Source organism: Ranitomeya imitator, chromosome 3 (genome assembly GCF_032444005.1).
Source record: "Ranitomeya imitator isolate aRanImi1 chromosome 3, aRanImi1.pri, whole genome shotgun sequence".
Taxonomy (NCBI): domain Eukaryota; kingdom Metazoa; phylum Chordata; class Amphibia; order Anura; family Dendrobatidae; genus Ranitomeya; species Ranitomeya imitator.
In genome coordinates this window covers 680,249,142-680,321,230 of record NC_091284.1, presented here as the reverse complement: position 1 = coordinate 680,321,230, position 72,089 = coordinate 680,249,142, and the positions used below count along the sequence as shown (strand labels likewise).

Sequence of the window (72,089 nt, the reverse complement as noted above, 5' to 3'; positions counted from 1 at the left end):
CGGAAAAATAAAAAAGTTATGGCTCTGGGAAGGAGGGGAGCGAAAAACGAACACGGAAAAACGAAAAATCCCCCGGTCATGAAGGGGTTAAGCTGCGAAAACAAAAACAACCCATCCGAGAAATTGCTCCAATATTAGGAGTGGCAAAATCTACAGTTTGGTAAATCCTGAGAAAGAAAGAAAGCACTGGTGAACTCATCAATGCAAAAAGACCTGGGCGCCCACGGAAGACAACAGTAGTGGATGATCCCAGAATAATCTCCATGGTGAAGAAAAACCCCTTCACAACAGCCAACCAAGTGAACAACACTCTCCAGGAGGTCGGCGTATCAATATCCAAATCTACCATAAAGAGAAGACTGCATGAAAGTAAATACAGAGGGTTCACTGCACGGTGCAAGCCACTCATAAGTATCAAGAATCAGAAGGCTAGACTGGACTTTGCTAAAAAAAAAATCTAAAAAAGCCAGCACAGTTCTGGAAGAACATTCTTTAGACAGATGAAACCAAAATCAACCTCTACCAGAATGATGAGAAGAGAAAAGTATGGCGAAGGCGTGGTACAGCTCATGATCCAAAGCATACCACATCATCTGTAAAACACGGCGGAGGCAGTGTGATGGCTTGGGCATGCATGGCTGCCAGTGGCACTGGGTCACTAGTGTTTATTGATGATGTGACACAGGACAGAAGCAACCGAATGAATTCTGAGGTATTCAGAGCCATACTGTGTGCTCAGATCCAGCCAAATACAGCCGAAACTGATTGGTCGTCGTTTCATACTACCGATGGACAATGACCCAAAACATAAAGCCAAAGCAACCCAGGAGTTTATTAAAGCAAAGAAGTGGAATATTATTGAATGGCCAAGTCAGTCACCTGATCTCAACCCAATTGAGCATGCATTTCACTTGATAAAGACTAAACTTCAGACAGAAAGGCCCACAAACAAACAGCAACTGAAAATCACCACAGTGAAGGCCTGGCAGAGCATCAAAAAGGAGGAAACACATCGTCTGGTGATGTCCATGAGTTCAAGACTTCAGGCAGTCATTGCCAACAAAGGGTTTTCAACCAAGTACTAAAAATGAACATTTTATTTAAAATTATTTAATCTGTCCAATTACTTTTGGTCCCTTTAAACACATGGTGGCACATGTTAAGGAGCTGAAACTCCTAAACCCTTCATCCAATTTTAATGTGGATACCCTCAAATGAAAGCTGAAAGTCTGAACTTCAACTGCATCTGAATTGTTTTGTTTAAAATTCATTGTGGTAATGTCTACAACCAAAATTAGAAAAATGTTGTCTCTGTCCAAATATATATGGACCTAACTGTATGCATGTTGAATTTAAAACCACAGTTTTGGCCCAAAGGATCTTAAAGAATTAGTGACCACACCTAAACAGTCACTCTAAAAGGAGCAGCAACCATATAGTCGCTAAGGTGGGCCAACCTGATAAGTCCGGGGTCACACTAGCATGTTTTACGGACGTATGAGAGGCACAGAAAATACGCATTGCACACGGACCAATGATTGTCTATGGCCCAGCTCCTATGTGGCGTATTTTACGCATCCGTATTTTACGGTCTTGTACGGCCGTAGACAATCGCAGCATGCTGCGTTTGTCAGCGTATTGCGCAAAGAATCCGCCAATGAAAATCAATGGGGGAGAGAAAGATACGGATTACACACGGACCAACAGTCTGAATTGCGAGAAATACGCAGCGGTGATCTATAGAAAAGCCGGTAATTCAGTGCGGTGTACAGTAAAATCACACTGACAGGTTAGAATAGAATAGATAGAATAAATGTCTACGCATAGTAGAGGGGTATAATTTCATACAGCGCTAGATAGCTTAAAAGCCGGTAACTCAATTGCCGGCTTTTCCTATCTCCTTCTCAAACCCGACATACAGTAAACCATTTCATATCCCTTATTTTTTTTACATGTTCCTCATTAGTAATTTTACAAGTTTATGTGTGTAAAATTTGGGGGCTCTAGTTGTTAAAATAAAGGGTTAAATCACGGAAAAAATTGGCGTGGGCTCCCGCACAATTTTCTTCGCCAGAGTAGTAAAGCCAGTGACTGAGGGCAGATATTAATAGCCTAGAGAGGGACCATGGTTATAGGACCCCCCCTGGCTAAAAACATTGCCCCCAGCCACCCCAGAAAAGGCACATCTGTAAGATGCGCCTATTCTGGCACTTGGCCACTCTCTTCCCACTCTCCTGTAGCGGTGAGATATGGGGTAATAAAGGGTTAATGTCACCTTACTATTGTAAGGTGACATTAAGCCAGGTTAATAATGGAGAGGCGTCAATAAGACACCTATCCATTATTAGTAAATGGTTAATAAAACACACACATTATGAAAAAAGTATTTTATTGAAATAAAGACACAGGGTGTTGTAATAGTTTTTTATACTCTCAATCCAATTGAAGACCCTTGTCACCTGAAACAAAGTTAAAATAAAAAAACAACAATATCCCATACCTCTCCGATGCTCAGTCTTGTCCCACGCTGTAAATCCATCTGAAGGGGTTAAATAATTTTACAAGCAGGAGCCTGCTAATGCAGCCACCCCTGCCTGTAAAAACTGGGGAATGAATGGGAAGAAGGGGAACATAGCTACCTAGACTTGTGGTGCTGCGCCCCCTGCTGGCATAAACTCAGATGAACTCGAGCGTGAGAAAATATTCAGAAAAATTCCCACTGATATATATAATCTCGCTGTACGGATGCCATACATATAAAATACGGAGGTTTACATGCGCAAAATACGCTGCCACACCCTGCCTACGGATGACATACGGATCACTATTTTGGAAACATTTCTGCGTATTACGCATGTAAAATACGGACCGTATTTCCCTACGCTGAGTCTGACCCTGGCCTAAGTCTGTAATTATAGTAGCGGCTGTTGCAGGAGTACCTGGGGCCTCATTTATGAGAATTGACTCACAGTGTTGTTGTTGCGACCAGAGTGCAGCTGACAAGTGAACAAAGCGAATCCCGGCTTGAAAGGAAACGGATGAGACAGACTGAATCAAAGACTGCTGAAATATCTGAACAACGGGAAGGTCATCTTCAGGAGTAACGGATGGGACAGACTGAATCAAGGGGAGCTGACACATCTGAACAAAAGGATAAACGTCATCAGAATAACGACATATGACATATACAACTTGCAAATGAGCTTTAATGGGGGTAAATGTAAGGTCATGCACTTGGGTAGAAGTAATAAGATGTATAATTATGTGCTTAATTGTAAAACTCTGGGCAAAACCGTCAATGAAAAAGATCTGGGAGTATGGGGGATGAAAAACTCACATTTAGTGGCCAGTGTCAGGCAGCTGCTACTAAGGCAAATAAAATAATGGGATGCAATAAAAGAGGCATAGATGCTCATGAGGAGAACATAATTTTACCTCTATACAAGTCACTAGTTCGACCACACTTAGAATACTGTGCACAGTTCTGGTCTCCGGTGTATAAGAAAGACATAGCTGAACTAGAGCGGGTGCAGAGAAGAGCGACCAAGGTTATTAGAGGACTGGGGGGTCTGCAATACCAAGATAGGTTATTACACTTGGGGCTATTTAGTTAGGAAAAACGAAGGCTAAGGGGTGATCTTATGTTAATGTATAAATATATGAGGGGACAGTACAAAGACCTTTCTGATGATCTTTTTAATCATAGACCTAAGACAGCGACAAGGGGGCATCCTCTACGTCTGGAGGAAAGAAGGTTTAAGCATAATAACAGACGCGGGTTCTTTACTGTAAGAGCAGTGAGACTATGGAACTCTCTGCCGTATGATGTTGTAATGAGTGATTCATTACTTACAGTAAATTTAAGAGGGGACTGGATTCCTTTCTTGAAAAGTATAATGTTACAGGGTATATATACTAGATTCCTTGATAGGGCGTTGATCCAGGGAACTACTGATTGTATGGAAAAACTAGTCTCCTGCATTGCTCCGGTGTGATTTTGACCATTCTTCAACACAAACACTTTTTTTCCAATCCTGAAGGTTGCGTGAGCTCCTTTTATGAATTCTGAGCTTTAGTTCCTTCCATAAATTTTCTATTGGATTCAGTTTAGATGATTGGCTGGGCTATTCTAGCAACCTTATTTCCTTTCTCTGAAACCAATTATTTTTTCTTGTCTATGTGTTTGGGATCATTGTCTTGCTGAAATGTCCACCCTCGGTTCATCTTCATCGTACTGGTGTAAATATATATATATATATACCATAAAAATTGGAACAGCACAATGCTCACCGGTGGGTGCCTGGCCTCCTGGGCAGAATGGTCCACTCATCTGCCCACATGTATACAAAAATCGGCAAGAGAAGGCAGCACTCAAAGTCCTTTTTAAAGGTGAAAAATGTGACTTTTATTGAACCCACATCTCTGTGCGACGTTTCGGCTCACACTGAGCCTTTTTCAAGCCTTGAAAAAGGCTCAGTGTGAGCCGAAACGTCGCACAGAGATGTGGGTTCAATAAAAGTCACATTTTTTTCACCTTTAAAAGGACTTGGAGTGCTGCCTTCTCTTGCCGATTTTTTTATGTGTATATATATATATATATATATATATATATATATATATATATATATATATATATATATATATATATATATATATATATATATATTCTACCGCATCGGGTATTCTAGAATATGCATGTCCACGTAGTATATTGCACAGCCCACGTAGTATATTGCCCAGCCACATAGTATATTGCCCAGCCACATAGTATATAGCAGAGCCACGTAGTATAGAGACTTTAAATAAATAAACATATACTCACCTATAGCCCGTTGAAGTCCTGCTATACTTACCATCCGCCGCCTTTCTCGCTCCTCACCACGCTCCCTGGATCGCTCCATTGCAAGCGGCAGCTTGTGTTCCCAGGGCTGGTGTGAGCAGGACCTATGATGACGTCGCGGTCACATGACCATGATGTCACGGCAGGTCCTTGTCGCACACCAGCCCTGGGACAGGACCGGAGGCTGCCACTTGCAATGGAGCGGTCCCGGGAGCGTGGCGAGGAGCGAGAAAGGCGGCGGAGGGTGAGTATAGCAGGTTTTTTTAATTTATTATTTTTAACATGACATATTTTTACTGTTGATGCGGCCTAGGCAGCATCAATAATAAATAGTTGGGGACACACAGGGTTAATAGCAGCGGTAACGGAGTGCGTTACACCGCGGGCCGTTACCGCTGCCATTAACCCTGTGTGAGCGGTGAGTGGAGGGGATTACGGAGCGGGCGCCGGGCAGTGAGTGCAAGGGAGTAGGGGAGGGACTAATCGGACTGTGGCCGTCGCTGATTGGTCGCGACAGCCATGACAGGCAGCTGCCGAGCCCAATCAGCGAACGAATAACTGTGACAGAAGGAGACAGACAGACAGACAGAAGTACCCCTTAGACAATTATGTATATAGATTTTTTTTATTTTTTTTTATTAAAAAAATGCTCAGTAAATTTGCTGAAAAACTGCTCCAGGCAACGATATTCACATTTCCAAACTTCACTGTTAGTATGGCGGTCTTGGGGTGATATGCTGTGCCTTTTGGCTTCCAACCATCGTTGTATTATGGCATCCTAGAACTTAAGTTTTTGTCTCTTCTGACCAGACTATATTCTCCTAGTATTTTGCAGGCTTGTCTAAATTTTGTTGAGCAAACTTGAAACGCGCTTGAACATGCTTTTTGTTCAGCAATGGAGTCTTGTGTGGTGAGCGTGCATACAGTCCATGGATGTTGAGTGCATAACTTTGAAATAATTTTACCTGCTGATTCTAGGTCTTTCTGTAGCTCTCCACAGATGGCCTTTGGCTCTTGAACAGCTCTTCTGCTAGTTCTTTTCTCTCCTCTGTCTAAAATCTTGTGGGGAGCACCTTGTCGTGATTGGTTTATAATGAAAAGATGCTTCTTTCCACTTCTGAATTATGACCCAACAGTGCTCACTGTAACATTAAGTAGTTTAGAAATTCTTCTGAAACCAATGCCATCATTATGTTTTGCAACAATAAGGTCACAAAGGTCTTGAGACAGGTCACAGGTTTTACCCATCATGAGATGTTTCTTGTGTAGCACCTTGGTAATAAAACTCCTTTGTATAGGCCATCAGTTGAACGAGGTGATATTATTTCACTCTTAATGGCGGGATTGCGTTTTAATTACTGATAATTTCAGCTGGTGTCATGACTTTCCATGGGTTTTTGCACTTATTTCTTTGTGTGTTCAATACTTTTTTCCCTGTGTCATTTCTCATTATTATACATAACTTAATCTATAGACATGTTTAGTTTGATTTCTTTGCCTGTCTGGGCTGGATGAGTTGTTGCCAACATCTGGCGAGAATGTCATGTCAACAGTACCTTTTAGAAATATATTGACTTACAAAATTGGTGACATTTTCAATACTTATTTCATCCATTGTATTGAATATGTCACCAGCTTTTTGTTACCCAATTAGAAGTCAGAATGATATAGGTTTAGAGTCCCTGATTCTAGCAATTTACCATATTTTTCGATCTATAAGACCCACCGGACCATAAGACGCACCTAGGCTTTAGAGGAGGAAATTAGAAAAAAAAAATTGAAACTAAAAATGTGGTCAAAGACTGGGAGCCCAGTTGAAGGGCACCAAATGGTATCGTCTTAAATGTATTGATGGACATATTCTGATTCCATAAACTATAGCTTTTATGGATGCACGTAGAGAGGTGGAGGGGATTAAGGGGAGGGATTACAGAATTGGTAGAGTTTGGATAAGTTTATTGTTTTGGCAATAATGTCATATTGAACAGAATGGAAAAGACAACTTGACATGGATCCTATGACATGCTATTGGTTTGATATGTACTGTTTAAAACTAATAAAAAGAGTTAAAAAAATGTGGCCAATTCTGTAGTAATATATACTATCCTGGTATGCATGGGCCCCCATCTCCGTCCTGGTATGATTGGACCCCATCAGAAAAACATTAAAAAATCAAAACCATAAACCATTATATTTACCTTCCTGCGCTCCTTCGCAGCGTCCTGTTCTTATGCTAGCAGTTGTTATGCTTGTAAGCAGTGTATGGCAAGTACGTCATGCGCTGCTTACAAGCCGAGGACAGCTGCCAGATTACACACTGCTCTACATGCCGGGATTGTGTGGAGAGCAGTGAGTATTCTGGCAGCTGTCCTCGGCTTGTAAGCAGCGCATGACGTACCTGCCATACACTGCTTGCAAGCATAACTCAGCTGCTGGCATAAGAACAGGACGCTGCAAAGGAGCGCAGGAAGGTAAGTATTATGCTTTTTTTTTTAATGTGTTTTTTATGTATTAGCCACAGCTGCCGGCTTCCTGCAGCTGCCGTGCGTTCAAGTGTGCCCGCTGCTAAAGGGAATGAATATTTAATGCATTCCACGCCTGTGGGAGTGGAGAGCAGTGAATTTTCATTGCCTTAAGTAGCAGGCACACGCGAACGCCCAGCTGTGGCTAACACGGTGTCCGCTATTAGAGAGAAATGAATATTCCCTGCCTTACACTCCCATGGATGTGGAATGCAGTGAATATTAATTTCTCTTTAGCAGCGGGCACAGGAGTTGGTCGCAGCAGCAGCTGACTCCTGCCTCCCGTGACTTGATGCTGCGCCACTGCCTCTCCCCCATCCTTCCACCATAGCCAGAGCAGGTACATCAGGTCTATAAGATGCACCCCCCAATTTACTCCACATATTTTGGAGGAAAAAGTACTTTTTAAAAATATGGTATCACCTATTGGACTGCTTTGTGCAGTTTTGATAAAACCCCTGTATTTTTTCTGCTTCAGATCTAGCAATTCTCTACTGAGTTCTGTATAAGGCTGCCACACTACGGATTGGCAATTTTCCCTGTACACGTTACCACTCTCGCCTCGCTCACTCCTATGCTGCTTTTCACACAATGTCCCCCTTATACTGGCCAGTCTCTACTGTTCCCCTCTTCACACTGCGTCCCTTCTGTATTCTGTTTCCCTATACTGCACAGTCTATATACTGTGTCCCGTTTTCACACGTTCCCTCCCCTGCATGTTGTCCACAATGCTGTACCCATACTACCTACCCAGACTCATACTGTCACCTCACGCACTGTTTTACCTATACTGTTGAAATTATATACTATGGTCTCTCTTCGCCCCTCTGCATATTGTTCCCTCCATATTGTGTCCGTTCTGTACTGTACCCCCCAATTCTCCCCCCTTACCCTGGCTAGTCTCTATACTATGCCCCTTCTCACACTTTCCCCCCTTCGCTGACACTTTGGCTCCATTGGAGTGTTTTCCTTTCCACCATCTTCTAGTCCTCTGTGACATAGAATTGGTGTCGGCAGCGCCTTCCTGTGACCTCATTACGTTGCTGTACATTCTGTTGACCCTGGAAATGTCAGTCATTCGAGCTTCAATTTTACTTGGGTCTTTCAGACATGAATACAGTGCAGACAGCCGACTTCTTATCTGTTGTGTGAGCCAGCTATCGGTTAAACAACCGGGTCGGAGAATGGCTGAATGCCACTCGCAAAGTGCCGCCCCTAGGAGACGCCTATGACAACTATGCACGTACAGCTGTGCTCGGTGGTCTCCGCTCTGTGTCTGAGCCAGGCCGTGGCTTCTCGTTACTACTAATATGCAGGTTTGTTGCCTCCATGTTATGATACTTCTACCTTTAGCATTTTCTATTCCGTTCAGATGACCTCTAGCGTACGTACATGTGTCAGTGACCCTCTCCGGTACAATCATTTGGCTGCATTGACAAAGATTAAATTATTGAAAGGTTTCTTTATAGTGCTGTTTATCAGATTGGCTGTAATTGATAGTGACACTTAAGGGTTTATAACGCTATTGCTCTACTGTGCTCTTGTTAATAATTTAACCCTCCAAGCCAATGACCTCCTCTTCATCATTTAACTTATCATTATTATCATGAATTAAGCAATTCTTCAGACACCGTACTGCTCTTTTACTTTTCTGTAAAAACTGAAAATATACACTTCAATTCTGACTGTCCCCTTTGTTGGGACTTTACCTGGTTGGTGTAGGAGAGGGAATGTGATCAGTTCACCTTTCTTCCTCAGCAAAGCCAAATTGTCTGCCAAATACAATGGCAAATACACAGAGGGTCAAAATTAAAAGCTTGGACAAAGTCCCATGCCAACCTTGATTTATATATTGTTTTTCTTTAAAACAGTGTCTGTAATTGAAGTTTTTCCTTAGAGTAAAATGTAACGTTGAACTTTTTCACATGGAAACAAACTTAAAGGAGTTGTCCCACGAACAAAGGATATTTTAATTAGTCAATCTTAGAATAAGTTATAGGAATAATATAATATGTTATATAAGAACAGTAAAAAGCATATGGCCGTGTGGCCTAATTTTAAATTCGTAATAACAATGGATAAAAAACCTTGAATAATACAGATAATAAAGTATGATGCAAACAAGTGTCCCTAAAAACAGCATGATATCCCCAAAGTGAATTCCTCCACACGCACGGTATGATGACCCTACTGTACTCCCTCCATAAATCCCCCCTGACAAATGGTGACCCCCATCACAGTACAATTCTCCAACTGTAATCCCCACACAGCCCTCCATCTAATATATAATTGCCTAGAATACTACTTCCTGCAATTTGTGCCAACTTCCTGTCCGGAGCTAATGTCCGGAGCTAATGTCCGGAGATAATGTCCGGAGATAAGTGACGTCAACAGTGTCCAGTGTCTGATTGGTTGCCGCCTGCTGCGAGCGACCAATCAGAAACGTGCCGTACTGTGACACACTCCGCCCGCCATTTTGGTGTGATTTTTGAATTTTTACCTCACAGCAAGTTTCTACAGCGTGGAGGCGGGCCCAGTGACGTTGCTCTTCAAGCTCCTGCCGAATTTCATCAAAAAAATGATAATACCATTTACCAAAACTATATATACTTAGTTGTGAAGTGGTTCAGTGACATTTTCACACCAATTTTGAACTTTTGTTTGGTGTTTTCTCCATATACTGCCTATTATTCACTGACTGTTATACTGAGAGACTGCCGTTTATTAACCTCTTCTTTGCCACATTGGGTATATTGCTCTATTATTTGCCACATAAGGACATTGTCCATTATTGCCCAGCAATTTCTCTGCAATATAAACTGCCTATTTATTAATATCTGCATTCCTGCAAAGAACTATTGCCTATTATTAACTGGCTATTTTCCTACTACCTGACATTGTTCTTAAGCAAAGAACCGTTGTTGTGGCATTTGCCACAACACGCAAAGTTGTCGTCTGATGTCTTTCATCCCTCCCCTCATAAGCATGTTCATGGATCCTGTGTAACTGTACCTTAAATAACAAGAATTGTCAAGAGCTGGTGAGTGCAGCCATTTTTTGTTCTTTCTTACTATTATTTATTAATTGTATTATTTTTACATTTGAATAAATAAAGTATATATGGATTCTAGACTCCCGATTCTTTAGAATCGGGCTGCCATCTAGTAGAGTATAATGGCCACAAAAAGTGCTTCATACGGTAGAATGGGACCCTCATAGTCATTCGTACAGTATATCAGGGCCCTGCATTGCTTTTCATAATGTATAATTGCCCCACATAGTGCTCCATACAGTATAATGGGCCCCACATAAAAAAAAAAAAAAAAGCCCTAATATATATTTGTGTGGGAAAAGGCTCAGCATAATTTTTTAATCCATTTTAAGGCCACGTGCACATGTTGCAGAAAGTGGTGCTGATTTTTCCTGACTGATTTTGGTAAATCCGCAGGTAAACTGCACTGCGGAATTACGGCGGATTTACTGCGGTTTTTTTTTTGTGTTTTTTTTTTGCAGATTCCACCTGCGGTTTTACACCTGCGGATTCCTATTATCAAGCAGGTGTAAACCACTGCGGAATCCGCCCAAAGTATTGACATGCTGCGGAATAAACAACGCAATGTTTCTGCGCGTTTTTTTCCACAGCACGTGCACTGCGGATTATGTTTTCCATAGGTTTACATGGTACTGTACACTCAGGGAAAACTGCTACGCATCCGCAGCGGCCAATCTGCTTCGGATACACAGCAAAATCCGCAATGTGTGCACATACTCTAATTCTTACTAATTCTGGACTTTGGTTGTTCTATTAGGAAAGCTATTCCTTCAAATGCCCCATCTCCATGCACATGCAACCTCCGTTCTGCCAAGTGGGCAGTTAGCCCTGCCAGACAGATGGTTTTTTTTTTTCTATGCCCTGCATCTTTCTTTTCTCTTAACATAGACTGGTTGAATGTCAGCAAACATTGAATACACGTTAGGTTGTTGGGCAGCATTGTCTAAATTAGTGAGTTCACTCCACGTTTGTACCATTCACTAACGGGAAGATATCATTGTCTATTATTTTACAGCTGTTTGGCACCCATGCACATTGGTCTGTTTCAGCCACCAGCTCTCTGATCTGTATGGGGGCCTATGGTGAAGGTGCAGGCTGGTCATGTGTGTATATATGTTAAATACTCAGTGAAATATATATATATATATATATATATATATATATATATATATATATATATATATATATATATATATATATATATATATATATATATATATATATATATATTATAGTTATCAATCTCTTAGAGGGGGGGGAAGTAAATGGCTGCAGTTGTCCGAGTCTCTTCCTACTCTTCATCTTCCTGCAAGTGCATTAAGGAAGACCTTTCACCAGTTTTTTTGAGCATATTAAAATGGCCACATCATGGAATAGTGTCGGCAGAGATGAGTAAAAAAAAAAAATTCTCATCTCTGTTGTGGAGATATTAACATTGTAAAGATTATATACTAAAATCCACTATAAGAAGGGGTCGAGAGCAGAGATTAGTCTCTGGGCATGTTTACTTTTTCACCTATATGATGTTACCGACCTATAAGTGGGACGTAACTTACCGGAAGAATAAAAAAGGCCTCCAGAGAAGATCAGAACCAGTTTTCTCTGTGTGATATGGCAAGACTGATGTACCTAACCAAGTCACACAAGTCTCACTGCCAGCACCTAGGAGATAAAAACTGGGGAGGGGAACAGAGCAGTGTAGCATTATAGACACCTCTGAATCTATTCCAGGCATTGGGAATACTGGGATGATGGCTGTCACAGATCCAAAGTGGTGTATGTGACTCCCTGCAGCTCTTATCTCACAGCACTGACACACTGCTCTGCTCTTATCCCCACATACCCCCTCCATTTGTAACATTAGTAGATGCTTTCTCTATTCTAAAGCGGCTACGGCGGGTCAGCAGGCATCCTAAAGACATCATGTCAATGTATACAAAATGTGCAAGTATCCTATTGTTTGGGTTTGTTTATTTTGTTTGTTTTTCGTGGTAAATTACTAATGCTTGCTGTGGTATATAGTAGTATTTATAAACCATATAAAAATAAATATTTTCTTCATAACTTTAGACAAAGCAAAGTTTTTAAGCAAGAAAATCCGCCTTATATTTTTGAGATTTGCAATCGCTATTTCTGCTTGTTGTCCTGTAAGTTCATAACTCGGTGGGTGTTCGAAGGATGGCATACTATCTCCTCTAGCTTATTGTTAACATACAAGCCTGGTCGCCTGTCTTTTCTCCTACTCTTATATGTGCGAACATGGTTGTCATTTCTGTGCAAAGACGACCCATCATGCACCGATTTTGTGACTTTTGATTTCTGTTTCAATAAGCTCCGCCAAAATGGATGGAACGGGGGAGGGAGGCGTGATGCCGTAGCTTGTCTAATTCATGATGAGCTGTGGTTTATCTTGCAAGACATATCTTGCTCCAGCCCTTGACTTGATTTAGATTTGTGGCGAGGTGCACACCACTTTTCAGATATACCCCTTAATGCATTAAGCGTCTCTGACTCCAGCACACCCCATCATCGAGAGTGGAGTGAACACCACTAGTCTTGATGAATCTGGGCTATAAGCTTTTACTCTGCTCAGCAAGAGGACGGCCATAATCCAGAAAGTAGGATCAGACCACTTTGTTTAGTTTTCTTACCCCCCCCCCCCAATAGGGTTTGCTTATATAAAAATGATATGCCTTAATGAAATCCTGTCTGTCTTTTACAGCTAAGAAGCTGCCAAAAAATGAGCCCCAGAACACAAGTGGGGCAGCTGGGCGAAGCCGGGGTGTGGATCTCCATGAGCAGACGCAGCAGAACAGGAGCCAGTGCTGCAGCAATTAATACCGGAGACTGGAGAACAAAGGGGATTCAAGATAAGATTATAACCTCTCTTCCTGCACCTGCCCTTCCAGAAATCCATCCTAACGCCCTTCCAGAACCTCACTCTTCTGCCAAGACTTTCCCTTCTTCCCCCACTTGCCCCCTCACTATGGATATCAGCACACACATGGAAGCAAAGCGAGCAGCTGGAAACTTCCCTTACTAACCTCTCCCACCCCCCACACCATTGCAGCCCTCAGCAACCTCCCTGCTAACTGCACTATTGTGGGTATTAATTTCTGTTTATTCCTTTTACTGCTTCCAACAAACACACACAGACTACTCCTGTGACACTGCAAAGGATCGCATCTTCTGGGGACCGCGCCTTCTCAACAGAGCCAACAAGAAAAGAAGCAAAAAACAACAAAAAACTGATTCTACTTTGTATTATAGCTGCATATAGTGACTTTAATGTTGGTTTTTCTTTGAATTCACGTAGATTGCCCTCCACCCACCTACTACTTATCTTCTACCTTCCATCTACTTCTTTCTGTTTTGCAGTCTGTCCAGCACCCTATATCTCTGCAGACTTTGAAGAAGCCTCACGTTACTTACAAATCTTGCTACAGTACTTTAATTTCTTGTTTGCTTCTCCTGTTAAATGCATTATTTGTGCGCCTGGACAAGTGTAGCTGGTAAATGATCATTCACATTACTCTAGCTTTAGTCTGAAATCATGAAGAACTATTTTATGGGTGATGCACGGGTGTAAACGCGGAAGGTTTTTCGATTACTGTGAAGCACTGCAAGGGGTGAGAACACCTTCCATTGATGGGGGATTGTGGGGTTGGTCCAGGCGGGAAACGCAGCGGCCTCTCGTAACGCAGTAGAAATCTGATTGGTGTCTGGAATTTAAAGCACATAAAAAGGTTTACAGAAACTTGATGAAAAAATGGCAGCGCTGTATGCCGCAGTCATTAGAACTCTTTTGGCCATCTGGTTTTCAGGGATTTTATACAGCACTTGGTTTTTCCATCCATTTGTGCAGCAGATCCAACTAGTGATGTAACGATGTAGAACTGCTGTATGACCGTAGGCAAAGCACCACCGATATGTAGACTATGGACAGAGTGACAGATGATGGATTTCCAGCTTGGAGGTATGTATTGTACCTAGCCTTCTGCAAGTCCTGATGCCACTTGGCAATGGTTAGCTAAACCAGTCTCCTACCAATCACTCCTTCACGGTGTGCAACCATAGAGAAGGTCGTCACTAAATGACCCTTTTCTCCTCGTCTAGTAGAGGCCCCATATAATAGTATTTTGGTTGGTAATCTGCAACTTCCATACAGACCTGTGTGTTTAGTATTGCCTTCTGTAAGAGTTGCCACCAGCTGTGCGGACTTTAGTTCTCAAGTGGTGGAAAAGTTGCTCTTCTTTGCATTTTTGCTTTTATTAGATTAAGGAATAACATTTTTGGTTATCATGTAGCAAACGGCTGATTATTATAGATCATCATCCTCCGCTAGAATAGTCATTATGTTCTCACATCACAACATACATTTGTACATTATTAACCACTCTTCACCCTACCAAGGAGTCTTCTCATTAAAGGCAGGTTAAACAATGAACCAAATCTGACTCATGAGGTTCTCCTAAGTCTTATCTAGACACCAGTTGGCACCAGGTTTGTGCCTTTCTGCGTGTGTTTAAGTGTTCTTACTCATTTTTGTTGGTGACTTAATGGATTGCCAGTTTTCTCTTGATATGTGCCTTCCTTCCATAGGTGGACAGGACTGTCGATAAGGGTGTACTACATTTTCTTACTCTTGATTCTGTTAACGTCCCATTTGGAGGAGGGCTAGACAGCTCATGAATGACACAGGTTTAGGAGTTATTATAAAGATATATTCACAAGCAGCAGATTTGTTGCATACATTTGAGACTGTCCAAATTAACCTGAATGGGGCTAGAAGAAAATCATTCAGTTGTGCTAAACTGATTTTCTATATTGCTGCCTGGGAATTTATCCTACAGGTCCTCCTTGGTGCATGTTTTATGATACTCATTAGGATTTATTATCATGGCATTGGAGGTGGGTTAAAAGACATTATACCACTGTTATTGTATTTTCTGCCACTTTTGCTGTACTTTGCTACTTAATTCTGCTATACTGATATTGCACATATACTGAAAATCTGCACCTTTTGTGCAGTGTAATAGGCATTAATGATGGTTTCCCAACACTACAATAATATATGAAGCTCTAGACTTCTTCTCAAGTACTCAGCACGTTCACATATCACACTTTGGGCAACTTAGTAAAGTTATGATAGTCACATATGTCCAATCTCCAAGGTTCATTTTTAGAGCATTTCTGCATGTACTTTGCATATATGCATATGATTGCACAAAATTTCCATGTCCCAGAAATTCATTGCATTGCCAGGCCTAGGGTTTTTGTGTCTTTTTTTTGTTTGTTTGTTTGTTTTTGTTCTGTGTTTTTTTTTGTTTTTTTTTTGTATGCGGTAATAAAAGCCTATACTAAGATACCCTCCAACTATCTACGGTATATTGATGTCAACCTAAATTTTTTTCAGACAGGGATCACATCCATTTTTTGGAACTTTTATGCAAATTACCAAACTGGACACTAATTGATCCATGTTTGTACATCTTATGGTTGCCGCTACAATTGACACACCTTTCTGCTGATGGAACAGTGAGTGTATGTAGCAGAGTTTATGTAGGACGTCCTTCTGCCTGTGGAAGATGTAAGTGGGCTATTGAAATTTTAATCCGTTTTATTAATCATTGCAGCTGATTGAAAAGTGATATTTATTTTTTACGGTGATGTTGCAAGCAATGTATGCAGTTGACTTCACGGAAACTCGCATATCCATCGTTTCTGCAAATCTCGTCTTTAGATGAACATCAGTTATTGGCTCGGACTCACTACAATTCACTTTAGAGAAAATAAAATCACTGCTGAGATGTATTTATGGGACAACGGATAGCCATGTCGTGCTTTTTTTTTTTTTTTTCTTTTTTCAATGACCGGATGAATTGCCACAAGCAACCAATGTTGTACTCAAAATACTAATGACACTGCCAACTTCTCCTCGATTCCCTATCTGCACATGGGTGAAACCTGGACCAAGTTGGTGTATCGCAGCTCCGAGAGATTAGAATTTCTCTGTTTTAATATGCTTTTTTTTTTTTTTTTTTGTTCTTATTTGCATTACAAAAAATCTAACTTCAATTGTAACCATAATGAACATCTCCCCCCAATCTACCAATGTATTTAATGTAAGTAAAAACAAAGACTGTGTGTGTATATTAAATGAACTTAGCTTCTTAATGATTGTCTGATTCATTATTTTACATTTGTCTTGGTAAATGCCTGTTCATACCTGACAGTATTTGTGTGGTGGAGAACCGCAGTACCAGTGCATGGCGGAAGAAGGGAACAATCCAACATCCCTGCCCCACTTAGGCCGGGGGTCACACTTGTGAGTGTGATGTGAGAAACTCGCACGAGTCTCTCACATCAATACCCGGCACTCAGGACCGGAGTGTGCGGCTGCATGTATTTCTATGCAGCTGAACGCTCCGGTCCCGAGTGCTGGTGGCAGCGCTGGGTATTGATGCGAGTGTCTCGCATCACACTCGCAAGTGTGACCCCGGCCTTAGGCTACTTTCACACTAGCGTCGTACACCGCACGTCGCAATGCGTCGTTTTGCAGAAAAAACGCATCCTGCAAAGTTGTTTGCAGGATGCGTTTTTTTCTCCATAGGCTTGTATTAGCGACGCATTGGCACATGTCGCAACAGTCGTGCGACGGTTGCGTCTTGTGGTGGACCGTCGGCACCAAAAAACTTTGCTTGTAACGTTTTTTGGTGCGTTGTGTCTGCCATTTCCGACCGCGCATGCACTGCCGGAACTCCGCCCCCTCCTCCCCGCAACTCCCAATGGGGCAGCGGATGCGTTGTAATAATGCATCCGCTGCCCCCGTTGTGCTGCGTTGACACAGGATGTGTCGGTACGTCGGCCCGACGCACTGCGACGGGCCGACGCTAGTGTGAAAGTAGCCTTACAGGGGAGATACTAGCACTTCACTGCATTGCAACACTATAAATTGCAACACTTAATTGTCGCACTGCTGCCTGACACTCAAACATGTTGAATATTTGGTTTATGCCTCAAGTTGCGCTCAATTTTGCTACCACGGGCCACAATGCAAGTGATGTTCATCTGATAACTGTCTGACATTTGTCAATTTGGGTCATTAATTTTAGGTGTCTTTTTTTTTTTTTTTTTTATAATATATAAAGTGAACCTGACCCTGGATTGACAGGTCTCTGCCTATACACGTTCAGAATGATGAATCATTTGTGAGTTAAGGCGTCGGGCGGATTTGGTGCCTTCGGTCACTGGTAATGAGTGTGTATCTGGACCCCGCCCAGTACCATTGATAAGAGACTTGTATGAGCTGCTAACTGAAATCTCTGCATACCTAGGGTGAGATGGTTTTATTTTTATCATCGAGCCATTTCACTTTCAATACAGCCAAGCAACAGCAAGTCTTAAATGTCAGCCAACTTATCTGATCAGATGACTTGTTTGAGACTACTTGCCGTGCACTTTTTAGCCCTCGTTTTGAGAAATTGTCACTCACCTTGCCAGAACATAGCATGTAGAAAACAAGGCAAACACTGAAGGCTGTTATAAGATTGTACAGTCATAATATCAAATATGATCATTTAATATAATCAGCCAATGCATGGAAAGGTGTGGGACACACTGTTGCTGATAAGCTAAACCACTAAAAAATAGTGCCATAGTCCAAATGCGTAGAAAAAGTTTATTAAATAAATAAATACAACAACGAACAAAGTCAGCAAGGTACTTCCTCAGGGGGCGTGCCATGTACTAAGGCAGGTGGAATTAAAATGGCCGCTAGTACATTTCCGGTCATGCGCGGTCCGCATCTTACTGCTTCCAGTCGGCAATTTCACGCTGGCATACATGGGCCCGTGTATGGCCGGTGTTGACATGTGTGGCCGTTTAGTGGTGATGCGGGAGCTTATTGGCTGGATCCAGCGGTTTGGCAGCTTTAAATTCCACCTGCCTTAGTACATGGCACGCGCCGAGGAAGGACTTTACCGAAACGCGCGTCGGGGTGGGCTGAAGCTGGTGTGATTCCCCATCTAATAGTGGTATGTTCACATACTTATCTGTATCTATACACGTCTGAGGTTTGCTACCTTTTATTATTTATAGCATGGTCTTGATACAATTATTAGACAGTGTTATAGGTCTATATGTGAGCCCACTATGCTTTATATATGATGTACCATTTATGGCTCTACTTACTGACTCTTATTTGGGGATCACTGCCTTACTCCTAGGTTCCATGAGGTTTGTTGTCTCGCGTTCCCTACCTTGCTGACTTTGTTCGTTGTATTTATTTAATAAACTTTTTCTACGCATTTGGACTATGGCACTATTTTTTTAGTGGTTCAGAACATAGCATGGAAGCTACTGTAAAGGGTTAATCTATTTCAACTCAGTCTTGCACTCCCCTTCTATTCAGGTTGCAAGTTGAGCCAATAGGTGGCCAACATAAAATAACATCAAACGGTTAAGTCGCAGAAAAAAGTGGTTTTATAATTAGATTTTACAAGGGCCAAACTTACTCATGTTAAAACCCATGCTTACTGGCAAAGGGGAATAGAAATACCAAATGTTCTTCATACCTTTCCAATACAGAGAGAGAGAAGATCCGCACCTAAGAACAGGAAACCTACAGAAAAACCTAGGTGATATCTCTCCACACAGTTTAGTGTGGTTTCCTGTTCCTGAAGGGAGACCTACAGCCCAGGGATACTTGGGAGAAGATTGCAGTAGATGTTGTTTTACCTGGGGAAAGTTTTCTCTGGTGTTCGTTGGAGCGAGTATCTTCCTAGGAAAGTGGTTGGTGATGCTGTCTCTTGGTTACCCCACTTCTCCCTTGGATCCCTGTCATCTCCTGAGAAGATTCATAGGATCGAAGGAGGGTGCCTCCAGAAAAAGAATGCAGAATTGGAAGTGGCATGGCATCTTGTCATTGTGTGCATCAAGATAGAGAATTACCTGTATAAGCCAACTTCCAGTTGTAGTCGTACTCACAAGACTGACATTGACTTCCAGCACACTAGAAGTGTCTGCGCTACTTTAAGCTATCTGAGGCTCTCCAGACCAGATGCAGAATGAAGAACCTTCCAACACCCTAAGGTGACCATATCCCAGCTCCCAGCACTGTAGTTTTTGAGGGGGTGAGTTGACAACCAGATTTGAATGTTCAGATTCTGTTTTTTGTCTATATATATATTTCTAAAGGATAGACCTAGAAAAGCTTGATCAAATAGCAAGAATAAGGAAACTGCTTTGTATATAAGGGAAGATTTCCTAATTCTTATAGTTATTTATTTATTTATATAGCACCATTGATTCCATGGTGCTGTACATGAGAAGGGGTTACATACAAATTACAGATATCACTTACAGTAAGCAAACTAACAATTATCGACAGATACAGAGGGGCGAGGACCCTGCCCTTGCGGGCTTACATTCTACAGGATGGTGGGGAAAGAGACAGTAGGTCGAGGGTTGCAGGAGCTCCGGTGTTGGTGAGGTGGTAGCTCCAGTAGTGGTGAGGAAGCAGCGGGGTCAGTGCAGGCTGTAGGCTTTCCTGGAGAGGTGTGTTTTCAGGTTCCGTCTGAAGGATCCGAATGTGGTTGATAGTCAGACGCGTTGGGGCAAAGAATTCCAGAGGATGGGGGATATTAGGGAGAAGTCTTCGAGGCGGTTGGGTGAGGAGCGAATAAGTGTGGATGAGAGGAGGTCTTGGGAGGACCGGAGATTATGTGAGGGAAGATATTGAGAGATTAGTTCAGAGATATATGGAGGAGACAGGTTATGGATGGCTTTGTAGGTCAGTATTATTTGACCTGGATACGCTGAGGGAATGGGAGCCAGTGAAGAGATTTGCAGAGGGGGGAAGCAGAGGAGTAGCGAGGAGAGAGATGAATTAGTTGGGCAGCAGAGTTAAGGATGGACTGGAGAGGTGCAAGGGTGTTAGCAGGGAGGCCACAGAAAAGGATGTTGCAGTAGTCGAGGCGGGAGATGATGAGGGCATGCACAAGCATTTTAGTAGATTGACAGTTGAGGAAAGGACGGATTCTGGAGATATTTTTGAGCTGGAGGCGACAGGAGGTGGAAAGAGCTTGGGTATGCGGTTTGAAGGACAGGGCAGAGTCATGAGTTACTCCGAAGCAGCGGACTTCTGGTACGGGGTAAAGCGTGATGTCGTTAATTGCGATAGGTTGGGTAAGGAAGATTTATGAGATGGAGGAAAGATGATGAGTTCAGATTTGTCCACATTGGGTTTGAGGAGCGAGAGGAGGAGGATATGGCTGATAGACACTCCGGGATTCTGGACAGCAGAGAGGATAGACTGTCTCATCCCTGTTTCAAGAGATTAAGACCTTAATCAGGGATGAAGTTACATTGAGAAAAATAAACCACCTACTTCAAGAAAATATAATTTATTTATCTGAGCCTATCTCTGAGGATAAGGCTGTTTGAGAGTGAGAAAATTTTTAATAGGTTCCTCTGATGAAAGTTTTGGTCAGCCTTTGCTTTCTGGTGGAAGATATAGAACACTACGTAAAGCTGTAAGATCATAATGACTGTTGAGTTACCTAAAGAACCTAGATTAGTTCAAGACTCTGTTTAGTGGGTTGAGGAACGTAAGCATTGTGTATTCACGTCACCGTTCATAACAGTTTTGTCGCTTGTCAGAAAGGAGTGGAAAATGCACGTTGGAAACTTTGTCCCTACTGAGAGTAGACCGAAATCTCCACTTGCAGAAAAGTTATGAGAGATTTACGTAAAATCCCCTAAAATCAAAGTGGCAGCTACAAAAGTGTCTATACAAAAAAAAAACACTGCCCATCCCTTTGAATTTGGAAGAAAGGCAGAAAGGTTCTTGAAGCGAGCCTGGATAGCGGCTTCTTTCTTTAAACCCAATATTGCAGACACCTGTAATACTAGATCACTTATCACATGGATTGATTACCTGAATTCCAAACTTAGAAGCAGATGGCCAAAGAAACATATTTTAGCAACCTTAAGGAGGACTTATCAGGTTAAAATGGCTAGTCTTTGCTCTTGTTTTATTCCTGTTGCTCACCTGAGCATGCTGGTTTTTTTTAATGTTTTCTCCAGAACACTGGTAGCGTGGAGATTAATCATAAACCACCTTGCGTCAAATTTCTTTTAAAATACAATTACATTACAATAGAATAAAAATACACAAAAACCCAATATATCCAACATTATATAACCTTGGGTTGAGAGAGCACATTTTCATGATGTCCCTGGTAGTCCATATAGTTAGTACTTGCCTTGCCGCAGAGGTTGGCAAACTAAATACAAAGCACACAAAATGGATCCCTCGCTCTCCCTTACTGATGCCCCAGTTTACCCTAGGGTGTTCTCAATACTGTCAACAAAACGCATAAGGTTAATTCTATCTAATACTTAATAGATCACAAAATATCTCTAAAATCATGATTATATATAGTGCCTGATGCATATTGATTGCCTGTAAGTGCATTACTAGATGTGACTAGGCAGATATATTGGGGCAATAAGCTGATGTGTTACTACGTGTGAGGGAAACCCATAATGCTCAGAATATCCTTTTGAAGAGGAGTACAATGTCTGCTTGATTTTATAAATCCTGTTCCCCGATGAGTGGGTAGATATTCTTATATATGACAGTCTGGAAGTTTACTACGTCTTTCCTCTGATCTGACACTAGACAGTTCTGCTGTTTGGCAGAATGCTGGGAACTTTCCAAGTTTTGGGTTATATGATCCCCCATGTCTTGGGCCTCTGAATTTGTAAATCCGCCTGGTTGAGGCCTCTGTGCTCTGACTGTCTAATTATAATCTTTCTGACTAGCCATGTCACTCCTACAATACTTGTCTGTTTACCACAAAAGAAAACTGCGAGATTACAATATGTCAAGCCCCTCTGCTTCTTTACAAAGAGACCAAACATTTTTCTCAGGGAGTCTGTGAGCTGATTCATGCTGCACAATCCCAATGGAAGTGTTGATCAGAGACCGGCTCCATTATTGCTTCATTATTGCATCCATGCATCTTGTACACTGAAACACTTAAAAAGAATATGAAAGATGATACATGCTGCCCAATCCACTGCACCATGTATCCATCGTTGGCTGTGTGTAAATGGAGAATAACATCATTTAATAGCCGCGGGGTCCCCGGCAGCTTCTCCCCACTTGCTGCCCTAAATTGACAGGTCTATGCCTATGTGCGCGTATAGAGAAAGACCTGTCAATCCAAATCAGCGGGCCGGGAGGATAATTTAATATTACAGAGGGATTTATGTAAGCTGGAGGCTTGGGCTGAGAAATGGCAATTAAAGTTTGACCCCTTAACGACCGCTGATACGCCTTTTAACGGCGGCAGTTAGGAGTACTTATGTCTCAATGCTGCTTTTTAACGCCGCTGAGAAATAAGTGTACAGCACCCCCCAGCGTCAGAAATTCTCCGGGGTCTCGGCTACTGGGGGTAGCTGAGACCCCTGAGAACATGATTCGGGTCGGTTTTTACCGACCCCAGTGTTGAGATCAGTGAACAACAGCAACCGCAAAAAAAAGTCTGATTTCCCATTTAATTTCTCCTCTGATGTGATCGCACATCGGAGGAGAGAGAAATGAGGTTCCCCGACTCCCCCAGTGTCCCTGGACCCTCCTGCATCCCCCTTGATGTACCCCAGCTAGCGGTGTCTTCTTCCAGGAAGAAAATGGCAGGTGCATGCGCAATACACCCGCCGAGATCTGCCAGCCGGCACCCGGCAACAATAGGAAATTTTTCCTATTGGTTCAATTTGATCACTGGTCTATCACAGTGATCAAAGTAAAAAAATAAAATAGTAAATCACCCCCCCCCCCCCCTTTATGACCACCTTAGGTAAAAATAATAAAATTAAAAAAGTATATATTTTTCCGTTAGTGTTGGGTTAGGGTTAGGGCTGTGGTTAGGGTTAAGTAAAGGCTTGGGATTAGGGTTAGGGGTGTCTTGGGGTTAGGATTGTGGTTAGGGTTATGGTTGGGGGTGTGTTGGGGTTAGGGTTGGAGTTACAATTGGGGGGTTTCCACTGTTTAGGTCCATCAGGGGGTCTCCAAACGCGACACCCACCTTTGATTCCAGCCAATTTTGCATTCAAAAAGTCGAACGGTTCTCACTCCCTCCATTCTGAGCCTTGCCATGCACCCAAACAGTAGCTTTCCCCCACATACGGGGTATCAGCGTATTGAGGAGAAATTGCACAACACATTATTTTTGTTCATTTTCTCCTTTTACCCTTGTGAAAATTAAAAAAAAAAAATTGTTTCCAAAGTAAATGTTTTCTGAAAAAAGTAAAATGTTCATTTTTCCTTCCACATTGCTTTAGTTCTCATGAAGCACCTGAATAAACTTCTTGAAAGTGGATTTGCGCACCTTTTGAGGGGTGCAGTTGCTAGAATGGTGTCACTTTTGGGTATTTTTTGTTACATTGACCCCTCGGTCACTTCAAATGTGAGGTGGTCCCTAAAAAATGGTTTTGTAAATTTTGTTGGAAAATTAGAAATTGCTGGTCAACTTTTAACCCTTATAACTTCCTAACAAAAAAAAAATTGTTTCCAAAATTGTGCTGATGTAAAGTTGACATGTGGGGAATGTTATTTATTAACTATTTTGTGTGACACCACTATTTGATTTAAGGGTACAAAAATTAAAAGTTTGAAAATTGCAACATTTTTGCCAAATTTCCCTTTTTTTCATAAACGCAAGTTATATCAAAATGTTACCACTGATATGAAGTACAATATGTCACGAAAAAACACTCAGCATTATTAGGATACGTTGAAGCGTTTAAGAGCTATAACCTCATAAAGTGACAGTGGTCAGAATTGTAAAAATTGGCTTGTCATTAAGTACCAAACTGTCTCTGTCACTAAGGGGTTAATGTAGATGTAAGGTTATGCATTTGGGAAGAGGAAATAAAATGTATATTTTGTACTAAATTGTAAAACAATGTGTAAAACTATCCCTGAAAAATACTTGGGCATATGGGTGGACGGCAAACTCGTCTGTAGTTACCAGTGCCAGGCAGCTGCTGGCAAGGCGTGTGTATATATATATATATATATATATATATATATATATATATATATATATATATATATATATATACTCCCTTGATAAAGCGGTCTAATAGGGACGCGAAACGCGCGTCGGGGGGCTTCTTTATACACCCGGCCCAGGATCCTCCAACCCCTGCCATTGGTAAGTGTCTGCCTACCTCCCATATCATGATTACTGCCTCACTGGGGGCTATGCTTATAGGGCATTGTTTGGCAGGCATACTTACCTGTGTTATAGCACTTTGCACTTTATGGACAGCCGGTTTTGTACTCAGGTACTAGGGTTCTTTGGTGGGTCCTGTCAACCCTGGTGTGTTCTTTGCACATATACTATTTTCTGTGTTAATGTATGTTTAATATATTATGTGAATTTTCAATAAATTTTGGACTTTTTATTACATATATACCTAGTATAGCTCTTTTTTCTCCTTTCATAGCATGTTGTACTGAGTGGGTATATTTTCTTTGTTCCTCGCTAAATGGGCTAACTATAGCCATTGCTTCTAACGGAAATATGTCAGAGAGGTTTTTGTGGTTACGGTGGGAACCAGGCATGTAGAGTCTGTTGTGAATTCTGCTCTTGGGCTCCCTCCGGTGGTTATGAGTGGTAGTGCTGCTGTCTTTGGATCGCAGCATTTATCAGGTGTATCCATTTTTTGCAATTTGGGCTGGGCTATTTAGTCCTGCTTTATCCTTTAGTCAGTGCCAGTTGTCCATTGTTTTTGGAGGATTCACATCCATTCCTGGTCTCTCCTGTTTGCTGTTCATTTCAACAAAGATAAGTTCTGGCTTTGTTTTTGCTGTCCACCTGCTGTGGACCTTATAGCTCTGTGCATTTTCATGTTTTGTCTTGTCCAGCTTTGTCTGTGAAGGATTTTTTGCAGCCAAGCTGTGTCTCTGGAGATGCAGATATACCCTCCATGTCTTTAGTCAGATGTGGAGATTTGTATTTTCTGTGGTGGATATTTTCTAGTGTTTTAATACTGACCGCATAGTTCTCTGTCCTATTCTTTCTTTTTAGCTAGTATGGCCTCCTATGCTAAATCCTGATTTCATGTCTGCGTATGTTATTTCCCTCTCCTCTCACAGTCAATATTTGTGGGGGGCTGTCTATCCTTTGGGGATTTTCTCTGAGACAAGATAGTTTTCCCGTTTCTGTCTTTAGGGGAAGTTAGTTCTTAGGCTGTGTCGAGGGGTCTAGAGAGTGTTAGGTACCCCCCACGGCTACTTCTAGTTGCGCTGCTAAGTTCAGGGTTTGTGGTCAGTACAGGTACCACCTTCTCCAGAGTACGTCTCATGCTGCTCCTAGGCCACCAGATCATAACAAGAGTCCATCCGTTTACCTTTTCTGCGTTGCCCAAAGACACGGTGGTTGGAACCAAAGATCTCAAATTTGGACTCATCAGACCAAAGCACAGATTTCTACTGGTCTAATGTCCATTCCTTGTGTTCTTTAGCCCAAACAAGTCTCTTCTGCTTGTTGCCTGTCCTTAGCAGTGGTTTCCTAGCAGCTATTTTACCATGAAGACCTGCTGCACTAAGTCTCCTCTTAACAGTTTTTGTAGAGATGTGTCTGCTGCTGCTAGAACTCTGTGTGGCATTGACCTGGTCTCTAATCTGAGCTGCTGGTAACCTGTGATTTCTGAGGTCAGTGACTTGGATAAAGTTATCCTCAGAAGAAGAGGTGACTCTTGGTCTTCCTTTCCTGGGGCGGTCCTCATGTGAGCCAGGTTCTTTGTAGCACTTGATGATTTTTGCCACTGCACTTGGGGACACTTTCAAAGTTTTCGGACTGACTGACCTTCATTTCTTAAAGTAATGATGGCCAATCGTTTTTCTGTACTTGGCTGCTTTTTTCTTGCCATAATACAAATCCTAACAGTCTATTCAGTAGGACTATCAGTTGTGTATCCACCAGACTTCTACACAACACAACTGATGGTCCCAACCCCATTTATAAGGCAAGAAATCCCACTTATTAAACCTGACAGGGCACACCTGTGAAGTGAAAACCATTCCCGGTGACTACCTCTTGAAGCTCATCAATAGAATGCCAAGAATGTGCAAAGCAGTCATCAAAGCAAAAGGTGGCTACTTTGAAGAACCTGGAATATAAGACATATTTTCAGTTGTTTCACCCTTTTTTGTTAAGTATATAATTCCACATGTGTTAATTCATAGTTTTGATGCCTTCAGTGTGAATGTACAATTTGTAAAATATATTTTATTAAATTAGGCTGCTATTAGACATGTTTATGCATACCTGTGTATGATCATTGAAAAAAAATTGAGACTATTCGAAAACTTGCAAATGATAAAATTCTGAAAACAATTGGATAAGGGAAACCAAAGCCATTATATGAAGTAATGAATGTTAAGACTATGTTCACGTGTTGCATTTTTGCTGCACTTTTTTTTCTGCAGGCAAAACTTGCTGCTTGAAGCCGCTACAAAAAAAGCAGGTTTTGTTGCTGCATATTTGCTGCATGTTGACAAAGTTTAATCCATTAAGGACCGCCGATACACCTTTTAACGGCGGCAGTTAAGGGTACTTATTCCTAAGGGTATAGCGCTCCCCAGAGTCTGATAATCTCTGGGGTCGGGATGGTTTTTAAGGTCCCCTGTCACATGTTCGCCGTTATTCACCGAATAACGGAGATCACAAAAAAGTCTGTTTTTCAATTAATTTCTCTCTCCTCTGATGTGAACTATCAGAGAAGAGAGAAATGGGGTCCCCCAAGTCCCCTCGGTACCTCTGCATTTCCCAGACCCTCCTGCTTCGTCCACCGGCCTTCCACGTCCTCTTTTTGGAAGAAAATGGCAGGCGCATGCGCAGTGCGCCGGCCGAGATCTGCCAGCTGGCACCCTGCAACAATAGTAAATTTTTCCTATTTGTTAATTTTGATCAGTGATCAAAATTTAAAAAAAAATAGTAAATCAAAGCCCCCTTAGTCACCCCCTTAGCATAAAATAGAATGGTAATTTTTTCCATTCTTTGCAATTAGGGTTAGGGCTGTGGTTAGTGCTGTGGTTAGGGTTGTGTTAGGGGTTGGGGTTGTGTTGGGGTTGTTTTAGGGTTGCAGTTTGAATTGGGAATGGTTTCACAAGTTTAAAAAAAAAAGACAATGTGGCTAGTGTTGAGCGCAAGTGCTCGCTACTCGAAGTTTGCATCGGGTGCTCGGATATGCACCGAGTATTGCAGATCCCCACATGATTTTTGGGTGGTCATCTAACAGCCACGAAACATGTGTGGCAGGGACTCAAGCACCCATGATATTCGGTGCATAACCGAGCACCTGATGCAAACTGGAGTAGCAAGCACTTCCACTCAACTCTAATGACGACATGTTCAATATGACGACCTAATGTTATCAAATTCTGTGACGTTCCTGTGGGTTCAAAATGCTCACTATACCCCTGGATAAAATCCTTCAGGGGTATGGTTTCCAAAATGGGGTCACTTGTGGGGGTTTCCACTGTTTAGGCACATCAAGGGGTCTCCAAATGCGACATGGGGCCCACCATCAATTCCAGCCAATTTTGTGTTTTCTGATCTAAGGGCACAAAAATTAAAAGTTTGAAAATTGCAAAATTTTCCAATTTGCCAAATTTCTGTTTATGAAAAAAAAACACCAGTCATATCGAAGAGCTTTTACCACTATTATGAAGTGCAATATGTCACAAAAAATCAGTGGGATCCGTCGAAGCGTTCCAGAGCTATAACCTCATAAAGTGATAGTGGTCAGAATTGTAAAAATTGGCTTGGTCATTAAGGTCAAAATTGGCTCTGTCTCTAAGGGGTTAATTGTTATGACCTGGTGGTTAGGACAATAATGGACCTGGTGGTTAAGAGCACACGGAAAGACCTGATAGTTATTAATAACACAGGACAAGCTCTGGGACGTGAGAACTCTGCTGACCGCAATCCCTAATCCTATCACACACACTAGAAATAGCCGTGGATTGCGCCTAACGCTCCCTATGCAACTCGGCACAGCCTAAGAACTAGCTAGCCCTAAAGATAGAAAAATAAAGCCTACCTTGCCTCAGAGAAATTCCCCAAAGGAAAAGGCAGCCCCCACATATAATGACTGTGAGTTAAGATGAAAATCACAAACACAGAGATGAAATAGATTTTAGCAAAGAGAGGCCCGACTTACTGAACAGACAGAGGATAGGAAAGGTAACTTTGCGGTCAGCACAAAAACTACAAAAAACCACGCAGAGGGCGCAAAAAAGACGCTCCGCACCGACTCACGGTGTGGAGGCGCCCCTCTGCGTCCCAGAGCTTCCAGCAAGCAAGACAAAAATCAAAATAGCAAGCTGGACAGAAAAATAGCAAACAAGAGAAAAACAAGCAGGAACTTAGCTTCTGCTGGAGAAGACAGGTCACCAGAACGATCCAGGAGCGAACTAGACCAATACTGGAACATTGGCAGGTGGCATGGAGCAATGATCAAAGTGGAGTTAAATAGAGCAGCCAGCTAACGAATTAACCTCGTCACCTGTGGAAGGAAACTCAGAAGCCGCAGCCCCATTCACAACCACCAGAGGAAGCCCATGGACAGAACCAGCCGAAGTACCATTCATGACCACAGGAGGGAGCTTGACAACAGAATTCACAACAGTTAATGCCCCATCCAAAAATCATGATGCAACTTCTTTAACCCCTTTGTACGTTAATAACTGGGCCTCATTATTTAAAATTTGACCACTGTCAGTTTATGAGGTTACTAGATGGTGGCCCGATTCTAACGCATCGGGTATTCTAGAATATGTATGTAGTTTATTTATGAAGATTTTAGAATAATGCAATGAATACAATGAATGGATGTCTTCATATGACCTCGAGGCTGGGAAAATATTCAGAAAAGTTCCCAGGCTCGAGGTCATATGAGGACATCCAGCAGAGGGCGCATCACCGCGAATGAAGGTAACTACAGGTCATTGACCTACTTTCCATTCATTCGCTGGGGTTTTACAGGCAGGAGCACAGCTGCATTATAGCAGAGCTCCTGCCTGTAAAATAATTTAACCCCTTCAGATGGATTTACATCGTGGGACATATCGACGGAAGGTATGAGATATTGTTGGTTTATTATTTTTAATTTATTACAGGTCGAGGGTCTTCAGGTGGATTGAGAGTGGAATAAAATATTACAACAACCTGTGTGTTTATTTTATTAAAATACTTTGCAATATTGTGTTTTTTTTAACCATTTCATGCTATTGGATTAATAATGGATAGGTGTCATAATTGATGCCTCTCCATTATTAATCTGGCTTAATGTCACCTTACAATAGCAAGGTGACATTAACCCTTCATTACCCCATATCCCACCGCTACACGGGAATGGGAAGAGAGTGGCCAAGTGCCAGAATAGGCGCATCTTCCAGATGTGCCTTTTCTGGGGTGGCTGGGGGCAGATGTTTTTAGCCCGGGGGGGCAATAACCATGGACCCTCTCCAGGCTATTAATATCTGCCCTCAGTCACTGGCTTTACTACACTGGCGGAGAAAATTGCGCGGGAGCCCACGCCAATTTTTTCCGCCATTTAACCCTTTAATTTAAGAGCTAGAACGGCCAAATTTTTCATATACACACTACTAACAGTAGTGTGGAATATGCAAAAAAAAAAAAGGTGATATTAGATGGTTTACTGTATGTAAACCATGTCTCATATCATGTCGGGTTTAGGAAGGAGATAGCAAAAGCCGGTAATGAATTACCGGCTTTTCTGCTATCTAGCGCTGTATGCTATATATATATATATATATATATATATATATATATATATATATATATATAGCACATGGATCCATTGTATGTCCGTATGTTGCTTTTGCAAGCCTGCGAGACAATCTCGCAGTACGGATGCCATACGGAGGATGACATGCGCAAAATACACTGACACATCTTGCCTACGGAGGAGATACGGACCACTATTTTGGGGACTTTTCTGCGTATTACGGCCGTAAATTACGGACCGTATTTTTATACGCTGAGTGTGACACCGGCCTAAGGCTGCCGTCACACTATCAGTATTTGGTCAGTATTTTACATCAGTATTTGTAACCAAAACCAGGAGTGGGTGATAAATGCAGAAGTGGTGCATATGTTTCTGTTATACTTTTCCTCTATTTGTTCCACTCCTGGTTTTGGCTACAAATACTGATGGAAAATACTGACCAAATACTGCTAGTGTGACGGCAGCCTAAGTGTGAAACATCCGCAGGTAGAAATGCATGTGCTTCCATTCACACTAGCAGTATTTGGTCAGTATTTTACCTCAGTAATTATAAGCCAAAACCAGGAGAGGAACAATCAGAGGAGAAGTCTAATAGAAACACGTCACCACTTCTGCATTTATCACCCACTCCTGGTTTTGGCTTACACTGAGGTGATACTGGCCCTCATGTGTGACTGCTCAGTCTCCCGCACACAGTTGCTCTCCAGAGCTGAACTTCACTTTGCTCCATGTGCACAAACTCATTGAAAGGGTCAAACGGGGTTTGGGGTCGGGCCGCCCCCTCTGACGTCACTCTGTGTCCCTATATAGGGGCTGAGCAGTGCGCGATCCATCAGTCAGAGGCTGCAGTGAGGAGCTGCTCCGCAGTCAGGTAACTGAGCGCCTGTGGGGGGCGTCCTCCTCCTCCTCCATCCTCTGGAGCCTGCGGGTCAGTGCGGGAGGAGGAGGCTGCCGCTCCGGGTGGAGGACACGTGTGCGGTGTCACAGGCGGGACGGGGAGGACCTGCTGCTGGTTTTGTGGTGACAGCTGCTGGTTTGGAAACCTAAAAGCTGCGACTCCAGTTCTGCAATCAGAGAGGCCAGGAGGGCGTCCAGCTGCCCCTGTGCACACTGCTCCGAGGGTCTCTGCGCTGGGCTGTAAGTTCTCCAGCTCTGCGGTTTGGGATCTCTGGCGGCTGTGATCCTTTGTGATCTTTCCTCCTTGGCAGTGAGGCTCGGTGCCCGGTGTGGGATCCGCTCTTCCCATAGGTCGCCGTGTACCCGCCCGCTTCCAGCACTGGAGATGCGAAGCTGCGACGTGTTCGGTGCGGAGCGTGTGTGTGTGAACAAGCGGCTGCCGGGAGCGCTGAGGGTTCGGCACAGTGTTTTTTTCCATTTTGGCAGGAGGGGGCGGCTTCTGCTTCAAATACTCTTTGAATACTATTTTTTTTCTTTTGGTATAAATGGGAGACCCTGTCTGTAGCTGAGGTGGGGGCGATGAGGGGTTTCTGCTTTTAAAAACGAATAATTTGAGGCATAAGAAATGTAAATCCATTCCACTAAATCTGCATATATTATATGGGGGGAGGGGAATGAAGTCTGTAGACCTAGAACATTAATGTCCTGGGATGTGATATAAAGTCCGGCAGATTCTGTGGCATAGAATGGGGGGCAGTGCCGGACAGAAGTATGGAGGGGGCTTTATATATGCTCCTATCTGGTCTCCTTCCACTAAATGGCTAATCAGGGGGAAGGTGCACTTTGTAGCAGTTGATGCTCAGGACACAGTTCTCTCCTTTTTTGACACTTCTTGTAATCTATTGTGTTGCAGTTCTATATTTCCCCTAAGTATATATTTAGATGTTGTAAAATAGCAGCAGATACATTATTCCTGGTCTCGTTTACATGCAGAAGGTAAAGGCTCCACAGATGTTACACTTCTCACAGCTGGTAGTTTGCTACATTTGTATCCAATCTCTAATCCTCTGACAGCTGCTGAACTATCTGAAGAATGGCTTACCTGACACTGGGTACTGCGGGTGACATTACCTGACACTGGGTACTGCGGGTGACGTTACCTGACACTGGGTACTGCGGGTGACATTACCTGACACTGGGTACTGCGGGTGACATTACCTGACACTGGGTACTGCGGGTGACGTTACCTGACACTGGGTACTGCGGGTGACGTTACCTGACACTGGGTACTGCGGGTGACATTACCTGACACTGGGTACTGCGGGTGACGTTACCTGACACTGGGTACTGCGGGTGACGTTACCTGACACTGGGTACTGCGGGTGACGTTACCTGACACTGGGTACTGCGGGTGACGTTACCTGACACTGGGTACTGCGGGTGACATTACCTGACACTGGGTACTGCGGGTGACATTACCTGACACTGGGTACTGCGGGTGACGTTACCTGACACTGGGTACTGCGGGTGACGTTACCTGACACTGGGTACTGCGGGTGACGTTACCTGACACTGGGTACTGCGGGTGACATTCTCCTTGTGTAGTGACGTGCTGGCGGTGCATGCCAAGGTATGGCGGCGTAAACTGGATGCCAACTCCCAGTAACAACTGGCTGAACACTGGGTTTGGCCACCTAACTTTGCCTTCAGCCCCCAGTAATGGAGCGGTGATGTGAGAGGGCACAAAGACCTAGGGTGAAAGAATACTGTAGGTTTGCAGGGAGTAATGTCCTAATCTGTAAGGAACAAACAGCAAAAAGAGGGAAAAGTCATCCTTATGAATCCCCTTTATTGGTGTATAATCGGCATAGCTGTGACCAGTTGTAACGGTTTGTACCCTGTGCGCTTTATATAAACCGTTACATGGCCAGGAATGCGCTGTAGAAATGCCGCCGTACATCGTATGCAGCAGGTGGCAGAGCCAATAGTCTGCAGATACAGCAGCTTATATAGCACTGGTGCCTTTATCCTGTGGTTTTTGGACCCAAGTGTTAGTTATTGTGGATTTCCATGTATTAGTTTTCCTGGTTGCAGTGTATACCATGGAATAGTGTCCCACTTCTTTCTTTTTCAGCATCTTTATATTTTAAATGTTTTTATTATACTATGTTTTGAAGATAATTGTACTTCATCTTTACCTGAGTAATAAAACCTATAAATGTATGCTTCCAAAAATATTCTAAAGCTCCTAAAAACCTCAATGTATACACATTTATCCTATCGCCATATAGTCCTAGGTCTGCTGCAGCATAGTAATGCTGCTGAATGCAACCCGGGTTATAGAGATTAAAGAGGAGACAAAGTAATAAACGATGCATGTGTAGCAAAGTATAATAAATTTTAATTATATATAAAAATTATACAAAAAATTACATGGACATATCAGTAACTGTGAGCAAAACCAAAGAGGGCAAACCAAGACAAAGAAAACGGTAACATCCACAATTGTGGGACTAGACAGGGGTGCCTGTGGACCAACGGCACCATAGCTGGAAAACATGAAAAGCCTCCGTGAGAGGAAACACGTGTATACCTATAATAAGGTATACAGATAAGAATGACCAGATATTTAAAGATCAGATATCTACACAGTGAGCCTCCTGACGAAGCCCTAGTGGCGAAACGTGCGTCGAGGTGCCCACCAGTGTGACAACAGGGGAGTTTTACCAGCTTTAGCCATGGCCACAGGTACTACACGAACATGTGCAGATGGTATGACCGGTTGTGATTTTTTTTTTTCCCACAAGCTGGAAACTGTATTCAGCTAAAAGCTTACAAAAAGTTCCATCATTTGTCATTGCGAATGGGACTTGCGCTATATGAATGTTATGATAATAATACAGTTTCTCCACCTGTGTAGATATTATGTTATCTTTAAATATCTGGTCATTCTTATCTGTATACCTTATTATAGGTATACACGTGTTTCCTCTTACAGAGGCTTTTCATGTTTTCCAGCTATGGTGCCGTTGGTCCACAGGCACCCCTGTCTAGTCCCACAATTGTGGATGTTGTTACTGTTTTCTTTGTCTTGGTTTGCCCTCTTTGGTTTTGCTCACAGTTACTGATATGTCCATGTAATTTTTTGTATAATCTTTATATATAATTAAAATTAATTATGCTTTGCTACACATGCATAGTTTATTACTTTGTCTCCTCCATAATCTATATAACCCGGGTTGCATCTAGCAGCATTACTATGCTGCCGCATACCTAGGACTATATGGCGATAGGATAAACTTACCTGAGTAATAGTTTGCCAGTGGTAATCTGGTGGTTAATAGACAGTTTCCTCGTAAAATACTGATGATGTTGGTGATTTGAGTACATTTCCTGCAGAATGTAAGTTCTCATATAGTGAATATCGGGGGGTGGAATGTATGTTTCCCCTGTTAATATAGACATTATGTAACTGACGTCTGGGCCTGGAGGCCATATTGTCCTTGTGCCCCACTGCTTCTTCACTTTCTGCTAGTAGAATTGTTGGTTGTATATATGGAGTCACAATTGTAAAGACCGTTGTGCACAGTTTGCATAAATGGGCCATACAGAAGTAGAGACCATGAAGCTTCCTTTGTTTTACACACTTTTTGGCGGTTTCAGCTGTCCGATTCTTATCTCCCCCTGACACCTGCGGAGATAATGCTCCCATAGACCTCAGATGGTCGCTGGCCCCTCCATGCATTACATGGTCAGCCGTGAATTTGTTTCTAATGCTCCCAGCTGATTCTTCTCCTGGCATGAAGGTGTTGTGTATTGATGAGCTAACCCCATTATTATATCTTTGAATATAGCCAGAATGGTAATTTGGGTGTAGCTGAGCTTGCCATCTTGTTTACTAGTTCTTGATGTTGTCAGTGTTCTGTGGAGGGTGCGGTCCCCTAAAGCTTCTGCCACTGCTGATAAATGAATAAACATTTCCCCATATGTCTTTAGAAGGAAAACAAAATCTACATGGAAAATACTTTATTCACAGTTTATGTTCCTACTCTCACAGCCAGTGTGTTAACACAATGTTCTTACATTGTAAGTACCGGTAGTTTAGTTGATCGTATTCATGTGGTAATGTGAGGGGTTTTTGTTTTGATTTTAAACCCAAATGTTTGGGGAAGGATGAATTCTTGGGGCGTTTGCCAAAGGTCTTTGGCAGAGAGCAGATTTTTACTCTCCAGAATGGGCAGAGAGGATCAATCATTCATCCTGATTAATTAATCTAAATGGGATATCCAAAAGAAGAGACTGGGAAAAAGTGAATAACTCAAAGATGATACAGTATACACCTGTCCATAGGTTTTCTTATATTTTATACTTTTTCTGAGAGCTGTAGTAACTTTATAAAAGGTCCCTGAAAATCAACAGTTTTAGTAAGACCTGATATAAAGAATTGTATGAATTGTATCTTGCTCCGTCAGCTACACACTTTTTAATGGTGATCTTCCTTGGATGCCACATTTCGGTTGTCCATCTTGGCACACATACGTTGAGGAAGCAGAACTTCCTCTTTTTACAATTAATCTTGGTATTTCAGATTAAGGTATCTTTAAGCTGGAGAATTGTACATACTAAGGGATCCTAGAGACAGTATATGTCGGTTGAACAATGGTTTGGCTGACTCCTCCACATTCAGGAGTTCTCGCTCTGCCGAATGCTCCTGTGTTCTGAGACGCTGCGAGACTCCTGTAGCTGATCTCCCTGAGAGCTAAGGCTATGTGCACACGTAGGAAAAGAGGTGCACAAAATCCGCATTTCCTGGCAGAATCCGCAGCCGTGGTTTTTATGCGGAATTGATGCAGATTTTCTGCGGTTTTTGCCACTGCAGATTTTTATCATGGAGGGGTGCAGAAACGCTGCAGATCCGCACAAATGTGACATGCACTTCTTTGAAATCCGCAGCAATTCCTCACTGTTTTTTTTTTTTTTTTTTTTTTTTTTTTTTTTTTTTTCCCACACCATCTGCACAGCTTTTTTTTTTTTTTTTTGGCCCATTGATTTACATTGTGCTGTACATCACAGTGCGGAACTGCAGTGTTATTGCGTGGAAAAATACGCTGCGGATTCGCAGTAAATCCGCATCATGTGCACATAACCTAAGGCTATGTGCACACATAAGAAAAGAGGTGCAGAATTTTCTGCACAAAATCTGCATCTCCTGGCAGAATCCTGGCAGAAGCTGCGGTTTTAGTGCATTTTTTGTGCGGAATTGATGTGGATTTTCTGCTGTTTTTACCACTGCGGATTTCTATTAATGAAGGGGTGCAGGAACGCTGCAGATCTGCACAAAAGAAGTGACATGCACTTCTTTGAAATCTGCAGCATTTCTGCGTAGATTTTTCTGCACCATTTTCACATTGATTTACATTGTACTGTAAATCACAGTGCAGATCTGCAGCGTATCTGCACTAAATCTGCATTGTGTGCACACAGCCTTAAAGGTTCGGCAATTGAAAATGAGACATGCTGGATCCTTATTTCTCTACATCATCACCTGTTGGGAGGCCCCCATGCAACCTAGGCTACTTTCACACTGGCGTTTTTTTGCAATACGTCGTTTAGGGGGAAAAACGCATCCTGCAAAGTTGTTTGCAGGATGCGTTTTTGCCCCATAGATTAACATTAGCGATGCATTGCGACGCATTGACACACGTTGCAACCGTCGGGTGATGTTTGCGCCGTGTTGTGGCGGACCGCCGGGAGCAAAAACGTTACATGTAATGTTTTTTGCTGCCGACGGACCGCTTTTTCCGACCGCGCATGCGCGGCTGGAACTCTGCCCCCACCTCCCCGAACCTTACAATGGGGCAGCGGATGCGCAGGAAAAATGCATCCGCTGCCTCCGTTTCACTGCTAGCGTCGGAACCTCGGCCCGACACACTGCGACGGGCCGAGTACGACGCTAGTGTAAAAGTAGCCTTAGTCTAATGTGTATGGAGAACTTGAGACGTTAGACTAAGGTTACACATTAGGCTGCCGTCACACTATCAGTATTTGGTCAGTATTTTACATCAGTATTTGTAAGCCAAAACCAGGAGTGGGTGATAAATACAGAAGTGGTGCATGTGTTTCTATTATACTTTTCCTCTGATTGTTCCACTCCTGGTTTTGGCTTACAAATAGTGATGTAAAATACTGACCAAATACTGCTAGTGTGATGGCAGCCTTAAGGTACCTTCACACTAAACGATATCGCCAGCGATCCGTGACGTTGCAGCGTCCTGGCTAGCGATATCGTTCAGTTTGACACGCAGCAGCGATCAGGATCCTGCTGTGATGTCGTTGGTCGGGGCTAGAAGGCCAGAACTTTATTTGGTCGCTGGCTCTCCCGCGGACATCGGCGCGTGTGACGCCGATTCAGTGATGTCTTCGCTGGTAACCAGGGTAAACATCGGGTTACTAAGCGCAGTGCCGCGCTTAGTAGCCCGATGTTTACCCTGGTTACCATCCTAAAAGTAAAAAAAACAAACGCTTCATACTTACCTTCCGCTGTCTGTCCTCCGGCGCTGTGCTTTCCTGCACTCACTGTGAGCACAGCGGCCGGAAAGCAGAGCGGTGACGTCACCGCTCTGCTTTCCGGCCACTGTGCTCACAGCCAGTACAGAGAAGCAGAGCGCCGGGGACAGACAGCGGAAGGTAAGTATGAAGCGTTTGTTTTTTTTACTTTTAGGATGGTAACCAGGGTAAACATCGGGTTACTAAGCGAGGCCCTGCGCTTAGTAACCCGATGTTTACCCTGGTTACCAGGGGACTTCGGGATCGTTGGTCGCTGGAGAGCGGTCTGTGTGACAGCTCTCCAGCGACCAAACAGCGAGACGCTGCAGCGTCGCTTAGTGTGAAGGTACCTTTAGACTGTCTTCGGGGGGCCATAAAGTCCCAAATTGTATTTGCCTGTTTTTTTTTTTTGTTGTTTTTTTTAAATTCTTTGCAATAAACTTTACTTTTGACAATACAATTTATTACATCAAATCAGTGTTTGGTGTCTTATTTAGTCTCACACTGACACTGCAGCAATGTGGTAAATGATGTAGTGAAGTTTATGATACTACAATTAGCTGCTTAGGTTATCAGTCCTCACTTAAGATAAGCAGTTATATTGATTCCTTGTGAACCATCTGATCTAAGCAATGAGTTATACACTGCCTCTCCTGGAGATATTCCAAACTTGTGGCTCATTCTAGGATTGTGTCAGTGGTTATCAGATGGTGTTTCCTTAAACTGATAGCCTCTTACCAAAACTGCAAGTTAATCTATGTGCACACGTTCAGGTTTTTTCGCAGTAAAAACGCTATAAAAACTCATTAGAATGCATAATGTATGCGTTTTTATCATTTAGAATGCATTCTGCATGTTTTGTGCACATGATGCGTTTTTTTTTTTTTTTTCTTTCCACTAACAAAACCCATCGCGGTAAAAAAAAAAAAAAAAGCAGCATGTTCATTGATTTTGCGGATGTTTTGTGTTTTTCCCGCTATTCTATACATTTGGGGAAAAATGCACAAAAAACACACCAAAATCGCAAAAAAAAAACGCATGCGGATTTCTGGCAGATGTCAGTTGTTTTTTTTTGTCAGGAAATTTTCTGCAAGAAATCCTGACGTGTGCACATACCCAGAGTCTGCTCTGAAAAGTTCCCTTTCGACTTGTGTACACATTCTGTTCCTGAACTGGAAACGTCTGTGTATTGATATGGGGAGGTTGTAACACCGATGTTGTGTATGCTGTTCACATTTCATTTATCAGAAATGTAAGATGTAGTGTATGTAAACACCACTGAGTGAGCGCCACCTAAATCTGACCATAGATAGAAAGTTTAGCTTAATGAATGATACTGACCAAATATTATAAAACGTTATGAAGAGTTTCCATTTGCCGATTGCACAGTATCTACAGCTTTCCTACTCCCTGCTCTATTCACAGCTACCTCCGCACAGGTCAGAGAGCCTAATTTCCCCATACAAGTCAATAACCAGTTGCTGTAAAGCTGCTCTCTAAATGTTAGGTTACTTGGTCAAGATTGTTGCTTCCATATTAATTGGAAAAGAGAATACAAAAATTGAGATGTATTTAAAAAAATAAAGTTAAAAAAAAGAGCAAAATAATGGCCTGTTTATGAAGTGCAGAACAAGTATCCTTGTTTGTGAATATACACTCACATGTTGTTTGTGTGTGTGTTTGTTTTTTTTTTTTATGTTTTAATCCTAACAATTTGCTTGCTTTTAATTTAGGGTAAAACATGGCCCTACTATGCAGCCTGACCAAACCACATAGGTAAGTAAGCAATCCATTTTTAATTATTCAATTTTTGGGGTACCTATAGGGATGGCATCATATTTTCAATTTCTGTATTTTTAACTGTTTTGGGATACAATTATGTAGACTCTTGCCAATTAATTAAATGTCCTTTTTATAAGAGAATACACCTTACGTTTGTGGATAAATATAAGTTGGCACCAGCAATCAAGATGCCAGCAATGACCAAACAAACGTGGGACAATCGCTCCATTTGTTTACCTCTCATGGCTGCCATGATGCGTAGAGATCATAGCATTTAGTGGTCAGGATCGGAGTTCTCGAATCCTAATCATTACAACAGGTGTGTGGTTGTCAGTTATTGCCACTGTTCCTCTGATAGTGGTCACACTTAAAAGGTTATGCTAATATGTGCACAACATGTGGTGATTGCACACTTATGATTTGCTTACTTCATGCTAGAATTCTCAGCATGAAATTCTGTGTGGGGGTTATGACATTGCTGTCTTGTTTAATAAGTAACACTAGTAACGCAGACTTCTGCTAACCTGTATGTTGGACATGTACGCCCCCCTTTTTTCCCGTGTGTACAGTGATCCTCATCGCCTAATGTTGTTTCTTATTATACAATACACAATCGTCTGCCCTATGTTGTGCCTCATCTCTACAAAATCTAAGCAAGCAAAGACATATGTAGGAAAGGACAAGCAATCCAGCATTTAGTAAAAACAGTAGTGGCTTAAACAATCAAGCCAGTACATGGGACTCCTGCACTATTCATTTTTCTTGGAATAGAAGTGTGCTTGACTTCAGTCTCCATTCAAGAGTTGGCGCCATGTGGGTTATATTTTCATAATTTTGATCCCTAAGTAGGAAGGAAAGGATATTACAGTCTTGGAATACCCCTATAACGCATGTTAGGCAATATGGTCCTCATATGGCTCATTTACATAGCAAGATAATCGTGAATGAGCATTATTAAAAATGCTCATTTCATGATGCTTGTTTGTTTGGTGAAATGATCTTTTATGCAGCATAAAAGATCGTTGATCTCTGCGTTGCTGTTTAAACAGGACTTGAACGGTGAAGAACAATGGCAGAATAGATCACTCGTTCGCATCTTTTACTTCAGCATGTGTAAACAGTCATTCAAGTGACTGTGGATTGGTATAATAATAATCATCTTTATATAGTGCCAACATATTCCGCAGCGCTTTACAGTTTAACAGTTTCAAACACAAAAGTCATAAGTAACAATGTTAAGAATACAATAATTAAAGCAAAATAAGACGACCCTGCTCGTGAGAGCTTACAATCTACAATGAGGTGTGGGAGATACAAAGACCAGGTGTGCATTTACAATGATGTATTTACAATCATGGTCCAGCCATCTTCAGGGAATGAGGGATAGATGGAAGTAGTGAATGGGCTACACACACACAAACATAAAATGACTTTGATTAGTGAACGTGATAGGCCGCTCTGAACAAATGTGTTTTGAGGGAGCGCCTAAAACTATGCAAATTGTGGATGGTCCTAATATCTTGGGGTAGAGTATTCCAGAGAATTGGCACAGCACATGAAAAATCTTAGAGTCGGGAGTGGGATGTACGGATTAGTGCAGAGGTTAGTTGAAAGTTATTTGCAGAGCGCAGCGGTCGGTTGAGCCGATTGACCGAAATGAGGGAGGAGATGTAAGGGGGTGCCGCACTGTGGAAAGCTTTGTGGGTGAGAACAAGTACTTTGAATTGGATTCTATAATGAATGGGCAGCCAGTGTAACGACTGGCGAAGAGCGGACACGTCTGAATAACGATTAGCCAGATGGACAACCCTGGCTGCTGCATTAGGCCGGGGTCACACTAGACCGTAATACGGACGAGTGCAATGCGCTAAAAAATCACATAGCGCTCGTCCCAATGTTAATCTATGGGGCAGCTCCCATCATCCGATATTTTCTCGGCCGTATTCAGGATCCAAGTGAAATCGCAGCATGCTGCGATTGTCGGCGTATCTCGGCTGAGAATCGCCAATGAAAGTCTGAGGGGGAGAAAAAAAACGGATTACACATGGACCAACAATGTGACTTACGAGAAATACGCAGCGGTGTTCTAGAGAAAAGCCGGCAATTCAGTGCGGTGTACAGTAAAATCACACTGGCAGGTTAGAATAGAATAGCTAAAATAAATGTCTACACATAAATTGTGTGTGTGTATATATATATATATATATATATATATATATATATATAATAATATAATATTTTTTTTTATTTTTTTTTTCATACAGCGCTAGATAGCAGAAAAGCCAGTAATTCAATTGCCGCCTTTTGCGATCTCCTTCCAAAACCCGACATGATATGAGACATGGTTTACATACAGTAAACCATCTCATATCCCTTCTTTTATTACATATCCCTCTTTAGTGATGTTAGAAGTGTATGTGTTTAAAACTTGGTGTCTCTAGCTATTAAATTAAATGGTTAAATCGCAGAAAATTTGCGTGGGCTTCCGCGCAATTTTCTCCGCCAGAGTGGTAAAGCCAGTGACTGAGGGCCGATATTAATAGCCTGGAGAGGGTCCATGGTTATGGGGCCCCCCCCCGGCTAAAAACATCTGCCCCAGCCACCCCAGAAAAAGCACATCTGCAAGATGCTCCTATTCTGGCACTTGGCCACTCTCTTCCCATTCCCGTGTAGCGGTGGGATATGGGGTAATGAAGGGTTAATGTCACCTTGCTATTGTAAGGTGACATTAAGCCAGATTAATAATGGAGAGGAGTCAATTATGACACCTATCCATTATTAATCCGATAGTATGAAATGGTTAAAAAAAACACACACATTATTACAAAGTATTTTAATGAAATAAATACACAGGTTGTTGTGGATTACCAGTATAATAAAATATTACAACAACCTGTGTATTTATTTCATTAAAATACTTTGTAATGTGTTTTTTTTTTTTTTTGTTTTTTTTTGTTTTTTAACCATTTCATACTATTGCATTAATAATGGATAGGTGTCATAATTGACGCCTCTCCATTATTAATTTGGCTTAATGTCACCTTACAATAGCAAGGTGACATTAACCCTTCATTACCCCATATCCCACCGCTACACGGGAATGGGAAGAGAGAGGCCAAGTGCCAGAATAGGCGCATCTTGCAGATGTGCCTTTTCTGGGGTGGCTGGGGGCAGATGTTTTTAGCCAGGGGGGGGCCAATAACCATGGACCCTCTCCGGGCTATTAATATTTGCCCTCAGTCACTGGCTTTACCACTCTGGCGGAGAAAATTGCGCGGCCCACGCCAATTTTTTCCCCGATTTTACCCTTTAATAGCTAGAGACACCAAATTTTACACACACATACACCTCTAACATTACTAAAGCGGAATATGTAATAAAAGAAGGGATATGAGATGGTTTAAGTATGTAAACCATGTCTCATATCATGTCGGGTTTTGGAAGGAGATGGCAAAAGCCGGCAATTGAATTACTATCTAGCGCTGTATGAAAAAAAAAAAAAAAATTATATATAATAAAACATACTGAATATATATATATATATATATATATATATATATATATATATATATATATATATATATATATATATATATATATATATATTTACACACACTAGATGGCAGCCCGATTCTAAAGAATCGGGAGTCTAGAATCCATATATACTTTATTTATTCAAATGTAAGAATAATACAATTAATAAATAATAGTAAGAAAGAACAAAAATAATAGGCAGTATATGGAGAAAACACCAAACAAAAGTTCAAAATTGGTGTGAAAATGTCAGTGAACCACTTCACAACTAAATATATATAGTTTTGGTAAATGGTATTATCATTTTTTTGACGAAATTCGGCAGGAGCTTGAAGAGCAACGTCACTGGGCCCGCCTCCACGCAGTAGAAACTTGCTGTGAGGTAAAAATTCAAAAATCACACCAAAATGGCGGGCGGAGTGTGTCACAGTACGGCACGTTTCTGATTGGTCGCTCGCAGCAGGCGGCAACCAATCAGACACTGGACACTGTTGACGTCACTTAGCTCCGGACATTAGCTCCGGACAAAGCCACGGAAGTTGGCACAAATTGCAGGAAGTAGTATTCTAGGCAATTATATATTAGATATATCTCTATCAGTATGTTTTTATGAATATTTGAGCCCATGGATAGTAATGGCGTAATGATAGTTATTTTAGGAGGAGAAAATGCCAGAGGAGAGGGAGATATTAAAGATTGTAGTTAGGTGAGTTGTGACGACTGGAGGAGATGTGATGGAATGGGGTCGGTAGTGCATGTAGTCGGACGAGAAGGAGAGGAGCTTGGAGACTTCCTCTTCTAAAAGTTTGTCAACTGGCGGTTGTATCGTGCCTCTGGTCGGTCTGTGTAAATGGACCCTTAGTTTGCATAGGAGATGGCTGAGTGCTCTACTATGCTTTTTCTAGCCATATAGAGAATGCGCATGTAGGTGTGTATGCTCAACCTCCTTTCCATTCAGATGGACCTCTGCAAATCCCTTTTTCAAGGGATCAGTGGAGTTCCTAGCAATCAAGAAGTTTTTCCCTATTCGAGCCCTTGGCAAAGTGCTGGCTACTTCTTGCCCCTCTGGCTGTTCCAGTCCAGCCCGTGAAATTGAGACAGCCGAAGGGCTGAAACAGTGGCACACGGGCTTCCCTTTTGTCGCCGCTGTCTGGGTGCTGACAGCGTGTGGGCCAGCAGATATATCACTTAATTGCATCAGCTGTGCACTGTGGAGAGTTTTTGCATTGGAAAGGGCAGAGGCTGAGCGGCAAGGGCTCTGGAGTGTGTTGTATTTTGTTTGTTTTTTTTTCTTTATTCTCCTCTCCAGTGTATGTATGTATTGATTGCAATCACAAATTCTTTATTATCTTCATTTAATTTGTTTTAAATGAAAAAACACAAAAGAGAATGAAGCAAAAAACAAAACATTGATCCATTTCACACACAACTCCAAAAATGGGCCAGACAAAAGTATTGGCACCCTCAGCCTAATACTTGGTTGCACAACCTCTAGCCAAAATAACTGCGACCAACCGGTCCCGGTAACCATCAATGAGTTTCTTACAATGCTCTGCTGGAATTTTAGACCATTCTTCTTTGGCAAACTGCTCCAGGTCCCTGATATTTGAAGGGTGCCTTCTCCAAACTGCCATTTTTAGATCTCTCCACAGGTGTTCTATGGGATTCAGGTCTCGACTCATTGCTGGCCACCTTAGAAGTCTCCAGTGCTGTCTCTCAAACCATTTTCTAGTGGTTTTTGAAGTGTGTTTTGGGTCATTGTCCTGCTGGAAGACCCATGACCTCTGAGGGAGACCCAGCTTTCTCACACTGGGCCCTACATTATGCTGCAAAATTTGTTGGTAGTCTTCAGACTTCATAATGCCATGCATACGGTCAAGCAGTCCAGTGCCAGAGGCAGCAAAGCAACCCCAAAACATCAGGGAACCTCCGCCATGTTTGACTGTAGGGACCGTGTTCTTTTCTTTGAATGCCTCTTTTTTTTTTCTCCTGTAAACTCTGTTGATGCCTTTGCCCAAAAAGCTCTACTTTTGTCTCATCTGACCAGAGAACATTCTTCCAAAACGTTTTAGGCTTCTTCAGGTAAGTTTTGGCAAACTCCAGCCTGGCTTTTATATGTCTCGGGGTAAGAAGTGGGGTCTTCCTGGGTCTCCTACCATACAGTCCCTTTTCATTCAGACGCCAACGGATAGTACGGGTTGACACTGTTGTACCCTCGGACTGCAGGGCAGCTTGAACTTGTTTGGATGTTTGTCTAGGTTCTTTATCCAACATCCGCACAATCTTGCGTTGAAACCTCTTGTCAATTTTTCTTTTCCATCCACATCTAGGGAGGTTAGCCCCAGTGCCATGGGTTTTAAACTTCTTGATGACACTGCGCACGGTAGACACAGGAACATTCAGGTCTTTGGAGATGGACTTGTAGCCTTGAGATTGCTCATGCTTCCTCACAATTTGGTTTCTCAAGTCCTCAGACAGTTCTTTGGTCTTCTTTCTTTTCTCCATGCTCAATGTGGTACACACAAGGACACAGGACAGAGGTTGAGTCAACTTTAATCCATGCCATCTGACTGCAAGTGTGATTTAGTTATTGCCAGCACCTGTTAGGTGCCACAGGTAAGTTACAGGTGCTGTTAATTACACAAATTAGAGAAGCATCACATGATTTTTCGAACAGTGCCAATACTTTTGTCCACCCCCTTTTTTATATTTGGTGTGGAATTATATCTAATTTGGCTTTAGGACAATTCTTTTTGTGTTTTTTCATTAAGACAAATTAAATGAAGATAATAATACCAAAGAATTTGTGATTGCAATCATTTTCAGGAAGAAACTGAGTATTATCTGACAATTGCAGGGGTGTTAATACTTTTGGCCATGACTGTATATATGTATGTGTGTGTGTGTATATGTGTGTGTGTATATATATATATATCTCTATCTATCTCATTATTATTTTTCTCTAGCTATGTGGATGCGTGCTGCATAGGAGGTGTCGGGAAACTTAATTCTGCTAAATTGTCACCCAATCAATATTAATAAGAAATATATGCTAATATGCAGCAGAATTAATTTCAGCCTGTTTGGTTTGGTTCTTCACAACAGACACTCTCAAGTGACTCCTCAGGAAAATTAATTGCCCACCCCTGTTAAGGGCTGCCAGTAGGATTTTTGGGGCCTCATACTGGCAAAATTTTGGGGCTCCCTCTAGACTCCACCCCAGCTCTGCCTCCACCATCCCACCGCCCACTCTTGCAAAAACTCAACTTCTCTACCATGTCATCACCGATTAAATATTAACAGTTTCCATCAATTACCAGATCACATTCCTAACCAGCAGCTTTTGTTCTGGCCAAAAGAATTTTTACGCTGACTCCACGATATGGTAGACTCTTTTGGCCGAAACGTACTCTACTCTAGCTTATTAAATAAATATATTTGTATGTATTTTTCTTCAAGGGAATGAGTCATATACACTTTTTTTTAATCTCCATTAATACCACATACAAGGGACAAATACTGTCACACCATGACCAGACCACATATTACCACCACATAGTGACCAATAATACCACATACAAGGAACAAGTGCTGCTACACCATGGCCAGACAACATATTTGGTCAGTATGTGGTGGTAATAATGCCACCTACAAGGAACAAATACCACCACACCATGACCAGATCACATATTACCACCACGTAGTGACTGAATACTACAATACTGATCATAAATAAAAATAAATAAGCAAACACAATACTAAGTGTCATTATACAGAGGAACTCTGTATTTACTGTCAGTGTACAGATAATGGTGATTATCGGTGACATTATACACAGGAGCTCTGTATACAGTGTCAGAGCACAGGTAGTAGTGATCATGGTGACATTGTACACAGGACCTCTGTATATAGTATACAGATAACACACTCACCAGTGTTGTCTCTAGTCCTTCATCTTTGCTTTTCTTTTTCATCCAGCACAGACTGCCGTCACTTCATCACAAAAGAATTAAAAATATAGTGGTAAAAATCATTGGTTCACTTGACATGGAATGACCCGGGGCCCAGTGAGCAGAAGCACAAGAGCAGGGCCCTAGTTTTGTGGGCCCTCTCTGTACTGTTGCTCATCAGGCCTCATACAGCACGAAGGACAGTAATGCCCTGATGGTGTCCCTGCCCCTCTTCTATTCTATAGATGGGTTAGACATTCTAAACTTGCTACAAACCCTTTTAATAAATTCACAATTGTTTCTACCTGACACTTAATTTATTATTTTTCTGTTTCCTGCATAAGTGTAGGGTGGGGATCAGCAATCGGCTACAAGTTTCATTGGTGATAGTTTGTCCATCCTGGTAAACAGTAATTTGTTTTTCAGAAATTATCATAAACTATTGATGGAAACTGACTTTATAATCTATATTGATGTATCATAGTCTTCTCCTGCTGTTTCTCTCTGCTTATCCTTATATTTTTGTGTGTTTGACAATACTTCTATTTGATTGCTTTTTTTTTTTTTTTTTTTTTTTTTTTTTTTTGCATTTATCCTCTACAATCTGCGGCATGTGGCTTCTACATAAAGTAAAGCTGATGTTATGATTTTGAAATTTAATTTAGTACGTTGGGCAATATTTTCACAAATACAGTGACCTGTTGGCTTTGTAGTTTGATCTTTGCACTGACGTATCTGCATTGGAACAGCTTTAAAGAACTTTCCCTTGAATCTACAATGGGAGAAGCTTAAGTCATACACATTAGTTGACTGTCGGACGGCTTTCTCTCAGGACATGGACAAAAACTTTTGGCCAATTTAGTTCCTCAGCCCACGACACCTGCCTCCTAGCACCTATATGGCTGAAACGGAGTCATGTCATATAACAGAGGTTGGCAATTAATTTTCTCAAGGGGCCACATGAGACCATCATGGTTGTGGAGGTCGAACCAATGGGCTGAAATTAATTTTGCTCAATATTAATCTATTTTATCTTAATGTTGATCAGAATTAAGTATGCTGACAGCCCCCTATATACAGTCTGTGCACACACCTTGTTCCACTCGTGCTCCTCCTCAGCTCTGGTCTTTGCTGTGTGCACTAACTTTCCACACAGCAGATGTGATGTAATCTCCCTGTTAACAACCTTGCACCTCTCCAGTCCATCCTTAACTCTGCTGCCCAACTAATTCATCTCTCTCCTCGCTACTCCTCCGCTTCCACCCTCTGCAAATCTCTTCACTGGCTCCCATTCCCTCAGCGTATCCAGTTCAAATTACTAATGCTAACCTACAAAGCCATCCACAACCGGTCTCCTCCATATATCTCTGAACTAATCTCCCGATATCTTCCCTCATGTAATCTCGGTCCTCCCAAGACCTCCTTCTCTCCTCCACACTTATTTGCTCCTCACCCAACTGCCTCCAAGACTTCTCCCGAATATCCCCCATCCTCTGGAATTCTGTGCCCCAACAAGTCCGACTATCAACCACATTCGGATCCTTCAGACGGAATCTGAAAATGCACCTCTTCAGGAAAGCCTACAGCCTGCACTGACCCCGCTGCCTCCTCACCACTACCGGAGCTACCGCCTCACCAACATCGGAGCTCCTGCAACCCTCGACCTACTATCTTTCCCCACCATCCTGTAGAATGTAAGCCCGTCAGGGCAGTGTCCTCGCCCCTCTATATCTGTCTGTAATTGTTAGTTTGCTTACTGTAAGTGATATCTATAATTTGTATTTAACCCCTTCTCATGTACAGCATCATGGAATCAATGGTGCTATTTTTATAAATACCGTAATGATAATCTGCTGCCTCAGTCCCACACAATGAATGGTGGAAGGAGGAGCTGTTATAATTACGGCTAATTGGATCCGAAGGATGCAGATAGCTGTGAAATTGGTGGGCCAGTGTTTTTTGCACTTTGGCTTTCTTGGTCCACTGACCACTCTTTGTCCAGATTTGATATGATGATGATTTTTATTTCATCAATCAATAGTACATATGGAAATAAGCAACTATGTAATATACAGCTCTGGCAAAAATTAAGAAACCGCCACATCAAAACCCTGTCATGGGCAGCCCAATCTCCAGACCTGAACCCCATTGAAAACCTCTGAAATGTAATCAAGAGGATGATGGATAGTCACAAGCCATCAAACAAAACTGCTTAAATTTTTGTGCCAGAAGCAGTGTGACAGACTGGTGGAAAGCATGCCAAGACGCATGAAAGCTGTGATTAAAAATCATGGTTATTCCACAAAATATTGATTTCTGAACTCTTCCTGAGTTAAAACATTAGTATTGTTGTCTCTAAATGACTATGAACTTGTTTTCTTTGCATTATTTAAGGTCTGAAAGCCTCAGGGTTTGTTTGTGGTTTTTTTTTTTTTTTTTTTTTAAATTTAACATTTTTCTTTGTCAGGAAACAAAATGCAAAATGTATTGCTTGGAAGTTCGGAGACATGTTGTCACTAAAGGCTAAAAGAACAATTTACATTTTACTTAAAAATATACCTATAAAGAGAAATCGGACAAACTGAACATTTTACAGTGGTCTCTTTATTTTTGCCAGAGGTGTATCTTATCAGAGAAATTTGCTTCAGCTGCCAAAATTGTTCAGTCATTATCAACATTGTCAATCTTGAGCGAAATCTGTATTCGGTGAAGACTTTCCCATTACTAAGAATCTTACTAGCAACTGCCTTCTCCTATGTAGATAGAATTGATAATGACTGATCAGTTTTGGCAGAGAAAGAAGCAGATTCCTCTGATAAAGAAAGTTCCAAAGTTGCTTATTTTCTCATAATATTGATTTATGAAATTAAAATTGTAAACGATGGTTACTCTTAAAGTTCCACAATGTGCAAGTGTTCTAAACAAAAGAATTAGGCGTTTAAATTCCAGTTGTCTCATGACCTCTCTTGGGAAATCTCCATACACATTATTAGGGTTGTCAAACTCCAACACACAGTGGTCCAAAATAATAATATAAAAAAAAAACTGGGATAAAATCGTGAGTCAACACTGACATTTTAATTAAAAAAAACTACAATTGAGGCAGGTTTTCCTTATCAAATATAACGTTGAACCTTTTCATATAGAAGCAAACTAAAGCCCTTTCTGACATCGGGCGTAATAATACACTGATGTTGGAAACTTTTGGGTTTTCATTGGCTGTATGCCATAATCATTAACACTAACAGAAATAAACACATGAAATCACTCTGTAATGACTCTATATAATGAGTCTCACTTTTTGTATTGAAGAACTGAAATAAATTAACTTTTTGATCTAAGAAGCACTTGTAATGTTACTAAAAGGTAGTCATACACAATACAAGTGAAGGTCCATATTGGCTGTGTTCAGTGACTCTGTGCAAGGAATGAAAAGATGATGTTTCTATAAATGTATCAGATGAAAAATTTTGAACATGGTCCGCTTCTTTCCAGATTATGGCATGCTATAATAAGTTGCTAAAATGCTTATTTTGACTAAAGGTGGACAAACCTAAGTTGCCATTTCAGTATATTTATACATATTTTATATTGCCTTCCAGGTTGCAGAAGCAAATCTTCATGTCTGTGCGAATATGTGCATCCAGGAATGAGTCCAGACAGAACCATAGCACAGAAAAGGAGTCCAGAGCAAACCGCTGGAAATGGGGTACCACCACCGCAGGAGCTTTGTTGGGATTGGGCTCTTTCCTTATCTTTGATACTCAACGGAAAAAAGTAGGTCTTGACATGATTTACAAAAGCATATTTTGTATTTCCATTTTTATTTTTTCATATATTTATGGCGAGTCATGAGGAAAAATAGTCATCATGGGAGGGCAGATGCCTGGTGCATTCCTTGAGTTGACCATACACATTCAATAGTTGTCTAAAGGCCTGTTAGGCCAACAACCATTTCTCTTGCTTTCTTCTCATGCACACATTCACATTAACCCCTTCATGACTGATTTTGTTCTAGAGAAAAAAAAATGTTTGCACTTTCTTACCTTTTTTCTAATATCAACATTTTGCTTTCTCCAACATGGTTTTTAAACTTTTGTTTCTACAGTGTGTACTGTGTTAAAATTGACCTGGCAATACGATTATTCAGGGCAACGACCACAGTGATGCCAAACTTATAAGTGAGGTGTTTTGTTGTTTTTTTTTGTGCATGTGTTCTGAATGGAAGAGAGCTGCTGCCAGACACTTTTTCTTAACAAAGGATCAAAGATGTTGAAATTAGTCCTGCGCCATTCTTTAGCTCCTGTCATCTATTGAGCACTCAAGACTCCTCGCATGGCAATCCGATACTGCCATTCATCACAGTTGCTGATGTGTTAAGGTGGTTAGTAGTGATGAGGGAGTGTACTCGTTGCTCGGAGATCACCCGAGCATGCTGGGGAAAACCCGAGTATTTATATCTGCTGAGAAACTTAGCTTTCGTTGCCTCAGCTGCATGATTTACAGCTGATAAGACAGCTTGAATACATTTGGGGATTCCCTAGCAACCAGGCAACCCCCACATGTACTCGGGCTGGGTAGCAGCCGTAAATCATGCAGCTGCGTCAACAAAAACTAAATCTCCGAGCAGTTATAAATACTCAGAGACCACCCGAGTGTGCTGGGGAAAACTCGAGCAACGAGTATACTCACTCATCACTAGTGGTTAGATCAACATGTGCAGCAAACAGTCTCTGCTCCCCAGGTAGGACCATGGGATTCCTGTTATGGACATTACTTGTCCAATAGTTGCCTGTCACTTAGAGGGATAGGCCTTGCTATTACTCGCCACTACTTGTACAATTGTGTATATTCCCCCATGTGTTTTGTATTTGCATTATATTTAAGCTTTTTAGAGCACTTTTACAAAGTTATATGCCGCAATTTAGACCTCTTAATATGGCTTTTCTCTATTTTCTCAGGCTGCTCTGGCAGAGTCTAAAAAAGAACCTGTCCCGTTACATTTGTTCCCTCAGTATACAAGGGATGATGTGAAGAAGCACAAAAGTCCTTCTGACAGAATATGGGTTACTTATGCCGGAGAAGTATTTGACATCACAGATTTTGTGGATTTGCATCCTGGAGGGAACAGAATCTTGCTGGCTGCTGGGGGAGCGTTAGAACCTTTCTGGGCCCTCTATGGGGTTCACAAGAGTGAGCATGTCATAGAACTGTTGCAAGAGTACAAGGTGGGAGTGCTCAGCCCTGATGACAAGGAACCACCACGTGATTTATCTGATCCCTACTCAGGTGATCCTTCTCGACATCCTGTTCTAAAGATCAATAGTCAAAAACCCTTTAATGCTGAGCCTCCACCTGAAATGTTGACTGAGAACTTCATCACTCCAAATGTGCTGTTTTTCAAGAGGAACCATTTGCCTGTGCCAAATATTAATCCTGATAAATATGAGCTTGTTGTCGAGAGACCGCCAGGAGCTAAGTGGGCTAAACCATTGAAATTGTCTCTCAAAGACCTAAAGACCAAATTTCCTCGACATGAAGTGACTGTCACTCTGCAATGTGCTGGAAATAGACGCTCTGAAATGAATGCTATAAAGCCAGTTAAAGGACTAGACTGGGGTGCAGCAGCAATTAGTACAGCTCATTGGGGAGGAGTATGGCTGAGGGATGTCTTATCAGATGCTGGCTACTCTGAGGACTTGCCCAATGTGCGCCATGTTCAGTTTGAAGGCTTGGATCAAGACATAACTGGAACAAAGTATGGAGCCTCCATCTCTTTTAAGCGTGCAATGAGCAAGGACTGTGAAGTCCTACTTGCCTATGAAATGAATGGTGAGGAATTGCCTAAAGATCATGGCTTTCCTCTGCGGGTTATTGTGCCCGGTGTGGTAGGCGCCCGGAATGTTAAGTGGTTGGGACGCATTATTGTAAGTGAGGAGGAAAGTTCCAGTCATTGGCAGCAGAATGATTACAAGGGCTTCAGTCCATCTGTGGATTGGGATACTGTAGACTTTTCCACCTCTCCAGCCATACAAGACCTACCTGTGCAATCTGCTATTACAGAGCCACGTCCTGGAGCAACGATCACCCCAGATCATGATGGAAAAGTAACCATCAAAGGATATGCATGGAGTGGTGGCGGGAGAGAGATTGTGCGAGTGGATGTGTCTCTGGATGGAGGAAAAACTTGGAAAGTGGCTGATCTTACTGGGGAGGAGACTAAAGGACCGACATGGGCATGGAAGCTGTGGAAATTGGAGGCAACTATTCCTGATGAACAGAAAGAATTGACCATTATCTGTAAGGCTGTAGATAGCAGCTATAATGTGCAGCCAGATACTGTGGCCCCAATATGGAACTTGCGTGGGGTGCTGAATAATGCATGGCATCATATAAGCGTTACAGTAGACAAAGATGAACATTGATATTAAGGTGTTATTTCTTATGGACAGAGAAATGGGGGTAAAAAAACCTTGAGACTTGTTACAGTAATAAAATGTGTATAAATAGTCGTGCTAGATTATACCTTAGGATGATGCTTTTTATTCAATGGCCTGTTTTTTACTTATCCCAATTACCTCTATTTATAAACTTGAGTTAATAGTTTATACTGAAATTTAGTGTAATTTAATCTGTCAATATATAATTTTATAGGAATCTTATAGAATCAGCTCCAGCCTAATAGAATCTTGTCATTGCAATTCATGAGCATATAATTATTGAATTGTGTGCGTTTTGTATCATATAGATACATTGACCACTTTTGAAGTGGTTATAAAATATGCAATGTTGTGGTTTGTATAGAATCGCATGCCCTTACCAATAAACATGGTCGCTTTTGAGTGGGGCCTTACTTAATGGTTGTGTTGGATTACGCACACGGTGATGTCACACCAGTCTGCCAGCACTGCGGCTGAGTATACAATGAATGAACAAAAGTATTGGGTCACCTATAGATTGCACCCAAGGGAGCTTTTGACAACATATTCTAAATCCATTGCCATTCGTATGGAGTCGGCCCACACTTAGCAGCTATCACAGCTTCCACTCTTCTGGGAAGGCCTTCTGCATGGTTTTTGGACTGTCTAAGGGAATTTTGTGCTCATTTATCCAGGAGGGAATGTAGAGGGGTCAGCCACTACTGAACGAGAACAGTGTTCACAATTTCAGTTCTTGTTCATCTAAAGTGGTTCAATGGGGTTGAGGTCAGGGCTCTGTTTGGCCGAATTCTTCTACACCAAGCTAGCCCAGCCATGCCTTTATGGACCTTGTTTTGTTCAACGAGGCAGTGTTTTTAAAACTGACAATGGCCTTCAAAACTATTCCCACTAAGTTGCAACCATAAATAGTGGTTCAAAACATCTTGATATTCCGAAGTACAAAAATTTCCCTTTAATTGAACTGGGTGGGGATCTAAAACAACTCCATAGCATTATCCCACTTGCCAAACTTTACAGTTGGCACAATGCAGTCAGACATGTAGTGGTCTCCTGACACTTGTTAAAGCCAGACTTCATCTGGTAGTGGGGAAATGTGTTCTGTGACGTGATGACTCAGTCCATGGGTTAGACCACTCTGACTCTTGTCATTGTGCTTGATGTAAGGCTTCCATGCAGTTACCAGGTCATGTAAACCCATGCGAAGAGGATCCTGGAGCACAGTTCTGCTCTGCAGTTGCTAAGACAGCAGAGCATTTGTTGGTTTTATGCACTACATACCTTGGCTCTTGTTGACCCCCTGAGAAACACCGCATGATGTGCCACTTCTTGGCAGAGTTGCTGTGGTTCCTAAGCACTTCCACATTTCAATAAAGCTGCACCTTTAGAATGACCTATTCTCACACAAACATTAGTGAAGGCGGACTACAAGACAGGGTGCTGTATTTTATACACGTGGCAATGGTGAAAAGCTTGGGTTCAATGATTAAAAGGTGTCCCATTACTCTTGTGGACATAGTGTGTGAACGGGGCTGTAGACTACATCTGATACTTCAACAGATATTCATGATAGAAAATGGAATATTCAAACTAACCTTGGTTACCAAGATGGTACCCAAGGCAGTGGGAAAGTACTGATTTAACATTGTATTTTTTTTTTCTTTGAAGAAGTGTAGGAGGGTCATTCATTGGTTGTCCCTTTTTCTCTGTTGTGCTAGAATATAAAAATGTTTCCTCTGCTGTGAAACGCACAATCTTGATCAGTTTTAATCTTTGAAGAAGTATACTTGTCTAAAGAATATAAATGGGAATGACCAGTGAGAACGTTCCTGAATACTAACTGGAAATGCTTCCAGCCTTCGTGTACTAACCAAAATGTATTGCTATATTTATAGTAATGCCTAATTTATAATCGGTACATGTTGATCAACACAGATCTTTAATACGTTCTGATGTAAAGTTCCTAAATTCCTTAGCTTGCATATATTTTTTGTAAAAGATAACCTTTTGTATTTTATTTGGCTTTACATGCAAATAGCAGTGTAATAAAGTATAGTTTTATTGATTAAAGATTAAAATCTGTTAATTAAAATGGTGGCTGGCAAGTGCACAACAAAGTTAATGAAGAAATGTATTAGAAAGAGAATATTATGGAGTTGGATTCTCTGAGAAAGGTGTAAGGAAAATCGGCCATATAATTACAAGTGAAACCATGGACTGGTGCATTGTATTATGTTTGTTTTGTGCGTATTCACCTTTCTCTTTGTGTACCACTTTAGTAATTTGCTTTATTATAAAAATGTCTTGCCTTATCCCTATATCTAATTTATATTTTTTATCTTTACTTCTGGTGACGTTTTATTTTGAAAGATGGCCTTGCAGTCTCCCCCCCCCCCCCCCCTCCACCTTCAATAGCCACCACCCACTTAATTTGTGCTTAACACACACCTGCTTCTTCAATGGCCACTGCCACAGTCCCCACTTCTATCTTCTATATTTTTTTCATGAGATGTCGTCATATCAGGGGGTGGTGGTTAAAAACTTGACTAGCTGAATCCATCTAAGCTCTATGTAGACAGAGGAGGTAAATGTTCCCTGTATGAGTCATCAGTCACTGCAAACGTCCCTGGCAGGGGGGACCAGTTGGGTCAGGAGATGAAGCCGGGAATTATTTATGCAGAGAAAAGAGATTTCCTGTTTCTACATAAAGCAGAGAAAATAGAAGAATTAGCTGAGTAGAAAGGCAAAATGACCAATTGTACGTAAACAGTGCTATATAATGTGATTGAAATATATTATTGGATTCCATACTGTATTGGAGGCTGTGGTGACAATCTTACTGTGTGGGGAAATCGCAGTTTGTGGGGCTATCATATTTTGTGGGGGGCATAACACTTTGAGGGTCATGAAAGGGGTATCAAAGTGAATAAGACCACTTAGACCGTCATTTTGGCTCTAAGTGCTGCAATACATTTCCTTCTCTGTTAAAAAGTTGGTAAGTAAGCCCTTTGACTGTGATGTGATGGGACTTTTTATGGGGTGCCTGCTATTTCTATGTACGCTTTTGCTCAGGAGCATTATTACAATAAATAGGCACTGTGGGTTGTCATATGGGGAGATTGTCGTCATTTGTAGGGGAAGCAAGGAGTCATTAATATAACCCCTTTCTGACATATGATGTACTATCCCGTCGAGGTGGGGTGGGCCCGTATGACCACCGTCGGGATAGTACGTCATAGCGCGGCTGGGTGTCAGCTGACTATCGCAGCTAACATCCGGCACTGTGCCAGGAGCGGTCACGGACCCGGCACATTAACCCCCGACTCACCGCGATCAAACACGGCGGTATAGGGAAGCATCGCGCAGGGAGGGGGCTCCCTGCGTGCTTCCCTGAGGCCCCCGGAGCAACGCGATGTGATCGCGTTGCTGCGAGGGTCTCTTTCCTTTTTCCTCCTTGCAGGCCCAGATCCAAGATGGCCGTGGCATCCGGGTCCTGCAGGGAGGTGGCTTCACTGCGTCTGCTCAGAGCAGGCGCCGGGAAGCCAGGAGAAGTGCACGTCAGATCGCTGATCTGAAAAAGTGCACAGCAAAGTGTCAGATCAGCGATCTTGCACTAAAACATGATGGCCCCCCCCCCCCGGGGCAATGTTAGTGTTAAAAAAAAGAAAGAAAAAAAAAATTCTCCCCCCCCCCCCCCCCAAAAAAAAAAAAAAAAAATTCTTCCTATAAATACATTTCCCTATCTAAATAAAAAAAAACAATAAAAGTACACATTTAGTATTGCCGCGTCCGTAACGACTGCACTTATAAAACTATATCACTAGTTAACCCCTTCAGTGAACACCGTTAAAAAAAAAAAAAAAAGAGGCTTTATTCTCATACTGCCAAACAAAAAGTGGAATAACACGCGATCAAAAAGAGTGATAATAACCATGGTACCGCTGAAAACATCATCTTGTCCTGCAAAAAACGAGCCGCCATACAGCATCATCAGCGAAAAAATAAAAAGGTTATATGTTGTGAATTCTGTGGCTGAGTTCACTTCTGTGGTCACAAGTGGTATTGCAGTCTCTGGGCTTCCTCCCTCAGGTGTTTTGGTGAGCTCGTTGGCTGCCTTGCTATTTAGCTCCACCTGAGTCTGTCTTCCTTGCTCCTTGTCAATGTTCCAGTGTTGGATCTGAGCTACTGCATCTTTCCTTGGGCCTGCTGCTCTGCTAGATAAGTGCTTCTAGTTTGTTTTCTGTTTTTTCTGTCCAGCTTGCTATTAACTTTTGCTGGAAGCTCTGAGAAGCAAAGGGGTGCACCGCCGTGCTGTTAGTTCGGCACGGTGGGTCTTTTTGCCCCTTTGCGTGGTTTTCGTTTTAGGGTTTTTTGTAGACTGCATAGTTCTCTTTGCTATCCTCGCTCTGTCTAGAATATCGGGCCTCACTTTGCTGAATCTATTTCATTCCTACGTTTGTCTTTTCATCTTGCTAACAGTCATTATATGTGGGGGGCTGCCTATTCCTTTGGGGTATTTCTCTGAGGTAAGTCAGGCTTGTATTTCTATCTTCAGGCTAGTCAGCTCCTCAGGCAGTGCCGAGTTGCATAGGTAGTGATAGGCGCAATCCACTGCTGCTTATAGTTGTGTGAGGATAGATTAGGTACTGCAGTCTACAGAGATTCCACGTCTCAGAGCTTGTCCTATTGTTTTTGGTTATTGCCAGATCTCTGTATGTGCGCTGATTACTGCACGCTGTGTTGCCTGATTGCCAGCCATAACAGTTATAGTCCTCAGAATGCAAAAATAATTTTTTTTCTATTAAATAGTTTTTATCGTATAAAAGCGCCAAAACCTAAAAAAATGATAGAAATGAGATATCGCTGTAATCGTACTGACCCGAAGAATAAAACTGATTTATCAATTTTACCAAACGCGGAACGGTATAAACGCCTCCCCCAAAAGAAATTCACGAATAGCTGGTTTTTGGTCATTCTGCCTCACACAAATCAGAATAAAAAGCGATCAAAAAATGTCATGTGCCCGAAAATGTTACCAATAAAAACGTCAACTCGTCCCGCAAAAAACAAGACCTCACATGACTCTGGACGCAAATCTGGAAAAATTATAGCTCTCAAAATGTGGTAACGCAAAAAATATTTTTTGCAATAAAAAGCGTCTTTCAGTTTGATGGCTGCCAATCATAAAAATCCACTAAACCAGCTATAAATAGTAAATAAAACCCCCCTTCATGACCCCCTTAGTTAGGGAAAAATAAAAAAAATGTATTTATTTCTATTTCCCCGTTAGGGCTAGGGATAGGTTTAAGGCTACAGTTAGGGTTGGGGCTAAAGTTAGGGTTGGGGCTACATTTACGGTTGGGATTAGGGTTAGGGGTGTGGTTAGGGTTAGGGGTGTGTTTGGATTAGGGTTTCAGTTATAATTGGGGGGTTTCCACTGTTTAGGCACATCAGGGGCTCTCCAAACGCGACATGGCGTCCAATCTCAATTCCAGCCAATTCTGCGTTGAAAAAGTAAAACAGAGCTCCTTCCCTTCCCAGCTCTTCCGTGTGCCCAAACAGGTGTTTACCACAACATATGGGGTATCGGCGTACTCAGGACAAATTGGACAACAACTTTTGGGGTCCAATTTCTGCTGTTACCCTTGGGAAAATACAAAACTGGGGGCTAAAAAATAATTTTTATTTTCACGGCTCTGCGTTATAAACTGTAGTGAAACACTTGGGGATTCAAAGTTCTCACAACACATCTAGATAAGTTCCTTGGGGGAGTCTAGTTTCCAATATGGGGGTCACTTGTGGGGGTTTTCTACTGTTTAGGTACATTAGGGGCTCTGCAAACGCAATGTGATGCCTGCAGACCAATCCATTTAAGTGCATTCCAAATGATGCTCCTTCCCTTCCGAGCTCTGCCATGCGCTCAAACGGTGGTTCCCCCCCACATATCGGGTATCGGCGTACTCAGGACAAACTGGACAACAACTTTTAGGGTCCAATTTCAACTGTTACCCTTGGAAAAATACAAAACTGGGGGCTAAAAAATAATTTTTGTGGGAAAATTTTTATTTTTATGGCTCTGCATTATAAACTTCTGTGAAGCCCTAGGTGGGTCAAAGTGCTCACCACACATCTAGATAAGTTCCTTTGGGGGTCCACTTTCCAAAATGGTGTCACTTGTGGGGGGGTTTTAATGTTTAGGCAGATCAGTGGCTCTCCAAACGCAACATGGCGTCCCATCTCAATTCCAGTAAATTTTGCATTGAAAAGTCAAATGGCGGCGCTCCTTCCCTTCCGAGCTCTGCCATGCGCCCAGTGGTTTACCCCCACATATGGGGTATTGGTGTACTCAAGACAAATTGTACAACAACTTTTGGGGTCTATTTTCTCCTGTTACCCTTGGTAAAATAAAACAAATTGGAGCTGAAGTAAACTTTTTGTGAAAAAAAGTTAAATGTTCATTTTTATTTAACCCCTTAGTGACAGAGCCAATTTGGTACTTAATGACCGGGCCAATTTTTGCAATTCTGACCACTGTCACTTTGAGGTTATAACTCTGGAACGCTTCAATGGATCCCGCTGATTCTGAGATTGTTTTTTCGTGACATATTGTACTTCATGTTAGTGGTAACATTTCTTCGATATTACTTGCGATTATTTATGAAAAAACCGGAAATATGGCGAAAATTTTTAAAATTTTGCAATTTTCAAACTTTGTATTTTTATGCCCTTAAATCAGAGAGATATGTCACGAAAAATAGTTAATAAATAACATTTCCCACATGTCTACTTTACATCAGCACAATTTTGGAAACAAAATTTTTTTTTGTTAGGGAGTTATAAGGGTTAAAAGTTGACCAGCAATTTCTCATTTTTACAACACCATTTTTTTTAGGGACCACATCACATTTGAAGTCATTTTGAGGGGTCTATATGATAGAAAATAACCAAGTGTGACACCATTCTAAAAACTAGACCCCTCAAGGTTCTCAAAACCACATTCAAGAAGTTTATTAACCCTTTACGTGCTTCACAGGAACTGAAACAATGTGGAAGGAAAAAATGAACATTTAACTTTTTTTGCAAACATCTTAATTCAGAACCATTTTTTGTATTTTCACAAGTGTAAAAACAGAAATGTAACCATAAATTTTGTTATGCAATTTCTCCTGAATACGCCAATACCCCATATGTGGGGGTAAACCACTTTTTGGGCGCACCGCAGAACTTAGAAGTGAAGGAGCGCCGTTTGACTTTTTCAATGCAGAATTGGCTGGAATTGAGATCGGACACCATGTCACGTTTAGAGAGCCCCTGATGTGCCTAAACAGTGGAAACCCCCCACAAGTGACCCCATTTTGGAAACTAGACCCCTTAAGGAACTTATCTAGATGTGTGGTGAGCACTTTGAACCCCCAAGTGCTTCACAGAAGTTTATAACGTAGAGCCGTGAAAATAAAAAATCGTTTTTGTTTAAACAAAAATGATATTTTCGCCCACAAATTCTTATTTTCACAAGGGTAACAGGAGAAATTAGACCACAAAAGTTGTTGTGCGATTTCTCCTGAATACGTAGATACCCCATATGTGAGGGTAAACCACTGTTTGGGCGCACCGCAGAGCTTGGAAGAGGAGTGCCGTTTGACTTTTTCAATGTAGAATTGGCTGGAATTGAGATTGGACGCCATGTCGCGTTTGGAGAGCCCCTGATGTGCCTAAACAGTAGAAATCCCCCACAAGTGACCCCATTTTGGAAACTAGACCCCCCATGGAACTTATCTAGATGTGTGGTGAGAACTTTGAATGCCCAAGTGCTTCACAGAAGTTTATAATGCAGAGTCGTGAAAACAAAAAAGATTTTTTTTTCCACAAAAAAGATTTTTTAGCCCCCAAGTTTTTATTTTCACAAGGGTAACAAGAGAAATTGGACCCCAAAAGTTGTTGTCTAATTTGTCCTGAGTATGCTGGTACCCCATATGTGGGGGTAAACCACTGTTTGGGCGCATGGCAGAGCTCGGAAGGAAGGAGCGCCGTTTTGGAATGCAGACTTTGATAGAATGGTCTGCGGGCATTATGTTGCGTTTGCAGAGCCCCTGATGTACCTAACCAGTAGTAACCCCCCACAAGTGACCCCATTTTGGAAACTAGACCCCCCAAGGAACTTATCTAGATGTGTGGTGAGAACTTTGAATGCCCAAGTGCTTCACAGAAGTTTAGAATGCAGAGTCGTGAAAATAAAAAATATTTTTTTTTTCACAAAAAAGATATTGTAGCCCCCAAGTTTTTATTTTCACAAGGGTAACAAGAGAAATTGGACCCCAGAAGTTGTTGTCCAATTTATCCCGAGTATGCTGATGCCAAATATGTGGGGGTAACCCACTGTTTGAGCGCACGGCAGAGCTCAGAAGGGAGGGAGCACCATTTGACTTTTTGAGCGCAAAATTGGCTGTCGTGTTTGGAGACCCCCTGATGTACCTAAACAGTGGAAACCCCCCAATTCTAGCTCCAGCCCAACTCCAACACACCCCTAACCCTAATCCCAACCCGATCCATAATCCCAATCACTAACCCTAAAGATAATCCCAACCCTTACCCCAAAACAACCCTAATGTCAACCCTAACCATAACCCTAATCAAAACCCTAAATCCAACACACCCCTAATCCTAATCTCAACACTAACCTCAAACCTAACCCTAATCCCAATACACCCCTAATCCCAAACCTAACCCTCATCCCAAGCGTAACCCTAATGCCAACCCTAATACCAACCCTAATCCAAACCCTAACCCTAATCCCAACTCTAACCCTAACTTTAGCCCCAACCCTAACCCTAGCCCTAAGGCTACTTTCACACTTGCGTCGTTTGGCATCCGTCGCAATCTGTCATTTTGGACAAGAAACGGATCCTGCAAATGTATCCGCAGGATGCGTTTTTTGCCCATAGACTTGTATTGCCGACGGATCGTGACGGATGGCCACACGTCGCGTCTGTAGTGCACTGGATCAGTGTTTTGGCGGACCGTCAGCACAAAAAAAGTTCAATGTTTCAATGTAACGTTTTTTTGTACGTCGCATCCGCCATTTCTGACCGCGCATGCGTGGCCGTAACTCCGCCCCCTCCTCCCCAGAACATAGATTGGGCAGCGGATGCGTTGAAAAACTACATCCGCTGCCCACAATTTTCACAACGTGCGTCGGTATGTCGGGCCGATGCATTGCGACGGCCCCATACCGACGTAAGTGTGAAAGAAGCCTAACCCTAAATTTAGCGCCAACCCTAACTCTAAATTTAGCCCTAACCCTACCCCTAATTTTAGCCCCAACTGCTCTTCTCCTGCCGGCCGGCAGATGGAGACAGAGGGCGGGTGCACTGCGCATGCGCCCGCCATTTTGCCCAGAAGATGCCGGCGGCCAGGAGGATCCAGGGACACAGGTGAGTATGCTAGGGTCCCCGAATCCCCCTATTTCTCTGTCCTCTGATGTGCGATCACATCAGAGGACAGAGAATTACACTTAGCTTTTTTTTTTTTTTGCGGTCGCCGGTAAACAGTTAATTACCGGCGATCGCAAAACAGGGGTCGCTAAAACCGACCCCCGATCATGCTCTTTGGGGTCTCGGCTACCCCCGGCAGCCGAGACCCCAAAGATTCTCGCGGGGCGGGCGCACTGCGCATGCGCCCGCCATTTTCAAGATGGCGGCGCCCACCGGGAGCCACGAGGAGCATCGGGGGAGATAGGTAAGTATTGGGGGGCTACCTGGGACCCCTTTTCTCTATCCTCCGATGTGCGATCACATCGGAGGATAGAGAAATTAAAAAGATCGCGTTTTTTTTTTTTTGAGATCGCCGGTAAACGGTTAATTACCGGCGATCGCAAATGCGGGGTGGGTTAAAAAAAACCCTGAATCATGTTCTCTGGGGTCTCGGCTACCCCCGGCAGCCGAGACCCCGGAGAAAATCCGACTCTGGGGGGCGCTATTTACTTTTTCCACAGCGCCGTTAATTAACGGCGCTGTGGTTTAAGTACCCTTAGCGGCCGCCATTAAAAGGCGTATCGGCGGTCGCTAAGGGGTTAAACATTCAAAAATTTCCTGTGAAACACCTGAAGGGTTAATAAACTTCTTGAATGTGGTATAGATCACCTTGAGGGGTGCAGTTTTTAGAATGGTGTCACACTTGGGTATTTTCTATCATATAGACCCCTCAAAATGACTTCAAATGAGATGTGGTCCCTAAAAAAAAATTGGTGTTTTAAAAATGAGAAATTGCTGGTCAACTTTTAACTCCCTAACAAAAAAAATTTTGGTTCCAAAATTGTGCTGATGTAAAGTAGACATGTGGGAAATGTTACTTATTAAGTATTTTGTGTGACATCTCTGAATTTTTATACAATTAAACCAAAGTTGGAAAATTGCATAATTTTCAAAATTTTCGCCAAATTTCCATTTTTTTTTTTCACAAACACAGGTAATATCAAATAAATTTGACCACTAACATGAAGTACAATATGTCACGACAAAACAATGTCAGAACCGCCAAGATCCGTTGAAGCGTTCCAGAGTTATAACCTCAAAAAGGGACAGTGGTCAGAATTGTAAAAAATGGCCTGGTCATTAACGTGCAAACCACCCTTGGGGGTAAAGGGGTTAATATAAGAAATCACAAGGGATATTTTTATTATAAGGAAGTACAGGGTCATTATAAGCGGTCAAGGGTGGGCATTATTAAAGGAGGCACAGGAGAATTCTAAGGTATCATAAGTTGTGGTTTGTGTAGAGGTGGTAAAATGTGAGGAGGGTCCTGCAAAATAGGTAAAGTCAAGATGTCTGTGTATTACATTTTACAGGGACGAGTTATGGATGGAATTAGAGGTCATGGTGGTCTGGGTCGAATGCAAAGTAAAAGAGAAAATGACATCAGTGAGAAACGTCTCTGGTGAGAACCAGCACAATGTACACGTTTGGTCTGCAGAGCACTGGTGTAGACCTATTATCACCATTATTACCACCATACAGTGACCATATATCAGTCTCAGTACAGTGTTTTTGGATAAAAAGTAGTTGTCTAAGCTTGAGATTGCAGTCTGCAGTGAGGATTCTCCAACTCTGGAAGCTGGTGATCATTGATCATATGCAGTAGCATAACTCAAACGGCATGAGGTCCAATTATGGCACGTCTTTAATACCTTTAGTCTTTTCATATACACCAAAGGGACTTTTGGGGCCCTCTAGGCTCCAGGGCCCAGGTGCAGTTGCGACCCTTGCACTTAATGTAGTTCTTGTGAGCGCAAGTATGAGATTGGCGTACATACTGTCATGTGTTAACTAGATGTGCGCGGCCAAGCTCAATACAAGTGAAATTAGCAAAACCAAGTACAATTAGTGGGAATGTGGCTGGAGGTGTGAAAATCTCATACTTACGGTCACATGATGGCCGCTCCCAATGCTGACACCGGAAAATCCTCAGTTTGCGCTATGAGGATTCAGAAGTCTAAAGTTAAATAGACTTTAACCTAAACACCTTTAACCATCAGTATGGTGGTATTATCAATACTCTATATACAGGTGATATTTGGTTATGGTGTGTTGGTATTTTGTAATATTGCAATATTATTTTGATATTATTATTTAATCTTATATAGCGATATTACTAGAAATATTGGTCTTGTAGAAAATTTTGATTTCCCCTAGGCAGAGTAATATTAGTAACATATCCCTATCTGGTGCTTGGAGACAGCATAGGCGTGTGTGATTTAATTCCCAGTCCATCCCTGCTCTGACTCCTATTTCTTTTGAGGCTCTGCTGCCATAATACCTTCATAAATTGTCAATACTTGATAATACGAAATATACTTTAGTAATGTAATACTACAAAATATTGACTTCACCTATTTTTTTTTTCCAAATTTATTATTCTATATTCACCATTTTTACCTTGTTGAATATGGAGCCAAAAAGGCAATTAATCCCCCCCACCCCAAAAAAAGAAAAAGTGATATATTTTGGCTCTGAATCCTCATTTGCACTTTGTAACATCTCTCTAAACTTGTCTAAATTCCTATAAAAGCTGATAAGTTATTAAATCAATATTAATAACAAGAATGTGTGTATATATATTTTTTTTATTATTTTGAAATCTGTATATTTTTACAGTTATGAAACCAATATTAATAACAAGTGTGTATGTATACAGTACAGATCAAAAGTTTGGACACATCTCATTTAAAGATTTTTCTGTATTTTCATGTCTATGAAAATTGTACATTCACACTGAAGGCATCAACACTATAATTAACACGTGGATTTATATACCGTATATACTCGAGTATAAGCCGACCCCCCCCCCCCCCCCTTCCCCTAATTTTGCCACAAAAAACTGGGAAAACTTAATGACTCGAGTATAAGCCTAGGGTGGAAAATGCAGCAGCTACCGGTAAATTTCAAAAGTAAAAATAGGTACCAATAAAAGTAAAATTAATTGAGACATCAGTAGGTTAAGTGTTTTTGAATATCCATATTGAATCAGGAGCCCTATATAATGCTTTATAAAATTTGATGGGCCCCATTAGATGCTCCATATTAAAATATGCCCCATATAATCCTGCATAAAGGGTAATAAGGGCCTCATAAGATGCTCCATACAGACACTTGCCCTTTATAATGCTGCACAAACGTTATGGCCCCATAAGATGCTCCATACAGTCACTTTCCCCTTATAATGTTGCACAAACGTTATGCCCCATAGATGCTCCATACAGTCACTTGCCCCATATGCTGTGGCTGCAATAAAAAAAAATCACATACTCCCCTCTGTCGCTCATGCCCCCGGCACTTTCAGTAGTCACCTGCTCCTCGTTTCGGTGCGGCTCCGTCTTCAGCACTGACGTTCAGGCAGGGGGCGCGCACTGACCACGTCACCGTGCCCTCTGACCGGAGCGTCGCAGCCAGAGGATGCTGAAGATGGAGCCGCACCGGAACGAGGACAGGTGAATATTGTGCAGCGCTCCCCTCCATGTTATACTCACCTGCTCCTAGCGCGGTGCAGTCCCTGCTTCTCCCGGCGCTGCATCTTCCTCTATTGAGCGGTCAGTTACCGCTCATTACAGTAATAAATATGCGGCTCCACCCCTATGGGAGGTGGAGACACATATTCATTACTGTAATGAGCGGTACCATGTGACCGCTCAGTACAGGAAGAAGCTGCAGCGCTGGAAGAAGCAGGGATGTGCAAGGACCGCGCCAGGAGTAGGTGAGTATAATTAGACAGCCCCCGATCCCCCTCCCTTCCCGGCCCCTGGGTATGACTCGAGTATAAGCCGAGAGGGGGACTTTCAGCCCAAAAAATCTCAGCTTATACTCGAGTATATACGGTACTTAACAAAAAAGTGTGAAACAACTGAAATTGTCTTATATTCTAGGTTCTTCAAAGTAGCCACCTTTTGCTTTGATGATTGCTTTGCACACTCTTGGCATTCTCTTGATGAGCTTCAAGAGGTAGTCACCGGGAATGGTTTTCACAGGTGTGCCCTGTCAGGTTTAATAAGTGGGATTTCTTGCCTTATAAATGGGGTTGGGACCATCAGTTGTGTTGTGTTGAAGTCTGGTGGATATACAACTGATAGTCCTACTGCATAGACTGTTAGCTGCTTTTTCTTGCCATAATACACATTCTAAGTAAAGAAAAACGAGTGGCCATCATTACTTTAAGGAATGAAGGTCAGTCAGTCCGAAAAATTGGGAAAACTTTGACAGTGTCCCCAAGTGCAATGGCAAAAACCATCAAGCGCTACAAAGAAACTGGCTCACATGAGGACCGCCCCAGGAAAGGAAGACCAAGAGTCACCTCTGCTTCTGAGGATAAGTATCCGAGTCACCAGCCTCAGAAATCGCAGGTTAACAGCATCTCAGATTAGAGACCAGGTCAATGCCACACAGAGTTCCAGCAGCAGACACATCTTTACAACAACTGTTAAGAGGAGACTTTGTGCAGCAGGCCTTCATGGCAAAATAGCTGCTAGGAAACCACTGCTAAGGACAGGCAACAAGCAGAAGAGACTTGTTTGGGCTAAAGAACACAAGGAATGGACATTAGACCAGTGGAAATCTGTGCTTTAGTCTGATGAGTCCAAATATGAGATCTTTGGTTCCAACCACTTTGTCTTTGTGCGACGCAGAGAAGGTGAACAGATGGACTCTATATGCCTGGTTCCCACCGTGAAGCATGGAGGAAGAGGAGGTGTGATGGTGTGGGGGTGCTTTGCTGGTGACACTGTTGGAGATTTATGCATAATTGAAGGCATACTGAACCAGCATGGCTACCACAGCATCTTGCAGCGGTATGCTATTCCATCCGGTTTGTGCTTAGTTGGACCATCATTTATTTTTTCAACAGGACAATGACCCCAAACACCTTCAGGCTGTGTAAGGGCTATTTGACCAAGAAGGAGAGTGATGGGGTGCTACGCCAGATGACCTTGCCTCCACAGTCACCAGACCTGAACCCAATCGAGATGGGATGAGCTGGACCGCAGAGTGAAGGCTAAAGGGCCAACAAGTGCTAAGCATCTCTGGGAACTCCTTCAAGATTGTTGGAAGACCATTCCCGGTGACTACCTCTTGAAGCTCATCAAGAGAATGCCAAGAGTGTACAAACCAGTCAACAAAGCAAAATGTGGCTACTTTTGAAAAACCTAGAATATAAGACATAATTTCAGTTGTTTCACACTTTTTTTTGTTAAGTATATAATTCCACATGTGTTAATTCATAGTTTTTATGCCTTCAGTGTGAATGTACAATTTTCATAGTCATGAAACTACAGAAAAATCTTTAAATGCAAAGGTGTGTCCAAACTTTTGGTCTGTACTGTATATATACACTTTTAATTTGGAAATTGGTACATTTTTACAGATTGTCTACACTTCAAACTAACTCCAGAGCTTTTCAGAAATTCAATTCCTACCTGTGACTGAAAATGAATCAGTTGTTTTATTTAAAGGCTTCATGACCAGACAATTTTTCCACTTTCACTTTTTCCTTCCCTTCTTCCAAGAGCAGTAACCTTTATTTTTATTTTTCACATGGCTGTATGAGACTTTTTTTGTAGTTTTGAATCTCAAGATTCACTTTTACAATGTAATGCACTGAAAAGTAGGGGAAAAATCCAAATATTATGAAATAATGAAGGAAAAAAAAAACGATTCCAACATTGATTTTTGTTTTCAAGGAGTCCGTTTCGTGGTAAAAAAAAAAAAACACCTGAAAAGATAAGATTTTTCAGGTCAGTGTAGCACTGCAAAATGTATGTATGTGCAGGTGCTTCTCACAAAATTAGAATATCAAAAAGTTAATTTATTTCTGTTATGGAACTGCAACACAGAACTAGGATAGAAGGGGGAAAACTGACCCTGCACTGAGACTAGGCTGATACCCTACTGTGGCACCCCTAGGGGTATTTGCCACAAAAACAGTTCCTGACACTGAATACAAATACTAAAATAGCAAGACTGCACTATCACCTCCGGCCAGAAGGGGGAGCTCCAGAGACTCCCCTTGATCCATTCTGGTCTGAGAGAAGAACTGGCAGTTGGGCAGTTGGGCTAAGGAGCTGAAAGTGAGAGGTCATACAGCTGAATTTCTAACAGCCCTATGACGGTTTCCAGGCCCAAATCACCGGCCTGAGGAGAAGAGTGATAGAGAAAAAGGACATTGTGAGAACCGGGTAGCATTAATCACTACCCAGAACAGGCGCAAAGACGGATACCGGATCCGTGGCTGTATTCATTACATATAATACAGCAACCGGAAAAACATGAGGTGATATCAGCTTCACTAGGGTCGGACGCAGCAACAGACACAGAGTTCAGCGGTACTCCCGGAGGGGGTAAGCCGATAAAAGGACTTGGGTTGCCCGTCGAACCAGGACCCGGAGGGGACAGATTGGGCCGGCAGCCAGTTCACATACAGCAGCAGGGCCACACAGATATTGCGTACAATAAGAGGCGAAGACCCCGGCAGGGTCAAAGTAACTCAGAGTTCCCATACAGACTCCGGTGACAGGACTGGTTGTAAATCCTTTTTTGTTAAAGTAAACTGGTTAAACGTTTCAGTGCCTCAGTCTTTCATTTGGACAATAGCCATCTATCCAGGATTGGGATCATCACCGCTGGGAGAACCTGCTGCTGATCAAGTAAGTGCCTGTTCCCTCACGATACCCTTTACACTGTGCATTGCCTGAGGCCACAGCGCCGGGTCAAGCCACCCGTGACATCCCCCTCAAGAGACAGACCCTATTGGTCCGGTGCTGGGTACTCCGGTCTCTCGGGCGTCACAATTGGCGTCACGAACAGGATAGAGCCAGCCCATATACCGGGTATTGTGTGCCGTGATTGGAGCCCAAAACTTTGAAAACTTGGATGAAAAATCGTGAAAATTGACTTTATTAAAGAAAATTCCATTTCCCATTAAAAACTATTGAAAGTGACTTTTCCCCATTGTTATAATGGAGTAAAGATGGCCGCCATCCCCTGAGGTAATCACCTCATAACCGTTAGGCGCGAGACTGTTAATTGAGCTACGCCATTACCTGAGCCCCAGTCTAACTGAAAAACTTCAGAATCTGCCATTACGGAGCGCGCGGCGGGCGGGAGCAGCAGGGGGCGTGTCATTGTGGGCGGCACCAAGCTGAGCGCTCTGACGTCACAGCAAGGGGAAAACCAATCCTGCTGCACAGCAGAACGAATCTACACTATCCTGACGGAAGCGGAGGACCGGAAGGGTCCGGATTAACTAAGGGGGCACAGTATGTCGCAGCACGGAGACGCCGCAGCACCCGGCGGCGCTAATGCAGCTGAAAGACAGAGTGTCGATAGAGCGTCTGGTAGCGCAGCGGTGCAAGGAGTGGCGCCCATCATGCCGGTGCTGATGCCATATACCCCAGGTGGCCCGTGGCTTCCAATGTATGAAGGTGAGCCTAATAACCTTGACGATTTCAGAGAAAAGATGCTGGCCCATTTTAACATGTTCCCCGTGGGTGAAGTTCAGCGTGTTAGTCTCCTGATGATGCAGTTAAGTGGCCATGCTAAGCGAGAAGTCACAGCATGGGCAGCTGATCTAAAAGGCACTGTTGAACGTATATTTGCTGGATTAAAAGCTACATTTGAAACCACTGCCAGCAGCAAAGCTAAAATACGATTCTTTAATTGCAAACAAAAAGTTAATGAGGGCGTGAGAGACTTTGCCTTAAACCTGCAGGAAGCCCTTAAATCACTTACACTGGCTGAACCCATTTTTAACACCGGAGCGGATAAACTGCTAAGAGATCAATTTATGGAGGGACTCTACACCCCTTCTCACCGGGGGCATGTGAGCATGCTTGTTTTTAAGAACCCTGAATTGACATTTGCTCAATTAAAGGAGAGCGCTATACGTCTCCAGCTGGCAGAGGCACCTCGGGATCAGGATCCTGCGCAACCTATGGCAGAGGCACCTCAACAACTGGGAGTGCCAGTGACATCAGCTATGTCCGGGGCCATTGCTAAGCCCCTGGGGCCCAGTACTAATGAGGCTCTTCAACAAAAGCTTGACTCTTTAACTGATGTTTTTGCTTCAATGGCTAAAACCATGCAGGAGATGAGAGGACCCAAGATAGAGTTCGCAAACCGTAGAGAGGATGTTCCATGGATGAGACCCCGGAGATACCCGACATGGAGAGGACGACCCCGCGACCGCTACCAACCGGATGGACAGCCCATTTGCCGCCGTTGCCAGCAGCCAGGCCACTTTGCACGAGATTGTGATTTAAACGGGAATCCCCTGTGAATGCGGGCCGCTTCGCAGGAATGAACTTTCAAGGCCCAACACCCTGGCACGACCGGTACATCGGAGGACGACCCATTATCCCTATCGTGCTGGACGGAATTCCCCTCAACGCTTTGCTGGACACAGGTTCCCAGATTTCATCTATACCGTATATCCTTTATAAGAGGTACTGGGCTGATGCAGATATTGATAAAGGGCCCTCTGATGTTGAACTAGATATATGGGCCAGTAATGGTAAGTTGGTACCGAAACTAGGATTCAGGGAGATGACCATAAAGATTGGTAAAGTAGAATTGAAGAAACAGGGTATAATTGTTGTTGATGTTGACCGGCGGAACTGTGAACCAACTGTATTGATAGGAATGAATGTGTTAGAGAACTGCTTTTCCGAAGTTATTTCTGTCTTACAGCAAATTGCTGAAACTGCCCAATCCTGCCAGCAGAGAGTTCTCCAAAGGGAAATAAAAGTATTGATGTTAAGGCAACAGGTAGAAGTTGCAGGTGGAGAAATCGGCAGTGTGAGGGTAAGTGATCCAACATCTATTGTAATCCCACCAAAAACAGAAATGCTGGTATGGTGTAGAGCAGCCATTGGTACTAAGGGACGAGATTATCAAGCCTTAATAGAACCAGTGTACACCGACAGCAGGCCCACTATACTCACAGCACGAGGGGTAGTCGAGGTACACCGGGGACGAGTGCCGGTACGACTTTTGAACTGTGGAGAGGAAGAGGTCACTTTGCCAAGGTATGCTACAGTGGCAAAGCTATATACTGTTGACAACAATGCCATCACAACCATTGAGCCCTTAGAACCAACCTGTCAGGTGGAAGGCAACGGCTCAGATGGAGGATTGGTGTCAACAGCTACACGTGGGCATA

The 72,089-nt window shown here is 42.4% G+C and overlaps 2 protein-coding genes across 3 annotated transcripts in view; both read left to right on the top strand.

Annotated features, from left to right (window-relative positions):
• Positions 1-16,591, top strand: part of RAB5B (RAB5B, member RAS oncogene family) — a 71,663-nt gene extending 55,072 nt beyond the window's left edge. The window contains exon 6 of the mRNA XM_069758418.1: positions 13,137-16,591. Within this exon, the coding sequence (XP_069614519.1) occupies positions 13,137-13,252 (116 nt within the window). The 3' untranslated portion in view covers positions 13,253-16,591. The remainder of the gene's footprint in view (positions 1-13,136) is intronic.
• A 14,463-nt stretch (positions 16,592-31,054) lies between these two features.
• Positions 31,055-55,735, top strand: SUOX (sulfite oxidase). 2 transcript variants are annotated; one of them, XM_069758417.1, is made up of 4 exons: positions 31,055-31,118; positions 39,424-39,466; positions 50,559-50,733; positions 51,918-55,735. In XM_069758417.1, the coding sequence occupies exons 2-4, from the start codon at positions 39,432-39,434 to the stop codon at positions 53,379-53,381; spliced, it is 1,674 nt and encodes a 557-aa protein (XP_069614518.1). In that variant the 5' UTR covers positions 31,055-31,118; positions 39,424-39,431; the 3' UTR covers positions 53,382-55,735. The 2 variants fall into 2 exon arrangements, with proteins under 2 accessions (XP_069614518.1, XP_069614517.1); XM_069758416.1 differs by having other exon boundaries at positions 31,082-31,384; positions 51,918-55,704.
• The last annotated feature ends 16,354 nt before the right edge of the window (positions 55,736-72,089 follow it).

What these genes read in the sequence shown, in the direction of transcription:
- SUOX (XM_069758417.1), top strand. Translation starts at nt 39,432, where the DNA reads ATGGCCCTACTATGCAGCCTGACCAAACCACATAG. An exon ending in AGCCTGACCAAACCACATAG is followed by an intron (nt 39,467 to 50,558) that starts GTAAGTAAGCAA and finishes ATTGCCTTCCAG; the next exon opens with GTTGCAGAAGCAAATCTTCA. An exon ending in TTGATACTCAACGGAAAAAA is followed by an intron (nt 50,734 to 51,917) that starts GTAGGTCTTGAC and finishes CTATTTTCTCAG; the next exon opens with GCTGCTCTGGCAGAGTCTAA.